At 30.1% G+C, this 67,730-nt stretch overlaps 2 protein-coding genes across 2 annotated transcripts; both read left to right on the forward strand.

The window, feature by feature from the left end:
• Positions 1-12,615: 12,615 nt before the first annotated feature.
• LOC119689994 (probable serine/threonine-protein kinase mps1) lies at positions 12,616-54,132 on the forward strand. Its single transcript, XM_038104961.1, has 3 exons — positions 12,616-13,469; positions 43,465-44,155; positions 53,678-54,132. Exons 1-3 carry the CDS (start codon positions 12,661-12,663, stop codon positions 53,975-53,977), a joined length of 1,800 nt encoding a protein of 599 aa, XP_037960889.1. The 5' UTR covers positions 12,616-12,660; the 3' UTR covers positions 53,978-54,132.
• Positions 54,133-57,630: 3,498 nt separating this feature from the next.
• LOC119662602 lies at positions 57,631-60,615 on the forward strand. The gene is made up of 3 exons (XM_038072257.1): positions 57,631-57,922; positions 58,296-58,406; positions 59,362-60,615. Exons 1-3 carry the CDS (start codon positions 57,706-57,708, stop codon positions 60,537-60,539), a joined length of 1,506 nt encoding a protein of 501 aa, XP_037928185.1. The 5' UTR covers positions 57,631-57,705; the 3' UTR covers positions 60,540-60,615.
• The last annotated feature ends 7,115 nt before the right edge of the window (positions 60,616-67,730 follow it).

Consider the following 67,730-nt stretch of genomic DNA (forward strand, 5'->3'; position numbering starts at 1 on the left):
TACTGGCTAGCATTAAACGAATGGATGTGAGTTGATTGTGCGATAAATGAAAAATACATAAAAATGTAAGTGAGTGTGAGGGTGAGGGTGAGAATGCAAGGAAGGCTATAAGGTGGTGGCGCATCGACTACGGCATCAATATTGGCAAAGGTGTTTAGAGTCTAGAGTAGATGAGTTCTGTTTCGCTTTACTGTTCTGTTGATAGTGGAGAGTAAAAAGTTTTGATATGTAATTACAAAGCCTGGGTTCCATACAAGTCAGCGACTGCTGCTGGATGTACCAATGGAACGCGTATATCTCCATTATGCACGTAACTCGTCCTAGTTGGCTACAGTAGGAGCGGAACGCGTGTTGGGATTATCCTGGGAAGTTCAATTAAAATTCAATCTGCATTTTACAGACAGCAGGAAGCGTTAATGTTGGCCGTTTGGTCTCACTGTCCGCTGCCATGAAATTGCTGCGAGAATGAGAAATGGTAGTTGCATGTGATGGATGTGCTTAGAGTGCCGCTGACGTTGCGCAGGGTGGTGTGTATGCATGATGAATATGCTGGCGTGTTTGCAAAATAACTTTATTCCTCCTTTTTTGTATATACTTTTCAATTTTATTTATATTGAAGAGCTTCCTCTGCTCATATATTTATGCATAGACTTTTACAGTACGTTTGTGAGGGCGGGCGCTGTTGTCTGCCTGCATACATATTGTGCATTTTTATTGCCTGCACTCGCAGCTCTTTGTGTTAATAACTATTTGTGTGCATGTACTTCCATATACCAGGCGTAGTGTTTTTACTAAAAGTCATTTCATTTGAAACTAAACATGCCGGAAACAGGAAACGGATAACACATGATTTGCTGGCAGTTGCAAACTTAATGAAACTAGGAAACTTTTAGATGCGCTTATTTTAATTTTTGCAATATTTCTATATAAATTGATAATATATTTGCATATTTATGACCAACTTAAAGGATTTAATAGTGTTTACATCAGTTCAAATTTATTGTTTTACATTGGTGTTATAAATATATTGACATAATAAATAAATAAATAATTGCATTCGATGCGTAAAGCAATAATTTCTATTACAATATTGACAGTATCGCATGTAGCAACGTTGCACACGAGGAAGATTACTTCAATTATTTCGAATTTTAGATCATCATTTGAAATTATGGTATATTATAGTAATAAGTGATAAAGAAAATAGAGACTTGTGAGTCTGCATATTGGTTATTCTTTTGCAAATCTGAAACCATTTTGACTTCTTCATCTCCAATTTAGTTAAAATTTTTTTTATGAGCTTATTTCTTACAATTAGAACACCGGTATTTCGGACAAAAATTTCTTTCTTTTTCTAGAGGATATGGACACATGGGGTTTCGAGAATTGAGATCGCAACTACATTTTTAAACGGCCATATTTTAGGCAATATATGAAGATAGCTCATGTCTGATGCATCAATACAATGTGTAACCATTCTCTTGAATATAAATGACCGTGCTTTACATTAACCAGCTTATTTAACAATTTGGTTAAAAAATAATAAGGATTTTATAGAACGCCAGAATCAATGTAGCCATGGACCAATAATAAAACAAAATGCAGTCGATATTTAACGGGTAACTCTTTAGAATACAAGTGACGAATTCCAGTTGTTTCAGTACTAAAACAGGAACAACTGTGAGAACTGTGGCTACTACAGCTATAGAAAATTTTTAAAAATCGACGGCTTTAAGGATATATATTTCTACTAATAAATTATTTCCAATTTCGGTTCAATAGTCTGTTGCATTTTAGTTCCAAATTAAATAATAAGGTATAATTTGAGTCAATATTTAAATGAAATAAATAAATAAAAACCCAACAACTGAAGAGAAATTTGTGTGAATGAACAGATACCAAACTATATGGTGCTAAACCGAAATAAACCCATAAATTTTTTTTTTCGGTTCGGTTCCGGTTTAAGTTCCAGCAGACATATCGATTTTTTCCGATTTTTGGTTTAATTCCGATTTGAAGCTCTGCTTCAAAATGACAAATGCAAAGATAACACTCTGCGCTATTAACTGGCGATATTAAGCCATTGATCTGGCTTGCTGCCGGATGATACTTGCTTAGGATGATACTGCGCTAATGATAAATGTGACTGTAAAGACTAGTTATAAAAACTTACAAATATTTTACACACACTGTTCGTATGTAACTCGTTACATGATGATTTGTCATATACTAGTTGATAAAAAGATGGTCTTACTTGCTAATTAATTATCAGCTGATTTAAAGTTCTTGACTATATATAAAGTTATTACAGTATGCTACACTGTTATTTTAATGTGAGTTTTTTGCTTTCTCATAAATGATTTTGCCGACTTGAAGAAGAATAAAAAATTTCTATGAACATTATATGGATTGAATTCAAAAGAGAGGGCTAGGAGGGTTGTAATATAACACGCTTAATGTCTCAAGTGTTATAAATGATATTCTAAAGTGTTTTTATAGAGTCTCTTCATTTGGTTACTACATTTTCGTTTTAGATTTCTGTTTTATTCTGTATGCTTTCCAACGAAGAACTCAATATAATTAAACATATGCATCAATATTTTACAGACAAGATAGCCACAAAAAAGCATAAGAAAAACAATAATAATTACAGTAAAAACTCGTCGGTTTCGTTTGAAATTATACAGTTCTACTTTGGTTCTCATCTCATGATTCCCGCTTTTCTGCTATTGCCGTTAAGTGCCTGCTATCATTATTCTTTAAGTTTACACATCCGCAGATAATCTACTTCCGCAAAATGACGACTGCGGCAATTGTACCGTTGCGGTTAATGCTACCGTAACTGAAACAGAAACAGCAACAGCAACAGAAATGTAGCGACAGCGTTCGTTACGTTTGTTACGTTGACAACGTTTATGATAAAGTTAAAACAAATGGTAACACTAATCGCAACAACAACAACAAACACAATGCTTAGTGTTCTAACCAAAGATCCACTATACCTTCGGATTCGTACACGTTTTGTATACGTATAGTAGGTGTTCGTGTTTGTATATATGTTGGTGCATGTGCTTGTACTTGTACTTCAGCTAAATGTCTATTTGCATACATTTACCTTACAACCACAAGCCGCGTGCCGCATTCAATGTTGTGGAACTCAACTTCAACAGTGCCGACACAACTGACTTCAAGCTGTTTGTGTTGCAGATGGTGTAGTTATTCTTTTTTTTTGTTATTGTTATACTTATTGTTGTTCTTTTTCACCAAACCAATTTACGCACACACATATAAATATATTCTCGGTGAAATTTATTTTCGTATGTTTATTTGTACTTCTACACAACAATAAAAGGTAGGTAAACAAAGCGGGATAGTCGAAAAGGATTAAACACATTCGTTTCTTATAATAGGGAATGTAACACTTTTTAGTGTGGATTTGAGTAAGTGTTGTGTTGTGCGTGTATTTGTTCTTACGGCTGTTGTTCTCATTGCTGTGTTGTTGTTTTTATTGTTGGTATTGCTGTTGATGTTGTCGACATTTTTGGAGGCGTTCTTTTGCTGCGGTTGCGACTTCTGATTTAATAAGTTTTGCTCATACGTTTTTAAACATTTGAAAACATTGAGTCGAGCAAATGGTTTTACACGGTAACACTGTTAGTTTAGTTTCATATGCCCATATTGTGGTGTTGGCACTGTTGTTGTAGAGTTAACATATTTCACTGTTGTTTTAGTTTCTTTACTTTAGCCGTTGTTGGTATTGGCGGTCAAAACAATGGTTTAAGCTAATTGCATTTGTTTTGCTTCATTTTGGTTTTCTCGTTGCTCTACTATTTATAGTGTTCTGCTTTACAACGTTACTCGAATATGTTTACTCCTTTTTTCGTATTGTTACATATACCCTATATGTTGTACGGTATACATTAAGTTGTTATTTTATGATTTTTTTCTATTGTTGCAGCATTTTAAAAAGTTTAATTAAGTATAAATAACTGACGCCGTAGGAAACAAGCCTATGACTACAGGCTTACTATAGGCAATATAAAAGTATAAAAAAGGAAAGTATTATTTAATAAAAGCGCAGTTTTAATTTTTACATATTAAAAACGTATTTTCAAGAAATAATTGTAGCACTTCAAGGAGTTAGTTGTGTGGCAAAAATTGTGCCAAGGTGAGCTGGCCTATACTAGAAAATATATATTTTATTGCAATGCTCTTCCAGTGCATTATCTCTAGATTATTGTTAAGAGAGAGGTCTGTCCGCCATGACTCCGTCACAGTAGTGTAGCAAGAATTGTGCCTAGGGGGCAGGGACATAAAAAAAAATTTTTTTATTGCAGTGTTTTTGCAATAAAATGTAGTTTATATTGTAAAGAGTGAGATCTATCCGTATCTGTTGTTATTTAACGTAACATTCTATGCCAATCAATGTCCCATTAGAAGTTTAAATTTCCGCTGCAAATGAAGAAATGTGTGTAAGACATATCTTTCATCTTGGTATGATGCGAGGCCTATCTAAAACCTCTGTTACAATGTGAGTTGTAGCACCTGGTGGTAAATAAACAACTCCACGCCGAATGCGAATCCAACAGCCATTACGAGTCGAACATCAACTGGTCAGCACAGTCGAAGCTGTAGACCACTGACCCCCGTGATACCAGATACACCTCTGGTCAGGTTTCGTTAGTGGGGCGGATCATTTACCATTTTCACCTCTTTCGACAGGCATGCCTAACCTCGGGAATATTCTAACCTCTTCACCGCAGAGGGAAGAGATCTATCCCACTGATATGTGTGTTACTTACTTATACGTTCATAACAATTCGTTAGCGGAGTTCGGCCTGATGCAGTACACTTCGATAAGCGCCTCTATTATATTATGTTATAATATATTATAGTATAGAAATATATATACTTCAATGAACATTATTACAAACTTTGATCTTTTAATTTATATTACTACTTATAATGATTATCAGTTATAACGACCGAGATAGTTTGGAACCTACAAGGTCGTTATAATCGGTTTCAACTGTTTATACATAACTGTTTCGTATGTATTAATTGCTGCACCCTAAATTGTTTAGGGTGGACCCAGCTAAATGGAATGATTCTATTATAAAATGAATTTATAATGTAAAATTTATGCAAATGTCGGACTCAAAAAATTTTGTTTTATGTACCTAATAAATTGAGAATTTCTTTATTTACTTCTATTGGTGAATTAGTTAGATAAATAAATTTTAAAATATTTTGAAATTTATAATTTATTTTCTAGAATGAATATGAAAAATGGACTGACAGTGTCTCCTTGCTCTATAACGACAAAAAGTGAAATTGATTGTTTATTATTTAGAAGATAGTATTACTAAGTTGCAAAAAAAGAAGAGTTAAGCAATTAGTTAGTGCTTCTATTTTAAAACTAAAGTAATTTGTGATGAAATAGAAAGGGCGATTGCTTACAAACAGGATTGATGCAATTATCGACAATTTAATAATAATGAATTAGACATCTATTTAAAAATTATTTGCTTACATATGTATGTGAGTCGTATTTTGACAAGTCTGTTAGCCTCCGCCAGCCGGTCCGGTCAGTTGCTTGCTATCGCCAGTTGTTAGTATCGAATGCCTCCATACCGTAGAACCTTCACCACGTTTTTCATCTGTGGACTTTTATTCAATCGTACGACATGACTAAACCAGTGAAGCCGCTGAATTTTTAACTGCTCAACTACGTCAATGTAGCAGTATAGCTCGTACTGTTCATTTTATCAATATAATAACATACACGCTTTTGCATGTGGATCGTATATCATCTGAGGATTTTTTTTACCGAATGCTCCCAACGCTTTCTTATCACTGTTGATAATTGTTCAAAAAATGTTTAGTGTTTTTTTTTTGTTTTCTTGGATCACATTTATTCCACCTTAATAAAGCATATGTGAATTTAAGAAATATATTTTTAGGTATATATTACCTTAGAAACATATATATTTTCGTTAAAAATATAAATTCTAGTCAAAATTAATCAGTTGTTGGTTTATTCACAATTAAATTTAAGAAGTGTCAACGGACAACTTTTGGTTTAGGTTATTAATTAAAACAAATATTAGTTACTCTCAAGCCTACAGGTAAAGAAAACTAGCTAAGAGTATGTATTTATGTAGTGAATGTGGCACTTTAAACTAATTATCAAACACAAACAAATGTTTTTTTTAAATTAATCTTTTTATCCGAAAAATGCTTTAATAGATTGTCATAACAACAGCTTATCTAATGGTTTAGGATCGAATGAATGACCTTTCTGAGCGTTGAATTAGTTTGTAAATTATTCAATTAATAGGAGTCATTACGGAGTGAAAACTACACAAAAAAAGTCTGAATTAAAGGTGGAGTTAGAAGAAGCAATTCACGTCACATATTCAGGTTAACTTGTCTCATTTTCATCCAAAGCATACCTACTCAATGTCTGCAAGCATGAAGGACATAAGCAGCACGCCATGTGGAAAAGGTATGCTTATGCGATGACAATTAAAACATAATAACAACAACAATATCTTTTTATTGCAATACTGCGAAAGGGCAATACTGTACAAAGTGTTAAAAGGGTTCTTGCCTTTATATTTGAATCCTTGGAGACCGCAAACTGGCAAGACGGCAGGATGGCAAGAAAAGTAATGGAAAACAAAATAAAACTAATAAAAGTCGGACTATTATGCAAATCTCTTCAACTACGTTTTCGTAAGAACTTTTGTTAGTCTTCATACAAAAACGTAGTTAAATTAAAATTTTACATAAACGTAGCTATTGTGAAAAGGTTTTTGAGTTGTTAGTCCTTGAGAGCCTAAATAAGCACTTTTTGGGATATAAAATATTGAATCCGAAACAGTAACTTAGAAAAAGTTAAACAATAATCTGAATGAGGTAGAAACGTAAACTAGACAGAGACAACAATTTGCATTTTTATCCTTTTGTGAAAAGTGCTGTTCAGCATTAAATGACAGTCAACAATCGTTAGTTAATTTGGTAAGTGTCTGTGACTTTGTGTTTGTGTTTGTGTGCGTCCTGTGTTCATTTCGGTCGTTGTAGGTATAACATAGAGCACACACGAGCTACACTCGTTGTCTTTGTCGTTAAAGAAAATCCAATAAAGCTATTTAATATGTGCGAAATTGGCTAAAATTACGTCCGAAATGTGCTTTTATGTCGAAAAAGGCATATTTGCATACGATTAAGTGCTGGAATGAAACCTTGCACTGAACACACTCTTACATATGCGCACCCACAAAAAGCACACGTATTGCTTGTGGTGTGTTTAGTTTCGCTTTCATTAAAGGATTTTTTTTTAATTAAAGTACGCTTTGTTCACACAAATACACACTTCCCGAGAAGTGGCCTCCAATAATGAAGAGGTTAAAAGCGCTTTATTGCTAAATGACATTTTAAATCCCAAAATTTCCGAAATTTGGCCACACATTCATACATTGGCTTTTGTAAATATTTGGAACAAAACCTTCCATTAATTAAAGTATGTTAATCACAATCACCAACGCCAATTTTAATGGAAAATCATTGTTGCAACAATAAATACACCAAAGCATAAATTTGTTGTTCCTCGCCCTCATTTATCAAATCGACTTTCGTATACGGCAGAATTAAAACTAGTAAAACACCTATATAATATAAATATTGTTTGAATTAATAAAATTAATTAAAATATGCTAAAAATTATATATATATATGTTATATATATATTTATATATATATCTATATATTACATATGTATTATGATATATATGGTATTATGATAGATATATAGTGAGATATAAAATATATCTAAAATATATTTTCAATCAAATATTTCTAAATATTATTAATATTAATAATAAATTAGATTTAATATTAAAAAAATATAAAATATTAAGAATTTCCATTATCTTTTAGGTCAATCTTAGGTATTTTTCAAGTTTCTAAAAAAAAGCATTCATTACTGTTTGTCGAACCATTTCTTTGATTTTTGGAACAGAAATAGTCACCTTGAGATATGTGATGAAATAGTGATGTATGTGCTAAAACCACGCATTTTAACAATAAAATTCATGAAATTTCAATATTAGGACTATTTATATATACTAGATCATTTCGATGCTGGAGACACACATCATAAGTCACCAACAGGGGAACGAAGCAAGGGAAAGTTATTTATTTCCGTACTTAGCTATATGTGAATTAAATTTAATAGGATCACAAAATGATGGCCATGTGTGTATGATATAATGATAATAGTATGAAAACTATGCCTCAATATGATCAGTGAAATCATGAAAAATGATTTATTCTGTCACATATTCTGGCGGATAAAGAATTGATAAAAAATGGAAACCTCTAACGAAAATAAACTTTGGAATGTACAAAATTTACGTCAATTTCCATCATATACACCACAAATAAAATAGACAGCATACAAAAGTCAGCTGAATGTTTCGTAGAGTCTGCATGATCTGAAGATTTCATCATTCAAATGAATGTAACTCCTATAGATATCAAGAAAAGAGCTAAAGTAAAAGGAAATGAGCCATTAAAAAGAAAAACCCCACAGTCATGATTATATGATAATAACACAATCCTAAAATCGTTCCAACAAATTTATAATTACACTTCTTTTCTTTGAAAGGAAATGACTTATAGGTTCTCTATTATTTGTTTTACATTCCGTAATTCTCAAGGTTAGTTTAAAAATGGATTGTTTTGCCAGTTTACAAACATATTTAGAGAGATAAGATATATAAACAAAAAGAACAATACAGGTACGAAGGTGACTATATATAGCTTATTACTCGTAGAGTATACAATATACTCTGTATATTGGAAAATCAGGTTAAAAATTAATTAAACTTCAAGTTTAGTCAGTATAAGTTCTTACACAGTGGAACAAATTATTGAAGAGAAAAGAGAGCTACACTTCTCTGTGCATGTATTGCTCTTTGGGAAAGGACTACAATTCTTCTAAGTAAACACTATTTAGTAATCGTGAGGAGCTAACCGATATAATATACAATATATTGGCTTGCAAAGATTCTTAAACCACATAAATTGCATTTAATCGAGCTGTACTCAAAAATCCAATTAAACAGGTAATTGGACTTATGAACTGATTCGTCATCTGTACTAACTAAATGAAGTAGACACCAGTGTAGTTTTCTTGATAGAAAAGTATTTTTGTTTACTTACACTTACCTATTCTTAAACAGTTCCTAAGAATGCATTACTCTTCGTAATTTGCAAATGTTGTTGTAGTTAGGAAGGTTTAATGCTTTGTGGAAAAATCCGCATAGTTGCCATTCCAGTAAACGATAAAATTTCATCACAAATTGTGTCTAGGAACTATCTTTCTACTATTGGATATTTTCTGGTTAATTTGATTCCATATAGGCATTGTGGCTTATTTCTCAATTAATCTTTCTTTCTAACTTTCTTAGTTGCGCTTTTAAATTTTATATACTTTTACATACAAAAATATTTGGTTTACTGATAATAATATCAATAGTATCATTAATATTATTAACATATTTTTTGTACTCTATACTTAATAATAGAATAGAATAGTTTTAGTATTTCTGATACTTTATTGGTTTAGTTACTTGATTGATCAATTTAAAAAAATGCCTAGTAAAAATTAGGAATGAATTCGATTATTTAAAGAGGGTATTGTATTCAGAGAGGGGTGAAGTAGGGTTGAATAAATGTATAGATCCCCGCTTAGACATTATAATTAAAAGATAATAAAATCAAAATATTCCCGATAATAGTTTTGGCTTTATATATTAGTGTGTGTATTAATTTTGATGGATGTATCTTTATTTATAGAAAAATAAATAATAACTTTCGAGCAAAGAGAAACATTTTTATGTAAAAATATTGAAAATAACGCCAGTCATAATACTACTTTCCACAACAACATATTAGTGTGCATATAGGTGCATATAAATATATATATATATTTATATATATCTATATATATATATAGGTGTATATATATATGGATGTATATGAAAATTACGCAATAAAAATGCAAAAAAACTTGACAAAAAATATTGTCTACCATTTTTCCAGCTTGGGATCATTCTGACTATGTCATTTTTTGTGGATGATAAAAAATACACATGCTTTACTCCAAACTAAATATTTGGAGTATATAACTTTCTTAATTATATTTCCTTAGATCAGTGATGATGTGTACTTGGCAATACTCGAAACGGCGTTGGATGCTCAGTCAAATTTTATTAATTTAATCAAATTTTCGAACCCTTTTAGTTTTGTTTCTGAAAAAAAAATTTACCTTGCATTATCATTTTTCAAATCCAAATCAAATCTAGGAATGCTTTCAACTTCTCAATACCCTAACATCGACATGAGTCATGAGGAACATGAGGGCAACGAAATAGCAAAACTCCTAACAAAAAAGTAAATGTATTCCTTTCATTGTTTTAGAGTCCTTCGGAGGGGTAACAAATAGCTTCACAAATAACTTATTATGTGAACGGGAAAAACAAAATCTACTTGAACACTTGAGAAACCAAACAGGCATGCGGCAGTCAAGAAAATTTATTGATCCTGAACACATCAAAGTTGACGCTATCCTAAACCTTAACAGAAGCGATATTAAAATCCACACGTACAGTGTCCGGTAAGAGACACTGTAGACTCAATTACCACATGAAGAATTTAGGTACGGTAGAAAATGTTTCCTGTCGATTCTGTCATGAGGAGAATGAAACACCAGAGCATATTCTTCGCCCAGTGGCGGCACGACGTAGACTTGACTACATTGAAAGCGGGATCTTAGTCCCAAATCAAATAGGTAAAATTAAGCCCACAGCAATAACGAGATTTATAAATAGTCTAGAATTGTTTTAGTTAGGCTTTTAGGTGCACAACAGGTCTTTTATTCGGGGTGCATTTATAGCCTATAATTTAATAATAGTAATAATAATAATCATTTTCCAAATAGCCAAAATATCATACAAACTAAATGGATACGTTTGAACCCAAGCAAGAGTTATCAAGGAATGATGGAAATATTGAGTACAAGAACGAAAAAGCGAAAGTTTTTTCTATCTTAAAACGATTATATTTTATGAACTTTTTGTTAAGATTTTTGATAGTTACGTTAATTTTCGTTATGCAAATTATATTAAAGTATTAAATGAAGAGCCTTTCAAATTGAAAGTAATTCAAAACATGAACTAAAACTTTTCTAAGTTATTAATATAATATTAGTATAAACCATTAATTTCTGCTATTATTCCATAGGTTCCTTTGATGCTGTAATTGCCAAAAGTGTTTTCTAGAATATATTTTATCTAGGCTTATGACATCTATTTTTTTGTCTTATAATAGGACAATCCTTCTTAGTGAGTATATCAGACAGATTGACATTAAGTGGAAAATGCATTTAATTAAAATATAATAATAATAAATCGCTGTAATGTAATGTACTCGGTACCAATTTTAGCGTAATTTTTAAATATATATTTTTTGTGTTTTTAATGGTTAAAAAAAATTTGAAATAAATAATTTTACACTTATTATTTCAAACTTATTAAAATTTATACAAAATATAAAAAGTTTTTTTTTTCTCTATTCTATGTTTAGTGATTATTATGCATATTAAATATTTAAATCAATCAATGGTGTAGTATATAATATAAATTTATTCATAAATAAATATTTTTTTATATTTTTTTCACAAGAAACAACAACATTTACATTTGCTGTTAAAAAAAATCAAGAGTTAATCTTAAATTACGTTAATCAAGTAAAAGCCAAATATATATTAACATTTATATACTTTGCATATAAATAAATATAGACGAAACTTCAAAGAACCGTTAATCACCTGCACTAAGAATTTAGAGCAGTAGAGCAATGTCCATTGCCCCTCGATGCTTGCCCAGGGCTGAACCGAGGTTTGTCAGTGTATGTCGCACAGAAACGTTAACGCTGCACACGAGTCTTGTCTATTAACACCCATTGACGATCGCACTAATTAGAGTAGCATGCCCATCGTTCTAGATACAATTCTCACCTCCGGTCTGTGTACCTTGTACATAATGTAGCATTGCTTACACTTTTCTTTTTACATATTTCGCTGATTTTTATTAATAACAGCTTTTAGTTAAGCAGATAAACATCGAATGGTACTTGAACAGTCAGAAACGCTGGCAGTGGATTTTGAGAAAGCAGTCAGGAAGAATTTTTGACTTCGAAGTATTTTAAGATATTTCGTCGTAGTGCGCGAAGTGTTTGAGTACAGAAAGCATGTTGATATGCTGGCAAAGTGAAGTGCGAGAAATATTTTTTGAACGAATATAAATATTTTCTGTGCTTGTCAAAGGCAAATTTGTTATAAAATAAATAAAATTCGATAAAATAAATAAAGGAAATTGAAAAGAAAACTAAGTGAAGCTTAAATTTTAAATATTTTCAAGTTGAAATTCAAAAGTATTCCCTTGTGACTCTTTGTTCAATTATTTTCATAATCATTTGTTTCGAGTAAAAACTTTTAAAAAAATATAAAATATGAAATCTCATATAACAACGAAAAAATTGAGTGGCTTCAAGCTATTTGAGTCTTATATTTTAATATTAATTGCATTATTAATGCTAGTGACAATGGCTACGTTCGCATTTAATGAGTTAAGAGAAATTGAAAGCGCAGATTCCCCATCAGTCCTTAGAGTGTTAATAAACTCCATACGAAGTGACAAAAGAAGTGAAGATATCAATAACAGAAATATGACTGCACCAGAAAAGGCTGAGAGTAAAATTTTGTTAATAAATTTGGAACAACAAAATGATACAAACAATTTGTTAAATACAATATTTAATAACGAAAATTTGGTAGGAACACAACGAAAAGTGCGGGACGTTAATAATAATGCAAATCTTAACACAAAACCAGATACTGTAGAAACTGCAACAAGGAAAACTTTAAACACATATGAAGAACAACAGCCTGTCGTGGTTCATGCCGAGAGTTATGCTCCTATACTTGGTTATAGACAGCCAACGTACGGTCCACCGCGTTCACAGGAAACAAGTGACGAAGAATCACGTTATCGTAGTGCTGCAAATGATGAAGAAAACGATGACGATAATACAGACTATAGATCCGAAATAGGAGAGCGAGAATATTTTGAACGTGAACATGAAAATGAACAATCGTACTTTGACTCACATGAAAATTTCAACGAATCAACTGATTCAGAAGAAGATCGTAATAGAGCAACTTATGAAAGAGCAGAAGAAAGTAACAATGATGAAGGTCGTTCTTCACATAATCCTGAGTATGACAGTTATTATCGTAATTGGTATTATGCCACACCTGCAACTCCAAAAGCTGATATTGAAACAGCTAATATTGGTAATAAACGCAAATTGCAGCAATTGCAACCAATGGACATAAATACGTACGTATTAAATTTTAATCACCTAACTCTAAAAATTATTGTGCAGTCGCAGATATATTTATATATTTACATATATAGATATATTTACATACATAGATATATTTATCTACACAAATATAAATCTTTATATATGCGTTAAAGTTGAAAAATATACACTTATTGATGTATATGTGTGATGTAAATCAATATATGTATATAAACAGTTAGGGGACTTAGGTTGAAAAGATGCTAAGTTCAGTTTTTAAATTTTACTGGAGAGTCGGAAAATTTAATAAATATTGCGTTTTTTTAATATTTTAAGTTTGTTATATATATATATATATATGGTGATGTATATATATATACATACATGCAGATATTAATCTTTTTATTTCTATATATATTAATATATATGATTTAACCGCGTTAGGAATTTGAAGTCGTAGAGGGTTTATTTATTATCGATAAATCTATTCTTGAGCATAGCAACATTCCAATATTTTTTGTTGTTGAACTTTGTCTGCAAAATGTCTCTTACCAAAATGTCAAATGGGTTTACGTAAACGTAAAGGTAGCTACACCTTATGAAGTATAAGGTGTGGAACCTTGTCTTTCAGTCATTATTCGTACTGAACCCTTAATATTTGTGAAACGTTCTCTGTTTCTTATTAAACTGTTAAACTATTTGGGCAAACATAATTTTTTCCAAACTTTTTTCAGTAGACATTTGTGCTAATATTGATTCAATAATTTAAGAATACATATATACTAACTGAGAAAGACCATTGAACGTGAGGGAAGTTCACAGGTGACAAACGTGTGAACTACTGTGTACATTTGAATATATCAAAATTTTAAGTATAATTATCTCTCTTAATAATTTTATTTTTTTATAAATTGTTTAATGGGGACAATTTTCTCATTAAAGGAGCAAATATTATGCAACTGATCTCGCTCACTGACTTTTCTCTGATACATCTAGCTTTTGTTTAAACTTTGGTGAAATCTTGTACTTCTTGGAACTTTAAAGATTTCGTTTTGAGGTTACTGTTTTGGATTCATTGTATGATTCTTAGTGATACACTTAGTTGAGCAATAATTTTTAGGTTGCTACATATGGCAGCTCATCTTGTATACCTAGATCGGCTTAGTTAGACACGAGAATTGGACCTGTTTTGTTATCACAGTTTATATAGTTTTATACAGCCACGTTAACTGTTTCAGGTGAACCCTGTATTGAATTTAAAAACGATTTTGTTGTTTTAATGAAGCAGACAGTGTCTTTATATTTGCAATAAGAAAGAGTGCATGTGTGCATTTTGGCGAGTACCGGCCAGTGACAGAGCAAATGGGTAATATCAATGAGGGAGTGTTGTGTGTGTATGGCGATTATGTCGAGTGGTGAGTAATTGCTGATTTAATTGCAGAAGTCGTTTATTGCATCATATATGTTTTGCTATTTTAAAATGTTCTGTACGTATAGCTAGTTTAAGTGAAGCTAAGGAACAGTTTTAATCTGTTATTAGACACAGTTTTTCTGAGAACCATAATAGTGTTTTGATGATTAATTACATTCGTTATTAACCATTTCAAATTTAAAAAAATTATTTAATATAAGTTAACAAAAAGTTCTACTAATAAATATTTTTCTATTTTCATAAAACGTCATTACGAAAGTGGTTTAGCAATTAGCAAAATATGGACATAGTGTTGCCACCAGTGCGATAGTTATAGTAATTTAAAATTTTGACCGAAACTTGATTAAAATTGGGGTAAAAATACACATTTTTGAAATAATATGTATTGAAATTAATTTTTACTGGAGTTTGGTTTCAGACATATTTTTATATTATATTTTTTTGAAATGTACAAAATTCTTTAAACCCACTTTATTAGTTTATTTATTATTAATGTTTTTTAACCATTTTAACTGCTTATACCCAGCATTCCATATACAGCTTTAATAATGGTTCCATAAATTAACGTTGCATAAGTTTTGGTCGAAATAGGATTTGATATTTTGATGAGTTTTATGTTCTACATATGGCTTGGATTATAAGTCCAAAGTCCAATTAGATTATTTGTTTTTTAATACGTATACCACATTAATTTAACATATTTTATTTTGAGATCAAAAAATTAGAAAATAATATTTTATAAAATTTCTCAAAATGCAATAAAATACAATTTATTGTATTCTCCAACCAATTTTAAGTAGATGTGTTTTTGTTACCTTAAAGACATTAAAGTAATTTGCCATAAAACACATAAATCAGTGTTAATTAGCCTGTGGTCTTAGTAAGCAATTCGAATTTCATTCCAGCTTATGTGAAAGTATTTCACTTTAAAGCAATTAAATGAAATACACATTCGCTTACATCTACCATCATTTGTGTAAATTATACATTAATTTTTATGATACAACAATACTAAAGCCAGTTCAAGTACATTAAGACAAACAATAGTTAGCTGCACAATTTGTATATGAGTACATCCCGGATGTAGATACACACATATCTACATTCTTTCTGCAAATCTATGGATTTGAAGCTATCAAATTGTATAAATATTGTATATGGTTTGTGTACTAATGAAAATTTTCAATGTTGACTTTAAAGCACTTAATACTATTTAATAACGTTTAGAGTAATATCATTGCTGCAATAACTGCTGTAGTATAGCAATTAATTTACAAAGTATGCAGTTTTATTGGCTACATTAGAATATTATATCCTCTCACGCTTACACAAAATTGGAATTTATGCTTATTTTTACTGCAATAAATGACTGACACCTTCTGTTCTATTATACAAAGAAAAGATACTGACAATAGGCAGTAGTGCATATAACAAGCAACATTGTGTTACTTGTATCTCGTAGTTGTATGGGAATGCAGTAAAAAGATACTTTGTATATCTCTTTTGTTTGCTGAGTTGGCTACTAATGTTTAAAGTTATGTGCCCGTGTAGACTGGTATATATGCTCTACATAAATTTAAATGGAAACAGTAGATTGGGGTTGCCAAAATGTTTGCAATGCATTTGAAGATAGATTGTATACTTAATCAAGTATGTATGTTCTTGTTGGCTCTGTGAGATAAATGGATCTGACGATGTCTATCTGACTTTTTGTTTTAGCCTTAACTAGTTTTGCAGTTTTAGAAATATTTTAACGAAATATTGTTTTTAGACTTATTCGAAACGAATCTGGAACATATATTGTAACAATCAATAATGACAAATTATATATATACCATATATAGATTATAAATATTACTGAGGTAAAACTATAATCTTTCGTGAATAGATTGTTTACGGTTTCTGCGTCAATTAAAAATCTTATCTAGTAGGTGCGCACTACTAATGAATGGATGCAATTAGAAAAGTTTATTGTGAGTTCCGATCTTTCAATTATAGTACGGTAAAAACTGTTTAATGAAAATGTGTAATTTAATAGATTGTTATTAGTAAAAATAAACTGCTATATATTAAGCAGTTTGGCTATTAGAAATTTTGTTCATAATGCATTATATGAAATAATAATAATAATATTTATAGAAATTCATTTTATTTTAATTGAGATTAAAATTTTTAAACTGATTTGATATCAATGACCTGCAGTGTAATTCACACCCAAATGCCATTTAACTTATTTTCAAAGTCAGAAACTTGACTTCAAATTTAATTTTTAATTTAAAATAGTAACAATTCTAAAATTTATAATTGGCATGTATTTTTGTAAGTTGCCATATGTTTATAATATTGGCAATTATATTGAATGCATAAATAAAGGTTGCATTCATGAGTATTAGTATCATTTCGTTTTAATTTATGTTTAATACGTTTATATATAATACTAATATTTAATGAAAGATGTTAGTTTTTGTTAGCATTTGTTCAACCAATAACAGTTTGCACATGTCGATGTATAAATGTATATATGAAGATATATATGCCATTATATAAATAAACTTATATTGGGATGTCGGAGAAAGTAACTAAATTGGAAAAAAATTGTTTATCAATTTCCATTTCAGAGATTGGTAGTGATAGATCGTATTAACCGATTCCATTTTCTCTATGTTCTTATTTAATTAAGAAAAGAAATGAACGAGAACTTCTTAATTTCACATTTGTGTTCATCATTGAATAAAATACATTCACCAAAAATCTTAAAAATGTTCTGAGTACTAAATGAATCGCAATCAATTTTATAGTGGTAGTAATACCATGTTTATACATCCCTCAAGCAGGATTTATAAATGCATGGAATCATTTATGTTCCCGTCATAATAGTGTCCGTCACAATAGTGTGGTAGCGCTAAATTCGCTATAACAATATTTATTAACCTGTAGATAAATATCTATTGTAAATGGATATACCTTCTGCTCAAAAAGTATCCAGGTTTTGTTGTTTATTAACTACTCCTTAAGTAATAGACCTTTTTTAAAATTTTTTTTTGACTTGACTGTCTCAAGTACATTTAGCGATTTTTACTATGGACAATTCTTGTTGTACGCGATTTTTTGACCAAACACGCCATTACTGTCATTGCTCAGGCACCATATTCGCCAGATCTGGATCCGTAAGACTTTTTCCTGTTTCTGAAACTCAAATTGCCCCTTCGTGGTAAGCGTTTTTGGTCCACTGAATCGATAAAAGAGAATTCGCTGAAGGAACTAAAAGTCATACCTTCACGGGCCTACAAAAAGTGTATGGAAAATTGGGTTAAGCGTTGGCATATGTGTATCGCTTTAGAAAAAACATATTTTAAAAGAGATAAACAAAATTTAGAATAAAATTTAAATTTGTGTTTTATTTACAAAATCCGAGTACTTTTTGAGCATATACAAGGTGAGATGAAAAAACTGCAACCAACTTCAGACTGCTGTCATTTCTAAACCGCTCGTCCCACAGCTGTCAGATTTATTCTAGTGACAGCTCATTATATTGTTTACAAGCGCACAAAAGCATTTTGGTGAGAATTTTTCAGAAAAAAAGTTATTTGTGATGGAATTCAAGCGTGATAGTGTGATTGCTTTGCATTTGGCTGGAAAACCACAAGTGGCTATCGTTAGAGCCCTCCAGCATTTAGAAGTGAATAAATGTTTTGTGTCTCGTACCATCGCTCGTTACCATGATACTGGTAGCGTAGCCCGACGTCAAGGAAGTGGACGAAAAAAAACAGCAACATCGGCAGAAATGGTTCGAAAAGTGAAAAAGCGAATTGAACGAAATCCGCGTCGCAGTGGACGAAAAATGGCTCGTGAGCTGAACATATCGCAATATGCCATTCGGCAAATATTGAAAAATGAGCTTGGACTAAAGCCATTCAAGTTCCAAAAAGTGCAAGATCTTACTGATGCGCAAAAAAAAGTTAGACTCGAAAAAGCTAAAGAGTTGTTTCGCTTGGCCGAAAGTGGTGAACTGCCGAATTTGGTTTTCTCCGATGAGAAACCATTCGTTATCCAGCAGTTTGTAAACAAACAAAATGATCGTGTTTACTTGCCAGAGAGGTCAGCTGAAAATTTGCAACTTCGGTTGGCCATCACAACTCAAAAGCCGGCCATGGTGATGGTGTGGGCCGCCATAACAGCCGATGGTCGCTCGCCGCTCGTATTCATCGACCGTGGTGTCAAATTAAATGCGCAAATCTATCGCGAAAATATTTTGGAGGGAGTTCTGAAGCCCTGGGCACGCAAACATTTCGGCCGCAGACCTTGGACATTCCAACAGGACTCAGCACCATCGCACTCAGCACGCGCCATCCAAGAATGGTTAAGAAATGAGGTTCCTCGCTTCATTTCCACCGCACAATGGCCACCAAAATCTCCGGATGCCAATCCGTTGGACTATTGTGCCTGGGGTATTTTGGAAAGCAAGGTTGGAACTAAAAAATACCAAAGTGTCGATCATCTCAAGCAAGCGCTTCGCCGAGAATGGGACAAAATACCGCAGAGCCACTTTCGGGCCAAAGGTGGCCAATTCGAACAAATCTAAACCGATTCTCAAATTTGATGTTATTTCCGACATTTTTTGCTTTCATTCAATAAAATTTAAAAAAAATGAAAAAATTATGGCGTTTTACTTTGTTGCAGTTTTTTCATCTCACCTTGTATATCTATTTGCTGTTATTTAATTCTGATCAAATTTACCTAACAAAGAGAACTTAGGAAAATACGTATATTCGTATATTTTTATACCCACGTGAAACCAATTACAGTCGTTTCAGATGGAATGAGTTCTTGTTGTTTATGGATCAGCAATGTAGAAAAATTAATGTCAATATAGGGTAAATATAGGGTAAAATGTTAGATAATCTGCAGGAAAAACACACAATCGTTCAGTTTTAAATACTTTATTCGAGAGAGTATACAAGGGAAGTAAAACAAAATAACATTCTCTACTACTTTATCTTTAACAAAAAAAAAATATTATTCCAAGGTGACCTGTAGCCAAAAATAAAATATATAAAAAAACATTACTAACATGGCTAGTTCCAAAAATAAATTCAAAATTTCATAATTCCAAGAACATTCATTATTTTAGCTAATTATTTTTATTGTTATGATTAAAAGCAAAATATAGCAAAAAAATAAAGGAGTTCATTAAAATAAAAAATTTAATCCAGCTAAATATAGCGTACTTAGACTACCTAGACGGTTAAAAAAAAATACAGTGGACTGCAGATCTAATGGACTGTGAGTAGTAAAAGAACTTCGCTTTCGCCCCTTTTTAATTTTTCAATTAAAATTACTTATTCGCATCTCTTATTTGTTAGTTGTACTAGTTGCTATATAGAAAACGCTTCTGTCTATATTTTAAGTATCGTTAATAAAAATAAAACAATTAAAAAAATATATGTATTTAATACAATATTAATATACAATTTAATATTTAATTAAAATATAATTATAATTAAAATAGTTAATGAATTAATTTTAGGAATAAGTATTTGTTGTATTGACTAAAATTTATAATCTCTTAACGAACTTAAATGAGGTTATATTAACACATCAATATATGAAATCCATATCAATATATCTGAAGTGATAGTCCTTCTGGTTATTGCTATTAACATTTTGGACATATAGATGTGTTGACTAAACACTTTTCATTAATCAGGAAATGTATTTTTACGTAAATACCGAAGTCGCACGCCTTCAAATCACATGATTGGGAATATTAGTTGACAGGCATAATTTGATTTATAGTCATAAATTAGTGAGAGAAACTGATCGATGACAGTTTGCATAATATGCCCCTAAACAGTTAATTAGATTTGAAAATAAATTAATTATGAAATGTGAGGATTTCCTTTTGGACAACAAACGAAAACTTTCTTACATCACGATTTTGTACAAAATGAAGTAAATTATTATTTAATATTTTTGCATTAAAGTGTGACTCTCAATCGAATATCATTCAAAACTGTAAATCTGCTATAGAGACATTGGCAGAAATGTTGAAGGGCTCGATAGCCACTTGTGCTTCTCCTTGTGTTTATCACGTTTTATCACGATCACGATTAAAATGTTTGTATGTTTGTAAACAAGACAACGAACTGTCAAATGAATTAATTTTGAGCTTTCTGTCATTATTGGTTTGACAGCGAGATCGGTGCAAAGTTTGTTTCAATTTTCGTCAGCAACCCTGTAAACTCTGCCTTTTATATGGGAAATATAATTCATTTGATTAATTTGTTATTCATCTTATGCTTGAATAAAGACTTTTCGTTATTTGGTCAATATATATGAAAAAAGTTAGCCTTACTACAAGTCCTTAGTTTAATGAAGTCTAGTTTATAACTCAAATCATTATGTTCAGAATCGGCTGAGGTGATTATAGAAAGTTTAAAGGTTTGTGCCTTCACTTCCCAAAATATTTTCGCCAAATTATATTGTTAGGTGGGTTAATCAATCCTAAATATTTTAAATGGATGGTGAATTGGTTTAAGTGGTGACAGATCTGGTTCCTTAGTTCAAGTAGTCCTGCATTACCACACAAATGTATATGAAATACTAAGAACTCAAAGAAATCTATATGGTTGATAAAGAAGATTTATTTTTAAAGTTTTAATTTTGACATGTTCGCTATCGTCTTTACTTTGTAATCTTTCAAACTGTGTGGTTTCTTCTACGGTTGAGGGGAACACCCAATTTTTAGTCATGGGTTCAATATTTTTCGATATTACCTGTTCCCAGTATGATTGTTGTTCTCGATAAATTGTAGTCTTACAACTCTGATATCACTCTTTAAAATTTTGTTCATAATTTTTGAATAACTTAAAGAATTTAAAATTATATATATTGATTTGTGATTTCTATTATTAAGTTTTGTTTGAACTTTATAAGTTTTGATTTATCGTCATTATGGGTGGGAGTACGAGAGCACGTATTATAAACGTTTTTGTTACAATGTATGTCTGTGATTGGCAGTATATAAATACATAATCACGTTATATTATTACTGTAACGTTTATAGATTTTCATCTCAATCAAATTTCCATATGTTAATGTACTTAATTGCAAATAACACTGAATTTAAAGGTAAACATTTTGGTTAATATACTTAATATACGTATATTGCAGGTGAATTGAAGCAGCACAGCAAATATATATAATAAATTTTATGGAAAGCAAACATAACTCATATAAAAATGAAGATAAAATTGCAATAGTTTGTTTTTCCAGAATAAATATACAAAAAACAAAAAAAGAAATTAATAAATTAAATTAATTGTATTGTATTTAACATGAGTTAAGAATATTTCTTATTTTATAGAGGTTTCGGAAAGTAGTGGATTACAACAACAAAAATTCTTGTTATATTATTATTTTTTTGATTCATTGAACTTTTGATTAACCATACTATTTCGAGAATATTGCTATTGTGCCCCTTTTCCCCACCGTCAAACATAAGAACGCACCAACTTACTTGAATGAGATTGTGTGAGATAAATTCACTTCTAGAGAAGTTTAACAATGTATATATCCGTATAAATATAGTTGTAATATAATATTATTATAAAATATTATTTATAAGTTTAAGTCTTGTTTACTCAAAATAGTTTTACTCCAAGCTTAACACAGATTTAAACCAAATTTAAAGTATGTGAACTTTTTTATTTCAAGGCAAAGTGCTAAAACACTAACCAGTAGTAACCTAAAATACTAATGAGTACTAATCACATAGCAAGCAACATGATTATGCTACTCAGATAATTGAATATATCCACGCATTCCACGGCTTATTATTTTATTTTAACAACTGGCGAGAGGTTGAGCTATATCCCCCAGTCATTACTTTTTGTCTTGTTGCGATTAATATCAATGCCGACGATTGCTTTATTTACTCTGTGCTTCAATATTTTCTTGTAAGTCTCTGATGTTATGGCTGAGTAGACAAATGTCATCTGCATATTCCACATCTTTCAGGCACATGAATGGATTCCACTGAGTACCTTTGTTGTCTTAAATACTAACCAGTACCTATTTATTATAATAATTTGTTATTATTTAATTGATTTTTAACGTTAGTTTTAACGAAAGAAACTTAATTCTTAATATAGGTTATTATTTTCAACAGAGAGATTTTTATCGAACAGTAGTGAAATTACAAGAACGAAAATTTTTTTTATTATTTTTAATTAATTGACCATACAGCTGCCACATACCCATTATCAGTAGTCTTTTGGAATTGTTTCTAATATTTAATTATTTATCAATTTCTTTTGACATTTGTAAGTTTATTTGTTTAATTATTTCCTGATCTGAAATAGTGTACTAAAAAAATATAAATAATTATTAATTGTCATTATTAAGTTATTATTTCTTAAATATTTCATTATATTTTGGAGTGCATTTTCCATAAGACTTGTATTTAAATTTACATAATTAACACATTTTGTAGAGTTACAGACTTAAACATAATATTTATTATACCTATAATATAAAATTATAAGTAAATTAAATTCAATTTGAATTTATAAAATTTTTATCAAAAAGGGCTAGGAAAAGACAAAACCTTTTTCGAAAATTTGCAAGTCTTATGTTATTATTAATAAAATATTTAATTAAATATATATTAAAGAAACGATAACTGCCGACTTTGCTGCAATAGTGTCTCGCCAGGTTTAGACTTCTGTACTTATCAACTGCGTCTCCACTTATAATGGAACTAGGGAACATCTTTTCAAAGGACATAATGACTCGTCTATGGAACTAAAATGGGTATGTTACAATAATCCTTAAAGGATGCAGTGACGTGGTGGCAAGTTCCCAATCAGTTTTTAAATCTAATCTCATCTCTAAACTGTTATTAATAATTGGAGTACTTATATATATGAGGCAAATACTTTGACAGGTTATAAGTTTTTACATTTTAAAACACTGCGTGTCTTTATCTATGGACACTTTTAGAAAAGACTTTAATTTTATAAACTTTTCTTTAAACATTTCTATCATTTGAAAAACTTTAAAAAACTTTAAGGCATGTTCTTATTTCATCAATTCGTAAAAGGAAAAGGTTGTAAGGAAAGTGCAATAGAAATTGAAGAAATTGAAACGCTGCACTATTATGTATCTGAACTTCAGCTTTTATTTTGTTAGAATTCCAAATTATATCTTTTTATTATTTGTTAAAACAATTTTCTTAAATTGCCAACAACAACAATTGTAATAATAAAGGAAAAATGAATTTTGTGCATTTTCTGTTCCAAAAAATTTGTTACTTGCCTCCCGCGAGACGTGCCACAATTCCGCTTTAAAAAGTCTGTTGAAGATTTTCAAAGATATTTATTTTATGTTTTTTTTTTTCGTTTCCTAAATTTAATAATAGTGTTGCCAGATACACACCATATATGTTTTTTTTTTGTGCATAATTTTATATATTATAAGTTAAACCTAAGAACCCAAATTATTGATATACCATAAAATACAGGCAGTGAGAAATAATATAATAAATGTTTTTTATTATTTTATTTACTTTAAACTGAACAAGAAGGCAACTGTAAAACTTTCGATATATACAATTATTTATATAGTTTAGTTATATATAGTTGTATAATATAATTTATATAGTTTTATGTGAATTGATTACATATTACTTTGCAACGAAGTGAGTATCTGGCAACCCTGTATCTGTACACATATGCTAACATGTCTTGGGAATTTTCCTTATTTCAATAATTTGAACAATTTTCTTTTTTACGCTTGAATAGAGTTTTTTTTATTTTCAACTTATTTTTAGAAAATTTTCCAGTTATTGGAAATTCCTTTAAATTACTACCTAATTTTTGCTTTAAAATCAATTGCATTCAAGTGGACGCATACGAGGAGTACACACAAACCCAAATATTTGAGTAAAGAAAATAAAACAGTTATTGTTGAAAATTAAATAATAAACAATTAAATAAACAATATTCTTATTCGGTTTTTAAATATTTGTTTTTGTTGAACTATTTTTATTTTATCACTCATACGCACCATTGGGCAAGATTTCTTTCCGCAAACCGACTGCAAAAAATCATATCTGAACATTTAGTATTATTTTAAAAATAATTGAAATAAAGAGAAAAATAAAATATACAAATTCAAGCTTCACAAAGCACTTGTCAAAAGCATTTCTATTAATGTTACAATTAAATTACTGTAAACTACAGAAACCACAAGTGTGCATACATATTTGATTGACATTTTCAATAATGTGCATAAGAACTTTTATTTAGTGCAAAAGAAAAAATAATATACAATTTAATAAAGTCATAAATTAAATAGTTTTAATACATTGAATAAATGTGCATTAAGTTGTTCACAATCAGTATGACTCTTAAGAGATGTCAACTTTGTGACAGCTGAAATCAAAACCATCAGTGGTTACTGCATTCTCCGGAAAGCTCAGTAATTTTAGTTCAATTGTAGTGTTACCTTATGCCTTGATTTCATTCTTTCTTATGGGTTTCACATTTAAAGGATTTTTTTTTTGGAAAATTTTATGTAAAAAAACATTTTCTTCATTATTTTTAAATTTTTTTATATAATTACTTAGTCTGTCTTAGATCCAATAAGACTGGGTTAATAAACATTCTTAGCACAGTAACAGCCATGACCGCATGACCATATGTAATTCTGTTGTAGGTTATAAAATTTATAACTCTGCATTAAGTTCGCTAAGAGAAGAACAGTAAGTTATGAAATGGTAAAAAATGTGAATAGAAACAATATGTAAGCCCGTGGATAGGTTGTTCGTAGGTAATTTCATTGCGGTTCATCTTCAAGATCTTCCGAGCACTGTTGTTAAAAGCCACTAAGAACATTTCAGGAAAGTTGAAGAAAATTCTCTTAAGCTCTATGTTTTTAAAACTCATCCTGTAAGAGGAGACTTTCGACCGATGATTTGGGCTTTCTTCTTTCACATACTTATTTGGACAACTAAAAACTGAAAAGTTAAAAATTGCAGAGAAATATTAAAAGTATCTTGAAAGGATTCGTTAGATAAATAAGTAGTTGTAGCTGATGATGAAATGTAGTGTTTTCCATAAGAAACGAGAACAAAACTTCAGAGAGTGGATCTTAAGCTTAAGAACCTTAAAGAGGATACACTAACTCTTTAAGAGAAGTGAAATCAATACAATGTTGATCTATTTCTTAGACTGATCCTAAGAATTTGATGATGAAATAAAAATACTCTGCCAATTCAACAACGATGATTAGTCGAAATTTGAAATTTGACGAGTTTAACAGGAATTTCGACCATGCAGTTAATAAAATATGAAGTTGATTTATGCTGTATTGTAATGCATTTTCAGACAAAAATGTAATGGTGTGTGAGTACTTGACCAACCGAGACATTATATCTATCAAAGACTTTTCGTATTTATTTAGTTTGAATCCATGCTAATATTATAAAATTGTAATAAAATGAATAAAACGAAATTGTTTCGACACGATTATTATCATTTAAAAGGCTTTAATCGATATATATTAAAAGTATACCAGGCGTTAACTATAGAATATATTTATAATATACATACTATATATATAATATATTTATAAATTTATTGAACGTTTTCAGCATTATGGAGATTATTTTGAATAAGTACTTCGTCTTTGTTTTGAGATTTATCGCATCACATTTGGGACATGGTATGTATATAAATATCGCTGATGTGACTAAATAATTTGTACTTATTTTTGAGACTAGTCTTTTAACTTTTGGGAGAGAGTGTCCATATAAATATCGCAGATGTTTCGAAGTTTATATGACTCCTTCCTTAGGGCATATAAACAAATATTTATTTAAAATCTTTACCTAAATTAAAAAATAAATTTAGTTACCAATTATGAAATGCCACTTGCAATCAGTCTCAAATGATACTCACTATTATATCTAAATAGATAGTTAATTGAGTTAACTATCATAGTTTGGAAGTTTAAGGCTTTTTATTGTGAAACTATGTTTTAAGTTTAAAGCTCAACTATTATTGATGTCGTCGACAATTATATGTAGTATATTAATTGCTGAAGATATCCATTTCATTCCTAATAAATAGAATGTTGAGATTTTTCTATTATGTGTTAATCTCTAATTTTTTCTTAATTAACTTCTCTTTATATTCTTATTCCTCCTAGTCTCGAAATATATCAAAAGAAGATTTAATATACTTGTTTCTAATAAGTAAAATTTATTATTAGTACTTAGTTTTAGTACACAATTTAGTACTTATAGGTGTCAAAATTTTTTTCCTAAAAAGTCTTTGTTAGACCAGTAAAAATTACTACATTAAAACTGCAGAAGAAGATCTTGCTTGCAAAAATAAAAGATGGGGTTAATAAATTGCATATCAGAAATATGATTGATGGACATGCCGTTCTGGTAAGAAAGGATGCTGGGAAGTTAGACAGCACTTTTCATTACTTCTCACTGTATGATTATGTGTGGCTGTGTTATTTGTAGAAGTGTCTCCATATCAATTATTGGTCTTGTTTTAATTCGCATCGTATTAACACCTATATACTATTCCATAGATTAACTAATGTTTATTCGTTGCATTAGTTTTTGATTAGTTAACATGAAGTACGAATTTTGAATTTTGCAGACACTCTGCAATTTAATGGAACATACATTTCTAAATATAAATCTTCGATTTTATTACAAATTGATAAAAAAATACTAAAAAATGTTATATATTTGGTTTCTGTTTATTCACGGATAAACCACGATTTCATCTTTAACCTTTTATTACTTGTTAAATGTGTTTTTTTTTTGTTGCAAATATATTTGCGGTACTTTAAATAGCCGTAAAGATACTATATGATATCAATTTTCAATGACTAAATCAATAAACAGTCACTAAAAAACGAAAGTTTACTGCATGTATTATGACCCTGCGATGTAGGAGTGAATTTGGTAAATAGTCTTGTATCTAATATTTCGCTGTCAACCATTTCAGCTGAGTTTTATTCGAGTACACATAAAAAAGAATCAGTGTCAAAATATGTTAATTATAGTCATTGCTTAAGTAATATCAATCAAAAGAATTTTATTTTTTTTTATATCTTTATTTTATATTTTTAAAATATTTTCCTATTTGGTAAATATCTTTTATTTCCTTTGTACCTTTGGGAGAAATGTCTGGATTAATCGAAATAATTGTTTTGAAGTTGTACATTTACTTGAAGATGTTTTTTTATAATTATTACTATATTAGTTTATTGAATAAATATATATTCTAATTTACAATTTTTATATTATAGGTACTTTTAAATTAATTGTCTGTAAAACATTATATGGCTTTAATAGCAGAGGGTTGAAAAATTTTAACTAAAATAGAATTTGTTATAAAACTTAGGCTTAAGAATTAAAGCCTATAACTTATAGAATCTTATTAATAAAAATTAGTAATATTGTGATATTTTTAGAAAAACATATGTTAATATGTATACATATATTTACAACTATATATATTAAAATACAGCATTGTTGAAAAATTTAGCACCAAATGAATCATGTATATTTCGCTAACATGTGTATATATAGTAAGTATAGTACCGCTATTCAAAAATTTGATAGCAATTAGCACTATTATATCCTCGTTGTTTATTAATGTGTGAGGTTCATTGATCTTATTTATTTAAAATTTATGCAAGTGGAAAAATTCAAATTTCAAATTTTAATCGTCAAAATGAACTGCAATTATTTGTTCACTTTTCTAATTCTCAAATTCATATATCAATCAATTTATCAATTTTAAATTTAGATCTTAAATTTCTATAAGAGAACATAATCTAAATAAATATATTTTATGTAGTGAATATATTTTCTAAGAACTGATATATTAATCAATTTATCAATTTTAAATTTAGATCTTAAGTTTCTATAAGAAAACATAATCTAAATAAACATATTTTATGTAGTGAATATATTTTCTAAGAACTGATATATCAATCAATTTTTCAATTTTAAATTCAGATCTTAAATTTCTATAAGAAAACATTATTTAAATAAATATATTTTATGTAGTGAATATGTTTCAGTATGAACAAATTTTAATTAGTCCATATTGTTGATTCCATTATTTCAATTTCTAACAATTTTCTAAGAACAAATTCAGCTGTACAACTGAGTCTTATTTGAAATTACTTGGTCCATAATTAGGGCGATTGGATAAAAAAATGCATTCCTTTAAACAATTGGTAATATTCCGATTAAGTGTCTTAATGCGTTCTGCTACATTATATCTGTCCACAGATATATTACACTATATCAATAGAAACGGCAAGCATTAGTATGATTAATAATTTCTGTGGTAGTTTCAATTAGACGATGGAACATGCTTCATACCTCATAATATAAGAAATTTATTAATTGAAAAGTTGAAAATGACCATCATTTCTTTATACTTTCCAATATAGAAAAATTTTAACTGAATAGTGGAACATGCCTTATGTATAAAGTGACCCCGTTAAAATGTATATATATTAACGCGATTACTATATCTTTATAACTATAAGTGTATACAAATTAAACTAGATACAATCAATTAATTTTATAAATTGTTAAAATTTATTTTATAAATGTGAATCAAATAATTATTTATTCAATAAGAAGTTGAAAATGCATCATTCTTTTATGGCCACGTCTTCTTTTCATCTTCAGATAAATAAAATTTTGAAGAAATGAAGAAACGAATGTATTCGTTTATTATACTATACTTTAAAATGACTTTGGATGAAAGTTTCTCTCAAGTTGCTATTGACTTTGTCTTTGTGAGGTTTCAAACATACAAATTTTGAAGTTAGATTTTTTTTTGCCGAATGTGATGCGTCTTATGACTAAAAGAAAACTAGAAGGGTTCTCATAGTAATGAAGAAACAACAACTATAAAAATTTGATTAATTTATTGAAATTTCGCTGACCATGTGATCGTCGGAAATACTCCAATTTTTATATATATATATTTTTTATTTTGTATATAATTTGTTTGGATTGTAAGTGTCAGGTTTAGAACTTGTGCCTGTCAAATTAAAAGCGATGACTAATCGTGTTTTTCCACAAGTAGTCAAGGTTGCACAAACTTTTTCAAGTTCCAAGTTTTTCGTCACTCTATTTGTAGGTGACTCTAATCAAAGCAATTACTATTTTCTAAATTAGAACGAGCTTATGAAATACAGCTCTATTTAAAAACACAAGTTCAACGAATTGCAAGTTTTTTTTGTTTTTTTTTTTTTAACAAATATCTATATTGTTTCATAAGATTTTGATAGGGTGAAAGACCAATTCATTATTCTTATTTAACTTTAAAATTAATGTTAATGTTAAGTCACAAATAAATAAATAAATGAATATAATTTTGGAACGTTAATTATTTAATTATATATAATTAACATATAGGATTATACCTTGTTTCGAAATACACACTAATGATTTCCATTTTTCTCTAATTTGCAGATAATTTCAACAGATAAATTTAAGTTCAAAGTTGAATTATGAAATTAAAAGAAACTATGCCTTACTTTTTCAACTTCGAATCCCATGTTGTACTATTTTTTACTAACTGATTTCTTTTTTTGTATTATTTTTAATACGAAATTGTAGGAATATCTATACTTGTTTTTTGCCGTAAAAGTTTTCCCTTAAGGTAAAGCACAAACTGTACCAGGAACTATCGTGAAATAACCCAGAAACATCCACAACAACAATAACAATCACAACAACAAATTCAATTGCATTAAATGTACTCGTAGATACTTATTTATTAGCAAAAGTTAAAAGAAAAAGGATTTCAGTTCAACGACGACAACAACAATGACAACAACCATATGAAAAAAACAGCAGGAGCAGCAGGAATGGTAAGAGCAATAGCAGCGTCAGCAAAAACCCCCTAAAAAACGTCCCTAAAACACAGGTAGGCAGCATCTGAATCTCAAGTGAATTAAAAGAAAAAATGTGCTTATTGGAAGCAAGGATTGCTGGAAGGTTTCCTCTGCATCTTCATCTTATACCGCACTATTTCCATTTGAAACTGTTTGCTGTGATATTGAAAGTAAACGTATTTATTGTTGTATTTTTCACATGCACAGCAGCTTGTGGCAAAGATAATATACCAGTTTAACACAACAGATTGAGAGATACATTTTATGTTGAAAAGTATCTTGTGGATTTTAGCACATTTGTTTTGCCATAAAATAGGGTAAAAGTTTGGTATTTCAATATTTATTTGTGTTGCTTTATGTGTAAATTGAATTTTATACCCAGTTTAGAAGTAAAATTTTTTGTACGTACAAAAAACTCATCCATATATATATATATATGTATATATACGTTGCAGGGTTCTTATGCTGTGTTTCTTTTTTTTTGCATTTAGTTCAGATGAGTTATGTGGGTCCCAGACCAATTTTAAGGCTATTTCCGTTTGTTAACTATTTTGTAAACTCATTTCGTGTACATTTTGCTGTTGTTTTATGCCCATTATGTGTGAATTTAATTTACCAGTTGTGCTTATCGCTTTTTCTGGTCCTAAAAATCTGATTTATGTGAAAAATGTGTGTTGAAATGCTCGAATTCGAATTCATCAGATAAACACAAGGTGCGAAAAAGTAATGTTAGGATTTCAGGCAAATGAAGTGGGAACGTTCTTAACTTCTTGTTCTTCCTGTATTTAAATATTGATATGACGAAGAGTTTTCTTTAATAATTGAATTATATAGATTTTATGCAGTTCTGAAGTGATATATATACTCATGATTGTACTATTGCTTACATTCATCTGTACGATAATAAATTTTAACAACAGTAGTAAGGAGAAAAATGTTTTATCTGCTACATAAATATTTCCAAATGGAAGTACTCACCACTTTGTTACAAAACACTTAACTCTATAAGGTAAAGATGTATCAAAATTTGATGATGTTTCAATAGATGGCTTTTGTATAAAAATTTACACAGTTTTTTAAATGACACGAAAAGTAATGCGACTTAATATCAGGAAAATGCTTTAAAAGTTGCTTTAGAATCGTGGGTACGCACGTTCCGACGGACGTTCCGATAAGACACCAACTCAGCACCAGCTCCTAAAGCTTATGTGAACCAAGTATGGTTAAAAAATCATGTTCCACACTTTATTTTGTCCACACAATGGCTTTCAAATTCGACAGATTAAAATCCGATGCACTATTCCATCTGGATCATTTGAGAGAGCAAGGTGAAGATATGGATGTGCTGAAAAAAACTATGCTTCAAGTATGGACAAAAATACCAGAAGGTCACATTTGTGAAGCATGCAACTCAATTATTTATTTTGTCCACACAATGGCTTTCAAATTCGACAGATTAAAATCCGATGCACTATTCCATCTGGATCATTTTAGAGAGTAAGGTGAAGATATGGATGTGCTGAAAAAAACTGTTCTTCAAGTATGGACAAAAATACCAGAAGGTCACATTTGTGAAGCATGCAACTCAATTATTTATTTTGTCCACACAATGGCTTTCAAATTCGACAGATTAAAATCCGATGGACTATTCCATCTGGATCATTTTGGAGAGCAAGGTGAAGATATGGATGCGCTGAAAAAAGCTATTGAAAAATACCAGAAGGTCACATTTGTGAAGCATGCAACTCAATTATGAACTGTTTAGAGGCAATAGTCAAGGTAAGAGGTGGCCACATTTTGATTATTTCTAGAAGTGCTTATAATTTGAAATAAAAAAAATAAATTCACACAAAAAGGAATCGTCGGCTGAATAGGTAACATTGTAAACGCCTAACCCTGTAATAATGGATAGTTGTGATGTTGGCATTGAAGATGAGTATAAAGTCTTAAAGTATGTATTATTTTCGTCACCATAAAAATAATTACTATATTTAAAGAGTGCTTAATAGTGTAATAAATTCATGCAAATTATAATATTCTACTCTCCAAGCTAATATTTAAACTATTAGAAGTCAATTTTTTATACTGTCTTATTGTTTAAATTTTTATTTGATTGTGTAAGTTTCAAAAAATATAATTAAACAATTTCTGAACTAAAAGACGTCATACTCGTACTTTCGCTTTTCCTGCTTAGGACTCCACTTCGCACACCTTCTCGACCTGCCGAAATCGAGCATCAAAATGGAGTTGCTCCTTCATAAATGTGCGCGTCTTATGTGCTGTGCACGTAAATATAACATTTCTGTTGTTCACATCTGTAACAGGATACGAAAAATTGGAGTATGTAAATCTAATTTGTATGCGAGTTTTATTGTGAGATTCTTCTTTTGATAATGCTCAGTGCGATAGAATTGGAATTAAAGCAAATGAAGTCGTCTTCCCGTACAGCTGTACAGCAACCTCTGTAGGATACCTCTGTAGGAACCGTAACGTTCGACGTTAACCAAATGACGCACGGCATAGCTAGAGCTGCTGCATCGATATATATTGTTGATACTATTGTACACTGAGCTTATTTCGAAATTGATTCGCATAGTTGCAACGTCAGTAACAGCAGTAGCTCTACATATTTTTGTACAGCAGCCGTTGTAATTGATAAAGTGGCTTTATTGTAGCAATTTTCTTTGAAAATCCTTCACTTTTTTCTGCTGTATACTCTCGCATTACTTGTCATCCATTGAAATTTGTTGCATACTGACACGTATTCCTCCTATTCCTCAACGCTGTAAAGAAATCATGCAATATTGTCTGGATTTTTGCATTAATTTCGCTCCTGTGATTGAATTGCATTTTGATTTGCGTATCAATTTACTTGTAGGTTCTTCCATTGCTTAGTATTGCTTTTGTGCAGCAATTTCTTAAGCTCATAATCGGCATTCGAAATTCTACAGCGGATTTGTTGCAATAACAACAGCAAAGGAAATGGTATCAGCTTGTATAACAATTCCTTTTCATATTTTCTCTCTAATAAACGTTATGTTGTCCTTTATTGCATTTGAACTTATAGCTTATGTATTCAACTACATCCTCGATGTCTGGATTAAAAATTGATTAAGTCACATACTGAAATGCATACAAATGAGTTCAATTATTTTTGCAATAAAAGAAGAAATTTTAGTGAAGTCTTGTTTTTGGTAAGTTAGATCACTTAATGGAAATTAAGGCATTTTAGTAATCGATTTGAAGTAAATCACATTTTCGTAAATTGCACTTAATCAATGTGCCACAACTAATTCGAAAGCACAATTTTTTCGAAATTGTGCTATTAGTGTAAGATACTAATTATAATATAGTAAATATTATGATAATAGATAGATACACAGTTAGTCTAAAAACTATCCGGAACTTATTATGTAAAAGCCGCAAATAAAAAATTGTCCCCAAAGAAAAAATGCTTTTAGTAAGCACTGTATTTAACCACTATGTCCCTTAGTGCTTTTATTCTGTTCTCAAAATTTAATTTTCACAAAGATATTTTTAATCAATTGGAGAAATTACCTAGAAATTGGAAGACATCGGTCCATGCGATCTGGCAACACATAAATAAGTCGCTGTGATTTGGCAATAAAAATTTGACTATAAAGGGTACTAATATATGAATGGAAGTAATAATTGAAATATAATAATCAGTATATAGTATATATTTTAGGCTAATGATAAAATCTAATATTAGTAATTAAATTATATATAATACTTAAATCAGCGCCCTCTAAGTCCAGTGCCCTCTAAAGACAGATATTAACCTAGATACCTCTGATTTGCTTCTGTGTGATACACAGACGTTTTACATTTGGAATAGATGTAGCCAATCTGCTAATCCTCTGACTGCTAAGGCCGTATGGGCTCACTCACTCAATCAACCTCCGACTTTAGCTGGCTTATTTCCTGCTATATTAGAATGTCCAGGACCCCGTGCTAGAGTTGCCTTAGTCCTCTCAATTAGTGCGCAAATAAATTCCTTACATTCTTGCACTAATCTGGAAGAAATACAGACAGCTTTAATAACTGCCTAATTGTGAGTTAGAATATAGACTTGATTTCCGCGACAGTCTATACTGAAAACAATTCACTGTAAGTTTTTAACTAAAAGTCAGATCTACATAAGAGTTAATATACTATTTCAATATTATACAGATTTAAAAATAAAATCATCTTTATGTAAGCCTAGAGTGATGTAATATAGTGGAACAGCTTATATACATTTTTGGAATTAGCTTCAGAAAGATATGCGAAATATGTTAAAGTAATATACAGTAATTCCCCCTATAACGCAGTACCCTCATAACGCGGTATCCTTACAACGAGTTTTCATATTACGCGATTTCAATCTTCCTTATAACACGGGCAATCCTCCATATAAAGCGATTTGTACAGTTCATAATTAGCTTCGCGTACCTTTGCACGTGTGCATATGAGGTATACGGGAATACCCCTATACCCCTATATACAGGGGGGATTACTGTATACTGTTTTTTGGAACAAGTTTTTTTATCAGTTAAAATCAAAAAAATTTTTTGTCGTTTATTATTTGTTAAGTATCTTTTTTAAAAATGGGAAAATTTAACTGTACCAGTTAAATTGTCGAACAATGCTTTGACTTTTAATTTTATAATGAATGAAATTTAAATTGTGAAGTTAATCGGTGTATATAAACCTATTTTCGATAGTTATTTTTTAGTGGTGGCTTCAGCGATAGTCAACCAGTCATATTCATTAGTCGACTTAATCTGCTTGCAGTTGCAAACTGTTAATGTGCAAAGAATCTTCGGCACGTAAACTTAATTCAGTAATTAATAAATAGATTAATAGATAGATATTGTTAAATCGATTAGTCTCACCATTCCAGAGTTTATAAATATGTGTTGCTAATTTGGTATCAATACTTCTTCGCTTGAAAAATACCGTCATACATGACGTATGATTGATTTCGTTTTTAAAAGTTAATTGAAATATTTTAAGATGAAAATTTTTACTAGTAGTAGTAGTATTCCTCTTTATTATATATAGGTTATATTTACATTTACAAAATTAATATATTATTCTTTATACATTTTTAATAATTTATAATATACATAACATAAAAATCATAAATAATTATATTAAAAGTAAGTAAAACCTAACTTAATTGGCATAAATAGTTTTTAAATTTTCTTTATAACCAGGCTTTCGTCGTCAATCGGAGGTTTGGATTTGTGTTTATTGCTTTTTTTTCATTGCAGTAACTATCATATAAGTGACACATTGAGAACTTCAGCTTATGAGTGTTTAAAATGCTTCTAATATAATATTTTTCTATAATGAATCGCCATTTTCACATAGATCGATAACATATGGCAGTTCTCATCATTTAGCAGCCTCATTAACTCGTTGATATCTAACTTCTTAACTCGTTGATATGTTTTCTTAGTAACGTATGACATTTACTTAGAAAATGTATTAGAGCTTCCTTTTCTCCAGTATTGCATAGTGTGTATTTCGGGTCTGATGAGCTAATTTAGGAAGCCCTGTTGAGCTTTAACAGTTCTCCTCGACTTTTGAAAGTATATCCAATTGCTTCTGCACCGAAACGTTCGGCGAAGTAATTGTTGTTGCCCAAGTCAAAATTAAGTTCTCTGTGTAAAACACGAGTTAAGCTTTGTCGACTTTCTTCAACAAACTTTTCTCTAAATGCAATACCGATTTTTACTAATATATTTTGCTGCCACTTCTTCCACGAATGTATGTTGTCGATTATCAGCGTTTCATCGTGGACTGTTACTAGATCAGCCCACGTTTTAAAAAAGTGATTCTTCTCCTGCATTAGAGATATAGCTAAGATTTTAGGTAACCGCGAGCTTTCCGTGTTGAAAACTTTTAACATGTACTTGAAGTGGATTTCTAAAGTATACAAGTACAGAGGTGACAAGCCACTTTCCAAATAAATCATTCGGTTGGGTGTGTCGTCATATTTTTTTTACAAAAAATCGTAAAAGTTTTTCTACTTCCTCATATTGTAGCACTCCCCATACCTGAGCCGCATAGCACATTATTGATCTTGTAGTAGCTTCCTTCGTAGAGTTGAAACTTTGTTTTGAACGGTACATCTTTATTTTCCAATATATTTTTCCATGAGCAGTTAATAGCTTTTTTAGCTTCCCTCAATTTTTCAGTTAAATGTCTATTAAGTGTAGCATTATAATACATCCATGTTCCAAGATACTTATATATTGCTTAACTATTTCTACATTTCCTCCCCTTAATCTCCATATTTCTACATTTGTATAACGCCTGCATTGCTTTCTAGAAACTAGCGCTTTTGACTTCTCAATATTAACTGTTAGCCCCCATAGCCTACAGTAACTGTGTAGCTCGTTTATTATAATTTGTAAACAATCGGGACTTTTTGCTAGGAGAACGATGTCATCTGCATACAAAAGAGCTTTAATATTTACAACATTTATAAAGGCGCCTCCAGATAGATGTGTAACCACGTCGTCTATATAATGTGAGAACAGAATCGGACTGAGTACACAACCTTGTTTATCTGCTGCATTTTTACTACATTTACTAAACAGTAAGCAAATGTTTAATATAACTCAACAAAAATTCAAGTTAAGCATATATGCAGTTTGAGATTTTCAAATTAATATAGTACATACATAGGTTTAACCTTTCCACGGTATAATTTAATAACTTCACGAGAGGTCATAACTTATGTGTATTGCAGATATATTTCATGCTTTAAACATTTAAATGTGTAAATTTAAATTTAAAATTTTAAAGTACAGTGTTTTGTAATATGGAAATCATCAACGGTTCCTTAATAGACTTTATTGCACAAAGCTCTTTGATGAACTTTTGAAAAGATAAAAAAGTACGTGTCGTTAAATGAAATTAATTTTTTGGAGTTTTGAAAGTATGTTTGTTTATTGGGTAACCAATAGAGTATTTCGTTTTCATAAACATATATGGAGTTATACTTTTTAGACGAAATGGATGGAATAATATGGTATACGGAATCCTGCCAAGAAAAAGTGCTGCACACAAGCACAGCTAATTACTTTTTGAATTAAAATGCTAAAAATGTGCGATCATTTGCAGTAAGTAGCTTGATAGAAAAAAAATATAATTTTTTTTAACAAGAATAACAAAAAATTGTTCAAAAATAAAGCAAAGGAACAGAGCCGCAAGCGGAAAATCACTTAAGCGAAAAAGTTCGCAGAGAAAACTTTATGCAAACTTTTCCATTACAAAATTTTTTCCAAAACAGAACAAAAACATTGAAAAATTCAAAAGTAAAACAAACAAATGAATTTCTTGCTTAAATGTTTAAGGATTAAGAAAGAAAAGCTGCAAATGAAAATGAGGGGGATTTGCATTTTCATGTTATATATTTGCATTACATATTATTAAGTAGAGCAGCAGTGGAAGGAAAAACTTTTGTTTGCGTACCAATTTTCAAACTCAATTTGAGTTTTCGAGTTTGCTCAATCTAATTAAAAGCGTGTCAGTGAAAAGTGTTAAGCGCGATAACATGACGCGACAGTGCGGCTCAGATTGATAGGTGTCGGGCAAGAGTATGCCGGATGATGCGAGACAGCACAACCATAATAAGTGATGACACTTATCCACGCCTACAGTATGGCGAAAAACAAGAAGAAAAAATTCAAAATCAAAATCAACGAATTGAAACCGAGTTTCTTTAACCATAAAGAAGTCATGGTCTTTAACTTTTATAGAGAATCTATATCATGAATATTGTGTCCAATAAAAGCGGACGTTCCACATCCTCATCCTTGTCTCGTTATTATTTCTTTTGTATATACACGATATGCCGAGTTTATATAACACAACAATTACAACTTTTGCAGACGATACGGCTCTACGGTCCGTGAAAGATTCCCTCTGTGATGAAGGGGCCAGAATATTCCCGCGCTATGCATGCCTGTCGTAAGAGGCGACTAAAATCCCGATGCCACTTCTTCACTTGTGCGAGAAGTGTGCATGATAGTAAGTGTTCCGCCCCACTTGCGACACATGACCAGAGCTGTAAATCTACCTTGGGGGTCATCGGCTCGCAGCTTCGGCTATGCGTACCATTTGTGGTTTCACTCGAGGGCTTTGTGGTTAATACCCAAACGTACGCGGGTAAAAGTATTCAGTTACAGTTTTAACATTTATTCGGCGTGGAGTAGGTATTCATCACCGGTCGCTGTGCCCCAAAGATCAGCAAACGCTTAAGGTTAGACTCATATCAAATTAAGGTGGAAGTTATAATTTGCACACATTTTTTCATTTTGCACCAGCGGAAATTACTGAATTTCTAATGAAGCGTTCATTTTTTTCTTCCTTAAATTAAGGGTTTTTGAGTATTAACTTTTTATTTGTGTCGAATTTATTTAAGGTTGAATATTTTGCTAAATATTGACAATCAATTCCTCGTTTGTAAGATCATTTCACTTCATGGAAATTAGTTTTAAAATTTGTCCTGTACTCTGTATATACTGTTTACACGATCACTTTATATACTTATTTGGTTCGACTAGTTCAACTGTTAAGTGTATATTTTATTATAAAAATTTATTCCAAAAAAAAAACAATCCTTTTCCTGCTGCATTGTTTCTTTGAAGGTTGTTGATTCATTTTGAAATTTGATGATGGCTCACTCAAAAAAAAAAATTATGGGGTGTGATTTTCTGGACTTGTCTTTAAAAGCACTCTTCACGAGAAGAAGAGTGCTTGTCTTTAAAAGATATAACAAAAACGAAAAAAATCTATTTCATAGGATTATGTTCGCGAATAAACTCGGTTCTCGTGAATATTGCGAGGTTTACTGTAGTTCTCTGTAGACATTGGTGTATTCCTTTTAATGCTCATTTTAGAAGTTGTGGAAACTAACAGAAAAAAAAAACAATTAAATATTTTCTCTGTGAATGCTCGGCTCTGGTATCCAGAACAAATAAGTTTTTAGTGAAGAACTTTTTTAACACTTTGTCAGACTAATCATGGGTAAGGATAAGAGATATATTATATTGTCTAAATTTGACGGGATGGATTTAGTTTTAATTTTTTTATATCTTAAAGTTTCTAACGAGGAAAATGGCAGCCAAACGTCTAGAAATGGCTAATTTAGGTCATTAGAAAGTTACATGTTGAACTACCATTACAATTGGATAAAACAACTAAACTCGGATTTCTAGAAAAAACAAAAAATTGTTTTTCTTAGCTAGAGCAGAGGCTTATTAAGTGCTTCTGTCTAATTACTTCTTTGGATATCAACTGTTTCTATAATTATTTTATATCAGAAAAATTTAAATTTTAAAATTAAAATGAAATTAAAATAAAATAAAAATTCTACATAACGAAGATGTCTTTATATTGAACATCTATTATCAGTTTTGAAGTTTTGAAGTTTTGAACTTTTGAAGTGATGTTCCCAAGATTTAAGCGTTTTTGTTGTATACATAAAGGGGCACGAGGGCAATGAAATAGCACACTCCCTAGCAAAGAAGGGAACATGTACTCCTTTGATTGTTCCAGAGTCCTAACAAATAGAGCCCTAACAAATAGCTTCACAAATAACTTATTATGTGAACGGGAGAAACAGTATCTACCTGAACACTGGAGAGCCCAAACAGGTAGTTGACAGTCAAGAAGATTTATTGATCCTAAACACGTCAATCCTTAGCCTTAACCGAAGCGATATTAAAATCTACACTGAACTTCTTACAGGACACTGTAGCCTTAATTACCACATGAAGATTATAGGTGCGGTAGAAAGTGATTCCTGTCCACTCTGTCATGAGCAGAAGGAAGCATCAGAACAGAATATGTTCTGAAACTACCCAAAGGCGGCAAGACGTAGACTCGACTGCCTTGGAAATGGAATCTTAGTCTCCAATCAAATAGGTAAAATTAAGCGCCTTTAGGCGCACAATGTAATACAATGAGCCTAAGTGGATCCACTAGGGATCGCCGGTATAACCTTAGGTGCACAATAGATCTTTTAGGTCGGGGTGCGTTCATAGCCTATTATTTAATAATAATCATGTACGAATGTATGAATATAGTGCACATTTGTCACATTTTTTGATATAAAAAATATTATTGTATATAAAAGAAGATAATTAGTTAACTAAATTTCAAATTTTGTCACTAATTATCTGAAAAACCTACTTAAACTAATAAAAAACGTGAATTAAGCTCTTAGTCATTATAAAGAAAATATAATATAATAATGCTTAATAAATAAATATGAATAAATGAAGGGAATAATTTAAGATTTTAACCTCTTGACAATCACATTCCTGAATTTGAAATCTAGTCCCGAAAATGTGTCACTAATCATCTGCTAAACATACCACGATGCCATGAGATGCCCTCATAGTCACTATAAAGAGATGAATAGAGATGAATAGGTTCACAGCTGTTTGAGTTTCCTTTGTGTGAGTCACTGATCGTATCACTTGGTACTTATTTACTCGTCACGCTTGAAATTAAAAGGATCATTCCACTAGGGCGACGAAAGTAATTGTTCTCTTATCTGTCACAATTTATTCAAATTAAAAAGTTCCTCAAAGAAGATAAAAAGACAAATAAACACATTAAATGTTTGAATAAATCCGGAGGAAAACTTTGTCATGTGCAAGAACGAAAGAAGCTTAATTGTTCCTGTGTGTGCATGAGCGTGGCTTCATGTGTACTTGTGTGCACTTGTGTGTGTATTGGTGTGCATTGGTGTGAATTATGTATTCAACCCTGCATTATAATAACGCGCAATCAACTCGTAAATTAAGCGAAAATAATGCGTCATGACACTTTATAAACTTGTGTGCAGATTTTCGTGTCGTTGTGTGTCAAGCTCTGCCGCTCCCGTCTCGGATATGTGCCGTTCTATACACTCCATGAGCTTGATGAGGCTCATTAAGAAGATTTTGTTTCTGTACTGTTTTTCGGTGCTGTAATATTTATGATTATTGCCATGCAGTGAACTGTTGTTGTAATTTGTGAGAAGTACAAATGTTTTATGTACTAAGTCAGACTGACATCGCCGCTTCGCTTTGTTAATAATTTCGTACAATCAAAGGCCAAAGACCCACGGAAAAATAAGAATAAATTAGAGCTCTTTAAGACTGGAGTTTCAGCGAAAATTCAATTTATTTGTGGAAAAAATGTTAAGAAAATATTATATAAATATTGCAATATAGTATGGAAGTAATTAATTAAGGCGAGAAATGAAAAATTGTGAAAACTTACCATTATTTTAAATAACAGATTGGGTAAAAAGTATTTATCGTTTCCTTTTTATGTATGAAATTTCATACTCTGAGTTTTTTACTCTGCACACAAAAAGTGTGACATTTGTCAATATTTCTGTAACGCACTAAGGAGAATGTTTTTGAATTCATAAAGTATAAATGGGTCATTCTCTTACAAGCGAAAGAAATCTTGACAAAAAATTACTTTATCAGATTAATTTGTAAAATAAAACTTTTTTCCCGTGAGACTTTAGGGTTCTAAGAAAGGCAAAATCTGAGTACCATTTTTAAAATAAATATATATGCGACTAGTGGAGTAACATTAGTATGACTTTCTCAGTATTACGTTCCTAGATTAGGTTCTATACATAAAAAAGAACAAATCATACAACAAATAATGCCGCTACAAACAGAATAGTATTGAAATTTAACAATTGAAAATAAAATTATAACTAATTAATTAATTCAATTATTCTACAGCTGGTTTATGATTTCGTTCTAATATAAACATAGCAAGTAAAATTGTTAATAAAAACTTTCATAGTAATAGTAACAAAACTCCAGAAAAATATGCGAACGAAAAAGTCAAGTACGGCTTTGGATTAGTTGGTTAAGGTGCGCTGTTTCTGAGTTTCACATTTGGCAGGACCCGAGTTCGATTCCTCGTACTTGCAGTCTCACGAAATAATTATTTACGAATAACTAAATATAAGAATTATTTCCAAGACCACTGATGATGGGTATTTGGCAATACTCCAAACAGCTGTATGGTCAGCCAAAAATTCAATTAATTAAAAATAATATAAAAAATAAATTTTTGTTGTTGTATTTCACTACTGTTCGAAAAAACCTTTTTAGAAATATATATTGCAATATTTTGTCCTATGAGGTACTGCCACTGGGAGTTCTGAAAATGGCAGTAACTCCGATATTTTTTATGGGTACTATTTCGAAAATAAAAACTATTGACAAAAAGTAACTTCATCACCCCTGATTTAGTTGAAATTATTTTATAAGCTTAATTTGTAAAATTGAGAGTTGTCACCTTACATTGATATGAATTTTGCATTAGTGTCGCGTTATTCTTCGGACTTATCAGCCTAGAAATTTACTACATTCGAAAATTTCTTTGGATTTCAAAGAAATCCTTTTCTATTCGAAATAGATTTCTTGTCATAGGATAGACAACTCTTAATTAAAAAAAAGAAATAATGATTATTTTTTATTCTATTTATTTTTATTTAAACAAATTTTTTAAGTTCATTTAAATATTTTGCATTTTTTTTCTAATTTAAGTTTTTCTTGTAAAATAATTCTGTCAATATTTTCTTTTTCTCATTAAAGGCAACCAGATCCGGTATATGACTATGATTACCCACAATCATCAGCTGCACATGCAAATATGCCTCAGTATCATACAAAGGACACTCGATTGCAACAACAACAATTACAAGAAAAGAAAACAGGATTACAACAACAACGTAGACCCATACAAAATGAAAACAGTGAACCAACAATTGTAACTGTAGTTAAAAGTTTAAAAACAATGTGGGATATTTATCAGGCATTCTCATCTGCTTGGAATACATTAGCTGAACATCGACAGAAGCAACAGGAGATTTTGGAACAAAAGCAGATTGAACATCGGAAACAAATACGCATCAATTCAAAGAAGCCACCAAAGTTCGACTCCAACAAGAACGAACAATCCTCACAGAAAAATGGTACCACAGAAAATCCTAAAACGACTAAAGCAACAAAAACTACAAAAACAACAAAACTTCCAACAACTCCGTCGACAACAGTTTCTAAAGCAGACGAGGATACTGCAAAAGTTGAGCCACGCAAAGGCTCGAAAGGTGATAAGGCGAATAAAAAGGAAACTGAGGGTTTGCGTGAAAAACGTCAATCAATGAGCGATTCAACTGCAGTGGCAGATGTTGGGGAAGGTCGTTATATAAAAGGTGATCCGTTAAAAGGTTATTATGACTATGTCATTACAGAAGGCAGTTACAAGTTTTGGGCCGTTTTCCAAGTAAGTTCCTTTCATTTTTATTACTTTTGAAATAATGCGAAAATAAGTCGCCACTATAACCTTCTCTCATTGACCAATTATCGCACTAGATAGCTTCACAAGCCGAATTAGCATACTACCATCTTCATTCGGACCCACTAATGTTCTCTTAATTAGGATACTATTGGCTCCGATATTCCCTATGGTCACAATCTGTTTGTCTCTTTACCTGCATCTAGTTTTTCCCATATAATTGTTTCCGAATTTTCTGGTAGCCTTATCCTTTTACTACATTCCAAGCCTGTATATTCTTTATTCACAACAGTATATAAATATTTTAAAATTGCTGAGATACTCATAACTAAGAGTCTTTATGAGGACATCTACAAGTACACATACTGCTATTTTCATAGAAATTAATCTCTATTGTAAAGGTAAACACAATTAATATATAATAAGTCATTAAATATTTATTTCACTTGTATGTGCTTGTAGTTCACAAGTGTACGCAGTCATAATAATATCTTCTCTAACATCATCATTTCGTTCTTAATCATTCATTGTAGCTTTTAAACTGAAATATTTCATGCTGACAGTTTCGGTAGCCAGCATTTTCTTCAATGTTACCAGTAAAATCAGCGATGCATGAAATTTCATCATTGCCATCATCGTGCTCTTCAGTAGCATCAGCAGTAACTTCATCAATGCCATCATAGGTTACATCGTTGTCATATATCACTCCAGCCGAGTTTGACAGTTGACGAGAAAAATTTTAAGCAAGACAAATTATTGTGGAGCTGCATTCTTTTTTTTTTTTTTTTGGTTCTCGTTATTTTACAGTAAAATAAATATTTTACTGAAAATAATCCCAAAAAACAAAATTTTTCTAAATTTTAGTGAATATTGCAAAATATTTGCGGGAAGCAGACGAAATTGAAATACTTTGCATTGATTCCATGTTTAATCAATACAAACCGATGCATTAAAAACGTCACTGAATATTTCGACAGTTTTCATAGCATTAATGAAATAATATTTCAGTAGGGATTAGTGAGAGAGATCTTGTTTCAAGAGATGTTATAATTGATTGAGGTAATTTACGACTATATATTATATGTGGGAATGTGGCACTAATTGCTTATTTGAAATATATTCATTTTGAATAGGAATTGCACTTTGAACCCAACTTTGCCTTGGTTTAGAGTTAGCAAAAAGTATTGAACTCATATAATAACAAATTAATGCTGTTTTTTAGCACTTTTTGTTGTTGAATTCAAAATCTGATATACTCAAAATATTTGCTGAAATGGGCTTACAGAGATGTTCTGTAAATAAATCGCAAATGATTTTTTTAATATATTAAATGCTCTAAATGGTTCACATGAGTTAGATATATGCAAAATTAGGGATATTGCTACTAAGTTGAGAGAAATGCTAAATAGTGTTGATAATGTAGTGAAAAGCCTAATCTAGCTGATTTCTTATTGAGTTAAAGTAGTTGTAATCACTGTAATTCTGACATTCTTGTATTTTTATAAGTTGTTGCCTTTCTGATTTTAATTCAACAAGAAATTTTATTGTTTCTTTATTTTAGCTATTAAAGTAAAATATTTATATTTTATACTTGGCTTCAAATATAGCAGAGCACAAGTTCAATTCTCGATATTTGCAGTCTCAAAGAGTTATTTACGATTAATTAAATACGAGTATAAGTAACACTTCCATACAATTACTGATGATGGGTATTTGGCAACACTGTCAAATACCCACTGTCAAATATGATGGGTATTTGACAATACTGTCAAGTACCCTTCAGCTATATGATCAACCAAAAATTCACTTAATTAAAACTAATAAAATTTTGTTGTTGCAATTCACTGTTGTTAGAAGAAACTTTTCTACTTTATATAATTATTTCATGATGTTATGATGTTTCAATTCAAAATCATGTGTATTAACTATTAAATGAGTTTGAATAACTATTTAAATTAATCGATAATCATTATCTAAGAATACTAAACGGAATAAATGGATTAGATAAGTTGGATATGTGCAAATTTGGCCATATTGTTACTAATTTCAGTTTATAATATAGAGAATTGTCAATTTTTGACTAAGCTATAGAACGTTAAATTACAACAACGATGGAACTTTAATTTAAGAGGAAGATGGACGACGAAGCTAATTCCGACTTTACAAGTCGTAGACGGAAGGGAATTTTGACAAGCATGACTATTATGTCACACACTTCCTATCTGGTCATAGATATTTTCGAAAATGTCTATACAGAATGCAAAAAGTAGAGCAGCGCAGTTGTATATTACGGATCAGTCAAAGAAAATGCTGAGCATACTTTCTTCAACTGTGAACGATGGCATGGAGAAAGAATACTACTTGTAGAATATGTAAGTCATTTCACAGTCGAGAATATCGTTGAAAAAATGACAACACGAGTAGAAAAGTGAAATAAAATCATATAATGTGCTAAGAGAAAAGAAAAAAGACCTAGACGCAAACTAATCTAAAACGAAAAGTAATCTGATGACTTTCGAATTCGGATCAAGAGTGGTAACCTGGACGCAGGTTTTACGAGAAGCATATGGCATGCATGGTCAACTTATAAGAGATCCTCCTTGAAGTAATGTGAGCGGTTCCGGGTGGCGATATCTTGCAGAAGAAGGAGGGGTGTTTGAGTTTGTGTACTACAAAGTAAGAGTCAGACACACAGGAGAAACACAATGTTAAATTACATAAGATGATCAAAAAATCAGCGTATTTATATGTACCAGAATTAAATATCATGTTTGTTGTAATCAAGGTTTTCAATTATTCAACTCAATTATAATCACATTTGTAATCTGGAAAATTAATTATTAATTATAATTATTCTGTAATTTATAATTGAGTGTAATCTAATTACAAATGTATTCATTACTGCACAGCTCTGTCCATATGTATTCACATGCCGTTCATCAAATCACACAAGACTACCAATTTAGTGGATCTGAAAACAAACATCATTTTTTGGAACTTGTGATTGGAAGTTAAGTATATCATTGAAATAACTATACGGAATCTTTTATCGTATTGGATCCTTTAGAGATAATTTCCGATGATTTTACGGCATATAGCTTGTAATAGCTGGGCTATAACTAGATGGGCTAGCTGGGCTAGATGTTTGTTTTTTAAAAGTTTCGAATCTTATCTTAACGTTTCGTGCAATCTATATTTGTTTTAATAAAGATGGAGTCTCATTATTATTCTATGGCACATTTTGATTTTACTTGGTGAAATGTGAGTTACTCGATAGCTGCTTAACTGTTAGTCTAAATTGTTTTTACAATTTGTTTTCAAGATAGGATATTACACTACCAATAGTTTTATATCCACTAAAAGAATAGTGATGATTTTAATTAGATTCATAGTGTCTTGTACTCTGTACAAATATTGCTGCTTCAGATTTTACACTCGAGAGAAAGCGTTCTTAAAACATTACGATCTTGTGCTGAATATTATGTTTCCGATATAATGATTTCTGGTCGGCTTTTTCGTCAGAGGCAGACAGAGGGTCTGTCTGTCATGTTATTAAATAGAGGAAACATACAAAACGAACCTTTATTTATTCCTGTTACTAAGTTCTCTTTTAATGGTTCTATTAAACTGAGCCTATAACGCATATAATACCTATAGTAAGTTTAGATTTAAATTGTTTTATTATGCTGAAGTTTGCATGCACTTTACCCCTTGGTATCGATATTTATAAGAACCAGTATTCATACAATTTGATCAATTAGCTTTATAGACTTTATACATTAGGTTAGGTTAGGTTAGGTTACTAGGGCCGTCCGAAGACTCACTTAGACCATGAGGTTCATTGTGATACCCTAAAGAATTTGACACCTGTCCCTATAACCACTTGGTATTGGCTACAAAGCCATTGACACGAGCTATGGAAATAGAATCTAGCTCTCTTAGTGAATAGAAAAAGTGCAACCCTAAGTAGGATAGTCTATGTCTTGCGGACACTGTAGCAGAAGGTGTGTTGGTGATTCCTCTTCATCATCCTCCATGCAATGCCTACAATGTAAGGAGGTCCTGATGTGAGCCTCACGGCATGTCCTCCCAACGGGCAGTGTCCCGTAATAATTCCCACTATCCTGGATAAATTTGCTCGGGATAGATTGATTAATTCCTCCGATCTTTTCTTACTTATTTTTGGCCAAAATTCCTTGGTTTTTATGCAGTTTGTTACTGTTGACCATCTTCTTTCAAACATTTGGTATGTCCATAATTTTATTCGGTGCCGACAAGAAGCAACTGGTATACCCACACTTTCTTTTTCCAGAAGAATTTGTGCTGTCGTAACATGTCTTGCTAATTCATCTGCTATACAATTGCCCTGGATGTCCCTATGTCCAGGGACCCAAATAATTCGTATCCGAAAATATTTTTATACATTAAGTTACTTTTAAGTTATTTTACTCATATTTAAACGATGTTGAATTTTTTCCAACGTTACTTAATTCAATGATTAATAGGTTAATGTAAGGCTACTGATTACTGTAGGAGGTCATGACTTTATCTAAAGTAAATAGCAGTGGCTTATTGTCTTACCGTCGAATTAAAGCTTAAAAAATAATTACTTAACTTAAGTGAGTTTCACTACTTCATGAATATGCCTTATGACTATAACTTAATTTCTTCATTTTTGCTGTGAGCGCATGCAACAGTTCTCAATTATGAAGGCCTTCACATAAAAATTGCTTAAAATCCAATTTGTGCGGTAAATTTGATTTAACGGCAACTTAATTCAACACTCTTAAAAAGAGTTTTTAAGTGAAATGCGTGTTTGCCAAATGTGAAATGTGTGTGCGTATGGTACAGACTGGAAAAGTCGGAAAATTGGCAGAGTCAAAGCTTTTGCAGTACTCCTTTTTGAGGTAGGGAAAATGCATGAATTCGGAAAAAATATCCTTTCAAAATTAAACACGTTCAAAAGTAAAGTGATTGCGCTTAACGTTTGTGCCTTTTAGCTTTCTGGTTTTTCAATATTGTTGCATATTTTGTGGCGCAATGAACTGAAAGCTCATCACCTCTTGTTTTTAACATTTAATTGTACTACACGTACGTACATATTCACTTGCTTTAGAGCAATTCAGTTTAAAAGTAAATGCATAAGTCTTTTAATCTGAATATTTAATCGCCTAGTAGCAAATTTATGGACCTTTCGCTTTAACATCTAGTCAAGTAGACTTGACTAGATAACTACAACAGGTTCAAGTCTTTTCACAATATCAGATCTTGTACAGATCTTGTTTGTTTATGACGAAGATCTTTAGTTTTTAAATTCTAAAGTGGATTCACATACATAGTCAGTGGTAGGACTTGATAGGCTGAGGCCTTATTGGTCCTAAATCGAAGGATTTTATGCACAGAAACACTTCGATAATAAGATACTCTCTGTAGTCTGAACCGTCAATATATTACGGTCCACATCATCTTATTACATTCTGTGGCTATACAGATCTGTTTTGTTTATTTGAGAATAGCTTTACTTTTTATATTCTAAAGTGAATTCATGTACATAGTTAATAATAGGACTTGATAGATTGAGGCCTCATGGGTTTAAATCGATAAAAATTATGCACAGAAATAAATCGATGATAATATATTGTCTGCAGTGTACACCACAGATATTTGATGATCAAAAAGAATATTAAAGAGACGAAATAAATTGTTGAAATATATTATATTTAAATTAATTGAAATTACTAATTATTAAAAAATTTATTATAATTTACTTTTTAATATTAAATGCTTATTATATTTTTATCATTTATTGAAATATTTTTTTTAATTTATTAAATTTATCTGCTGAGATTTTTTAATTGTTTGTATCTCGTAAAGAAATGTATTTTACGTCTACTCAATTAATCAGGAAAGTTAGCATAGACAGAACAGTTCCTTTCGTGAAAAGGAATAAATTTTAGAAAATGGGATTTGATATGGCTCTCTGAATGCAATTGCCTTTAATCCTCTGATAAAGGATCCACTTTTACTTTATATCAAAAAATAATCCAGAAGATTATTTTTAAAATTATTCAATTTTTAATTTATAATTAGTATTTTATCTTGCATTATTGCTTACCCAGAGTTAATTTTTGCGTACTATTTGTTAGTCTATTAGGACTAGATATAGCATTAGCGTTTATGGATTTATGAATAGCATCTTCCATATAAATTTTTATGCCTTTTTATTTCAGTTGGGATATCATATTTTACAGTTGGGATATGTGTGAATGCCTGAAAGCTCAAATGAATAAATTAAGGTTAAAAAATAAAAGCGTGAAAACTCTTTTTAATATGCAGCCACTATGAGGGAATATTTGTACCTATGTTTGTTCTTTGTATTTTTATAGATTTAAAATTTACAATAGGCACGATAGGTACAGGGGATACAGGGATGTTATAAGTTTCCAAAACTCTGTTAGTTTAGTAGATATTTGTTTTAATAAAAAACCAAACATATGTAAGTAATAAATGTTTTTCAGAGTCAATCAATAAATTACTTAAAGAAAACATATTGTTTTCTAAAATAAAAAAAATTTTCCACATAGCAGTATTCATATAGGTCAACTTTCTTCTAACAAAAAAAAAAGAATATATATAAATAAGAGACGGAAAAATTTTACAATTTATGTTAAAGTAATAATCAGTGTTCGTTAATGTAGTTCACATTATTCGATATAGTCTCTCTGATTTTCCGTTTATCAACCTATCCTATTAATCAATTTTATTTATGTGTTAATTTAATTTATTTATAATTCATAAAATGTTTTTCATATACTCTTACTTTTGTACGAGTCGGGCAGGTCGGGCAGGTCGAGTTCAGCTGCAATGAAAATTTATTTTAATTTTATTTTTATTGAAAAGTACGCAGGCTGAACTGAATTCACATTTATTGAACTGTGAAATAAATCTCTGAATATCAGATGTGAAGCTGCGGAAAAGCGTATAGAAGCAAAAGGGGTTGTCTACTTTGGGGGTATGACGCAATTAAAATTTAATTGAAATGTCATTTGCAATATAGTCAAAGGCATTTCTCGCTTTGATCATTACGTAAGACGAATATAACCAAAGTGAAAGACCACAAAACGCATAAGTTAATCAGTTAATTAAACAATGGAAAGGTTGTTAATTGCGTTATATTCGACAATTGGTATTGTATTTTCCAAATCTGAACTGAATAAGAAAAAAGTGTTTTAAATGTATACAAAGATATATATATAGTGGTTTGGAATCGATCAGTAAATGTACCATATACACAGTTTATCGGAAGTTCCATGACAGTAGTTCAAACAAATTGTTCGCATAGCGACATCTATGAGAAAGTGGTAGTAGATGAATGGGATATATACTGGGTATACTTGCTATCAACATTTGAGCAATTTCACTCGACATTCATTCTGACTTTACATTTAAGATAATGTCACTTAACATAAGTTTTTAGCGAGTATTAAATTATGCTTTAAATTGGTTAGTAGTGAAGCAGAAACATACGAAATTTTGAAAAAGCGCTATAATGCATAAAGGGTTGGCTGTATTCGTACCGATCGGAAGGATTTAGCTGCAGATTACCAAGCGCCTACGCCAAAAATCACTAGGAATAAACGTATAAAATGATATTAAAAAAATTAAATAGTTGTAAGATACTGCTGTAATTAGTCTATTTATCTGGTTTATACCTTCTGCTCAAAAAGTATCCGGATTTTATTGTTTGTTAACTACTCCTTAAGTAATAGACTTTTTTCAAAATTTTTTTTTTATTATGTTGGCACATCCTTTCTTGACATACGGCACCGGCACCACTGTCATCGCTCAGGCATCATATTCGGCAGATCTGGATCCGTGCGACTTTTTCCTGTTCCCGAAACTCAAATTGCTCTTTCGTGGTAAGCGTTTTGAGTCGATTGAATCGGTAAAAGGGAAGTCGCCGAAGGAACTAAAAGCCATATTTGCACGGGCCTACGAAAAGTGTGTGGAAGATTGGGTTTAGCGTTGGCATATGTGCATCGCTTCAGAAGGAGCATATTTTGAAGGAGATAAAATAAATTTGGAATAAAATTTAAATTTGTGTTTTAATTACAAAATCCGGGTACTTTTTGAGCTGGAGGTATATATATTTTGGCATGGTATTTTATTGAGACATATGCTCCTTAATAAACACTAATTTACAATGAGATAATAACTTTAATGAAACATTTGTTCCGGCATATGAGCCTTAATAAATAGCATAAGATAAGAAATAAGTATGTTCCTAACTGAACATCTTAATAACTCTGAAATTAGATGGTAGGTACATGTTTAGACTTCAATCTGAAGAAAACATAAAAAAAACTGAAAAATTCTTGCAAGCGATCAAAAAAACTAGGATACTAAAAGTATAGTTTATAAAAACGAGTACAAATATGATATGTACCATGGTTAATAAGTGATTAGTCCCATAGTAATAGCAGGCATTATATTTTATTTTCCTGTTCTCCTTTAATATTTAAAATATTACGATACTTCTATAGTATTTCATGTTTGTAGGGAAATGCAAATTGAAAATCGAACTGACTTTACTAACCTTCATAAATGACAACATCCTTCGTAAGAGTATTCTCAGAATACAATTGAGAATATAAGCAATAATTTGATTCGACGATTAGATGTAATCGAATTTTCTGGAAAGGCACGTTTTTATACCACAATAATTATGACAGATTATTATGGAATTGGAAGTTAATATACTCAGAAAATAGTTTTAAATAGTGAAGACTAGTAGGTGAGACATTTTTTTGACAAAAATTTTATTATTTTGCATTTAATTGATTGCATTCAGATGAGTTCTTTATTAAGAGAATCAGTTTCCAAGTACCTACATCGAAAATGTGTCTCAAGAGAGTATTCATCCGACATGGATCATCTAAGAATCGAAGTTTGTTTTTGTCTCAAGAGTGTCTCAAGAGAGTATTCATCTGACATGGATCATCTAAGAATCGAAATTTGTTTTTGTTCTTTGTTAATTTGAAAAGCTGTTAGGATGAAAAACAAGTATTAATTTTTTAGCAAATGCTTCCTCATTGATTTTGCCAAATTTGCCTATACTCGTAGTGTATTAATATCCTTAAAAAATATTGTTGCTTAACATGCTTACGTATTAGAATGCTAGGCGATCACATGTTAGTATTGGTTTTTATTTGTTTGCTCCATAATATTTCCATTGATTTTAATCCATCAATCCAATACAACACAATGAGGTTAGTTGACATTTCCTAAAAAGTGTTTCTATTTGATTCCTTATTAATATTCTATTCTCAGGAGGTAAAAATGCCTTTTTTAATTTATTAGTTTCGAGTTTATCGAAGTACAGAGATCTGAAAATTGTATTATGTCTACATATGTAATTTATAACTGTATACATTTAAATTAATCTAATTAATATTAAATTATCTTTAAAAAACAAATAATGAAAAAATTGTTTTTTATGTCTAATTTCAGGTCGGTACGGCACTTCTTATCATTTATTCGACTTTCGCAGCAATTTATTATTCCAAAGTGAATCCACTAGTATCGGATTATGATTATACTGATTACCTGGGTGGTGGACGTTCACTTAGTGGTGGAGATCTTGACTTTGTTGATGATGAAGATAATACTAAATCAAAGGCTTCATCGAGCTGGCTACAGTGGTTACCCCGTACGGGACATTCACTGAAATTTATACTTGATGCCATTGATAAGATACCTGTGGACCATGACCATGCTACGGAGAAAAGTTTTGCCGGGAAAACTGAATAAAATTTAACTGAACTCAAATGTTTGCATGTGAACAATTTTCATTTATAATTGTTTAAATAACTGTAAATATGAAAATTGGTTTCCAAAGACATATCAATTAACTTTAGCCTTTTTATTATTTAATTCGAATATGGGTTCGTTTGAAAACTGAATGGATTTTAAACCATCTCCTATTCGTTCCAAAATTTTTTTAAATGACATTTGACTTTTTTCAAAATATTTTAATAATTATTTAAACCTAAAGTCTATGCCAGACATAGAAATAAATCTACTAATCTTAAATAGTATCAAACTCGAAGGTCATTTAAAGAAATATTATTTTCACAGCTATTAAATGTAGATAATGCCGTAAGAATCTTGTTTAATATAACTATCTATATATGAAAAAAATTTTCTGATTACTAACAATAAGTATTTCATATGCATTCCTGTAAGATACAACGAAATATATTTTCTCGATAAAAAAAGACGAAAAATAAAAATAATGTTAAAAATAAATAATTTTTTAATTAAATTCAAACCTAAATAAATAAATTTTGTATTTAGTGTATGAGGAAAATACATATTAAAACCAAAATTCAGCAAAATTCGGTAGATACAACCATCATCTCCACCAACATCTCCACTATCATCTCCAACATCAACTTATATTTCTTTCATTTGTAGGGTCTACAATTTATCTATTTAAAAATCATTCTGAAATTACATTTTCAAGAATCCATTTCTTCTAGAAAAAAATTTTAAAATTTTTTTGCCGAGATACTCTTTATTTCATAAGGGATTCTCGTATTATAAGACCTCATTTAGCGATTTTTACTATGGAAAATTCTTGTTGTACGCGATTTTTTGACCAAACACGGCACCGGCACCACTGTCATCGCTCAGGCACCATATTCGCCAGATCTGGATCCGTGCAACTTTTTCCTGTTCCCGAAACTCAAATTGCCCTTTCGGAGTAAGCGTTTTGAGTCGATTGAATCGGTAAAAGAGAATTCGCCGAAGGAACTAAAAGCCATACCTTCACGGGCCTATCAAAGGTGTATGGAAGATTGGGTTAAGCGTTGGCATATGTGTATCGCTTCAAAAGGAGCAATTTTTTAAAAAAGATAAAATAAATTTGGAATAAAATTTAAATTTGTGTGTTTTATTTACAAAATCCAGGTACTTTTTGAGCAGAAGGTATGTTTGTTTATTTCTATTCTGTCTCATTTTCAGTCGTTTTGGATTGTTTTGGTTTTCAAGTAAATACATAATACAATAAGGAAGTTACTTTGTTATTGATTAAATATAATATTTTTATCTGATATTTCACTGGTGATTTTTAAAATCTATGGAGTTGGTTTTATTATTGATGTTTTAGTAATAATTGTATTACTTTACGTCACAAATAAATCACAAATATATTTATATTTGAATTCAAATCCAATCAAAATAGTCGGAACTTGGTTTCTAGATGCCCATTTTCAGACCCATATTCTGCATACAAGATTTATAATAAAATCTAAAATTTAAGAGTGATCAAAAATTATTATTTTTTTTGGTACTTGCATAATTTATTCAAGTATCTGACCTTGTGGAACCAGTTGGATGGTAACAGCAATTGGATGACGAGGATATGATTCAACTCACAAAAAAGTATATTCGTTCTTCTCTGATCTGCTTGGTGTGAATAAAATAAGATAGAAAGAAAGTGGTGAAAGTGTCGGAATTTTTTGAAGCAAGCATATTACACATATTTTTTTATTAAAAGAAACACGTATTTCCTGTCTTCAGAAAATTTGCTACTAATGAATATATATACATTAGGCATCAGTCCCCAAATTCCCTTTTCAACTTTCAAATGGCGATTTTTTGCTAAAATAAGCTTGTAGAAAAAAATTGTTTCAAAATATGTTTGGTAAATCTCTGTTGCTGACAAAAAAAGATGGGAACTTAACGGATGATGTCTAAGGTAAAAGTATATATTTATTTATAATATACATATCAAGTCTTTACAATGAATTGAATTCGTATCTTTAATAATTAAAAATTTTTATTAACACTGTAGTGAATTTTTTTGATCTTGAACTTGTTATTGCTAGACATATAGATGTGTAGGGGAAAAACGGGTTATTGATCTGAACTCAGTAACCTTAACACCACTGAAAAATCTAAAAAAGAAATTTAGATTGCTTATCCCTCGATCTACCCTCTTATTTGATCTATTTATCGCAGTGCATAATTTTCATAGAAAGATTGGCAAAAATATAGCAATCGTTGGGAAATAAATATGCATCTATCTTAATATAACAAGAGACTGAAAGTAGATATATTGCAAAGTATACAATTAGCTGATATTATGTAATATACAAATATTATTTATGTTTGCCAAAAAATATGCTTTAAAAAGCACGAAATATTTCAGTAGTGAATCTGCTTCCGAGTTATGAATGAAGTGGAAAAAATTATATATGTTTCAAGATTTAGCCTTTAAAAAATATATCTTGAAACCTTCTGTGAGTGAAGGTTTCGCATTCGCATAATAGCTTTTTGCATACTTTTGAGATGATTTCTGTTGGTTGATTAAAAAATAATGACTCAAAGAAATGTTATTTAAAGAATGGTATCCATTCCCAACCCGAAAACTCGGTATTTGATCAATATATTTTTTCGAAGTTTTAGTGGTATTGAGCTACAGAGCTAAGAAGGCTTCTGGTCTAATAATATTCTTCGTTAAAAGAATATAAAGCATACATTTCTGCGGCGATATATTAGTGAAAATTGCACTAAGGAATTGAAATATATAATTTATATATATAGGTAAAAAAAACCTAAAATATAAAATAAATAGTAAATATTAATTTTGAATAATTTTTGTAGATTTTGTGAATTGTTCACTGCCAAGTTTTTAAAAAACATATGTAGGTAAAAAATTTAAACATTTATAAATATTAACTTGTAGTTTATAGTTTTAGTTATTAAACTATTAAATTATTAAATAAAAAATATTAAAAAATACACACCTCCTGTTTTAATTTTTCTTTTACGTGTTCACTAAAGCCTATTTCAAATTTATTGAATAATTTTTGTTTTAGTTGCAAATTTTAGTAGAATATTTTGATATATTCTGGATTGTAGGAATCAGTATTAATAGTGACTAGCACGGTTATTAATTTTGTGGTTTCAGAAGTAAATGTAAATAAAATACAATTTGTATTGTGATCTTAATCCAATTTTAATTTCTATATATTATATAGGCTTTGTCTAAACTCAACAATGTGACCTCAATAAATTATCTTCCAAGGAATATCTTAAGTACTGGATTTTTTGTGTTTATTTTCGATGCAGTGTCGTCATATAGTTGAATTGTGACTAGCAAGATATGTCTTTTAAAATGTAATTCGAGGCAAGTAGAACAGATCGATACAAAGCATCAATCAATAACTTAGTACTTAACCATATGTAAACCAACTCATCTTGAAGATCTCATAAATAAGATACATACATGTGTACAATATAGCATTAGATATAATTTTCACTTTCAGTTTACTTTTCAAATACAATTTTGTTTATACTTAATATAAATGGTAAAGAAAAGATATCTATGAAATTTCTGCTAAAATGAAAAAGTTTAGACTTGTCAATATTTAATTTGTTAAAACTCCTTCAACAAAATTAAACTAAATTGATGTGTGGTTCTATTTAGCATTTGAGATTATAAGAATTTATAACAACACTATTAAATTTTAATGTTATCAAGTTTTGAAATCGCCAAATGTGTTTTAAACATGTCTGGAATTTATGAAGATTTACAACCAAAATTTTCTTTGTATAATGGTTCTGAAATTAAGCGCAGCAGTAAAGCACATAAACATAGAGCAACCAAGAAGATACGCAGAGGTGTTGTAGGTGAACAAGCGGAGTTAGTTCAAAACTTACAGCAACAAAATGTATCTCAATCAAAAGGTAGGCAATTACTTATAATAGATATATATAAAAAAAAAGAAAAATAATAAAAAAAAATAGTACAATATAATTGATACAAATTTGTACCGCTATTTAGTTCAGCTCTCTGATGATATTAACAAAGGAACTGTTTGTTTAGAAAAGTAAGATAATACCTAACTCATAGTTTAAGACCGTCTAACTAATTTTTTTATTTAAATTATATCAATTTCACAAACGCGTCTACGGAAATTATATATATGACATATTAAACTTAAATAGATAACCTATGTAATAAGGTTTATGTCCAATATTGAAGTAGAAGCTTCAAGGGAAAAATTAACTTTATTAATTATATAAAAACTAAATTGATTTTGTGTTGTATTATTTTAAGATGGATCTCAAGTTCCTCCCATCAGATGCCACAGCTCAGTAAGGAAGAGCCATTTTAAAATGAAGAGAGAACCTTTTGATAAAAATGCGAATCGATTTTTATCAGAAACTGGTAAGTGTTGTACATGCATTGCACTATTTTTGCTGGTTCTATAATACAACATGTTAGGTTTGAAATCTGTTTGCTTGTTATTTTAAATAGCAGGCTCTGTCCCTTATGTATTTTTTGATCGGGTCTATTCTAAGTTCTGTTAGCATGTCGTTAGTGCGGATGTACCAAGGCACTTTGAGAAGTCTTCGGAGATCCTGACGTTGAGCAACTTGTAGCTTTTGTATAGTAGAGTCGAAAGCTGGTCTAATTATCTGGCTATAGATAAGTTTTCTGTTCTTCGCGCTAAGGTTGTGTTTGAAAAGTGGTTGTAAGCATTACAGTGTTTTAGCGCAACTGCTTCTTTTGACTTGTATATGCTTATGCCAAGTGAACCATTTATCAAACGTGATACCTAAGTATTTAATACTATCCTCCCAATCAATCACGATGTCATCAACTCTTACTCTCGGTGGATGTTGTTTACGTATAATAAACAGGGCTTTAGTTTTCTCATTGTTAATTTTTATTTTCCATTTCTGGAACAACCCCAGGATGAGATTAATATACTCCTGCAGCATATTGGTTTCATTTCTGGCAAGTTTATCAGAATATAACAAGCACATGTCATCTGCGTATAATGATAATACCGAAGGATTTAGCATTGGAATGTCAGACGTGTAGATATTGTACAACAAGGGCGAGAGCGGGGAATGATGTGCAAAGCTATTTAAAAAAAAGAAAAATATACCACTAAAAAGTTATAGTTTTCGTGATCTGTAATATATTATTAAAAATTAAGGAAACTTGAATTCGCTAAGAAGTAAACAGATTCAACTCTTACGATTTATTAAAAATATTTCCTCTAATGATTTTTAAATAAGGGATTATTAACCAATATGTTAGTAACAAATTCATTTGATATTTAAAATACCTTCTATATTATATATAAACTTAATATGAAAATAATTTATTTCAGATCTATCTCTCTTACCTCTATCGAAGAGACTACGATATTTTAATAACCTATGTGAAACTCAAAATTTTCATAGTTCGAATGTACCGACATACTGTCCTACTGTAGACCATTTAGTGGATACAAATATTAGTTTCAATAGAAAAACCACGGAATTAAAAACACTGGTAAGTGCATCAAAATCTATGCCCCCCAGTGGTGTGAAAGTAGATGCAGTAGATTGTCCACATCTTATAAAAGAATCATCAAGGAAAGACCACAAACGTATAAAATTGAAACCATTTAGTTCACCATTGATACCCGAAGCAACAAAACAAACCATGGACAACTGTGCTTCAACTATTTTAAAAGATTTTATAAATCTAGAAGCTCAATACGCACCTTTAATGAGTAGAATACAATGGGAACCATGTCACACCTCTAAAAAGCAATTAATTCCGTCAATTAAAAGTAATCCCTCTAAAAGAAATAGAATAAATTTTGATAAAAGTTATGTGAATGAAGTGAAAACATCACTCAATGACAGCACTCATCAATTTAGAGCTCAACAAGGAAGAGAAACAGTTAATCCGTATTGTCCACATAAAAATTTGAGAGATTATAACAAAGTGCCTGGAATACGGAATATGAGATCGGCAAAATCAAGTAATGATGGTAATAGGAAGAAAACCGAAGACGTATCTCAGGAGAAGAATTGTGTTGTACCTTCTCTGTGTAAAAGTAAGAGTTGTTTAAATATGGGTACAGTTTCCAGAATAAATGACAAAAAAGGTACGTATTACGGATTTTATGTAATGCGGGAGGATAAGGGAACTCAAACAGAAACGTCACAATTTAAAAAAATTCAGTACAAACGTTCAAAGGCATTTAATAAGAAACGTCATAAAGAATCTAGTAGTGTTACTAGTACTAATGTATATTCTGTTTTTGGTAATGAAAGTGAAGTTATAAATCAGAAGAAGAAAATGAATAAAATTAAGCAAGTACAACAGTATGAGAAGAAACAATGTAGTAGTGTCGATAAAGAGAGCTCCAAATTGAATGTAGCCTCCCCTATAACAGTATTGAAATGTACTCCGCACTATGAAAAAGTAAAAAAATTTGAAGATATTTTCATTTCGGAGAACGAATATCTTACAGCTTTAACCGATTTTGATAAGCTTTTCTCGTTCAAAACATAGTCAGTAGACCAAAGCATTTTCAATTCTTTGAGGAAATAATTTGTATATGTTTTTTTTTAAATTTTAGTTAATTTAACTGGCGATTTAAAGAAAATAAAATAAAAATACATTAAACACATGAAAAGAAAATGTTTATGATAATTACAACTATAAAGCTATCATTATTTATATTAAATTTATCTTCTGTATTCATTAATATAGATAGTTGCCTCCTGAAGAATCAGAAAAATGTAACTTCAAATCTGAAAAGCTTTAAATCTGAACAATGAAGGTTTCATTGGAGTATTGGCTCGTTTTGTGAAGATAGGCGAAGGCAATGCTTTTAATTGACAGATTCAAAGTTTTGAAGTTGGCACTTACAGTCCATTAAATATATACATATATAATATATAATTTATTATATATTATAATTATATGGGTATAATTATATAGGTATATGCATACTTATAGGTAAGTTATTGGTATTGTATATAAAAATTAAGTAATTATATATAAATGCACTTAAAATGGACATCTAGGTCTTGGTTTAAATATTGGATGCGCTATTTGCTAATACTTCTATCTATTTCAGTTGTACGAGGACCACTATTTCTAGTTTGAGCCTAATAATGAAAAAGTAATAACTTGTTGAAAATTTCTTTATTGTTTCTCGTAATTCCCCTTAATGATCAATACAATTGTATATGCGTTTAAACTATTTGTCAAAGGATTTCTTCCAATTTACTTCAGACACCTTCAAAACATGGCTTTTAAATGCAACAACGGTTTCTTCCGCCATTGTTTACTAAAATCGTTGTCCACGCAATTTATTTTTGACGTTCGAAAACAAGAAGAAGTTATTGGGTGCCAAATCAATGCATTCATCCGTACGGCGGATCAATTCGATTTTTTAAATCTTCAAATAGTCGGTTGTTAGAAGAGATGTATGAGTACTCGCATTGTCTTGATGAAGAATGATCCGACGACGCTTGTTTGTTGTTCATACTTCAACGGTAAACCGAACAACAACAAATATTTGCATATCATTCAAAATTGACTGTTTTACGTTCCCCTAAAGGTATCCATATAGTTACCACATGACCAGTTTGCCGAAAAAACAAGCGATCAATTGTTTCGAAGTGCTTAGAGTGCGAACAACTTTTATTGAATTTGGGTCATCTTGAAACCAAACAGACTCATACAGTCGACTACTGTTTACGTTCCGGCTCATATGCATATATCCATGATTCCTTATCTGTTATAATCTTATACTCGTATACGTCTTTTGAAGTAATGCCATTGTACTCGTACTTTTTGAGCATTTGTTCATTTGTGTGCACCATTTGACACGAATATCTTTTCGAGATTTTGCCAAATGATGCGAGATGGCATCAAATGAGAACAAACATTTCTAAATGATCGTGCAGTATTTTATATATTCTGGCGGAACTAACGGCTAGGGTTCCCTCAATCTCACAGTACGAGTATGTCGCATGACGATCTCGTATTATCAGTTCTTGCACAGCATCGATGTTTTCTGGCACAACAACTAAACAACTGATTTTGGACAATCTATACGAATTTTATCAGGGAGCGGACTGGAGCCATGATTAAAATCAGTGTACCAGCGTTTCACAGTGGCAAAGGATGGAGTTCATCGCCAAATGTGGAAGTAAGTTAATCGATGCATTTATATCTTGATAAGCCACGTCGAACGTTCCCAAATTTTCTTGCATTAATTTAATTATTCGTGAACACTAAATTTACAAATCACTGTAAATGTTTTGAGAAAAGGGTAAGTTAGGTTATGTTTAATAATGTCAAAAATTCTTATGGAAACATCGGATGACACCTGAAAACAATCAGTGTTGCCAAGGCTCAAAATATAGATAGTGACTTCCGCATGCCTATTAAAAGTAGAAAAGATGAAGACGTCAATTAAAGGTCATCCAAACTATACTTTATAAAACCGTTATAGCAGTTTTTCTATAATTAAGAACGTATCCTTTTGAAGGGGTAAGAATATACATTCTGGGTTGTATGTGTACTTCCTGAAATATTAGAAATTCTTGTTACTATGGTATTTGATGATACCTTGTATAAATAATTTATAGGTTGTTCAATGTTTTTCATTAATATGCAAATGTTTTAGCCCACCTAAGTACATTTTGTGTTCTAAGTACATCGAACACAAATTACGAATATTATTTAAAATTTTATTGCCAAATATGCACTGCCATTACTTTGGAAAATATTAACAAGAATAAAAATCTGTTTTCAACATAAATTTTTTTTAAATAACTTTTCCATAATATAGCATCAGACATTGGTTGTGATGCTTGCGGTCATTTAATATAAATTATGTAAATAAAAAAGTGCTAAATTCATGTTGTAAACCTTTTTAGTATCTTTTTTCTGTCAAATGCCTGCCAACACCAAGTCTAGCAGTTACCTTAATTATGAATGCGAGGCGAAAGATCTCGACTTACTAAGAAAAAACTTGTTTACATCACACCGTTTTGTGATTCTATAATTTTCTCTGTGCTCTGCGAGGTGGTGAAGTTCGGCGGCAATAGCCAGCCATTCAATGCCAATTCACACAGAACCACCAAACAGTGCCACGAAAGATTAGAAGATTAGAACAGATAAAAAATTAATTAAGAAATATAATTATTGTTAACGAAGAGACTTTTTTATTGTCTGAAACGTTATGACATAGCAAAGCAGAAGAATAACTGAGATAATCGCGGTGAGCAGTGAGAAAAAGATACATATGAGTTGGCAAGAAATACGTTTAAGAGCAATCGTTTCTGTGAAAAAAATCCAACACACATCTCACATGAACCGTGAAAAGTGAGGCATGAAACGTGATCGACGACGTCGGCGGCTTGGTGCATACGCCGCATAGCAGCCCAGTTGCATATTGCCATCTCGCCACGTTGTGCAGCGGTGTTCTATGAATTTGTACGGCTTTTAACCGACATTCCCGGCTTCGAATGATTAACTGTATTATTTTGAATCTGTGTTACTAGTAATATTCGCATTTGTAGTTAATCGTTGGCATTATGACGGTTTGTCGATCATAATGAGCTTCCTATTTATGGTCAGAAAAAATTATAAAATTAAACGGCACTCATGCTTCTAAGAGCTCTTCAAAATAGATCAATAAAGTGTTAGGCGGCTCAATGTATTTATTGTGTGATTAAATACAAATTATTACATATAATTAAAAGCATATATATAATATTATCAAGTTTAAGAATAGCTGTAATTTTTTCTTTCAGAGTTGTAAAAAAACAGCATGAACTCTGGTTGAAACAATTTGGCGTCACTTTTATATTATGTTAAATGTTTTTTTATAAACAATATATATGTATATATATATATACGGATATAAATTCAAATAAATAAATAAATAAATAAATAATTTAAATAAGTTATATAAAAATAATTGCCATTACCCTTCTAAAATTCATTTTTTTTCTTTTATGTATATATTTTCTTTTTTATATATTTATTTTTTTATATATTATATATATATTAGTAAACGAAATCCTCTTATGATTTTAACGTATGAATGGAATTTTGGAACATATTTCCAGTGAACATTCACAGTAGACTGATTTTTAATTTGGCTGCACTGAAACTTAAGACGTGTAAAACCTAACTTTGAAGATTTTAAGAGCATTGCTGTTGCTCTACATGTTTTCTCTTATAAGTTGTGGGCATTTTTTTGGTACTCTGAAAGAAAAAATTACGGCTAATATATGTCATTTAAATTAATGCTTTTTTCTTTTTTAAAGAAAACCGGAAGACAAAGGTTTTTGTTTCCTTTTTTTTCCATCCAGAATATTGTAAATAAAAACTTCGACATATATAGAATATCTGTCTTAAAATTTAAACTATAGCTACAGTTCAGGACATTAAATCATTTCCACACTTTAAAGTTCGATTAGCATTAAATTATATTATTATATTATATTAGTAATATTTTTTAATATTAGCTAATATAATTAACGATTAACTAAAATTATTAAATTGATTAATTTAAAAAAAATTACATCGGTCTCAGCTGTTTTGAATACTGCCAGATATATATTCATTATAAGTGTATTCTGAAAGTATTTTAGATTAATTAAAACTCAAATGCTAATATTTAAATTAATTTAAAAATTATTTAAGTCACAATTATCCACTAAGTCATTATGGGTCAGTAGAAGAGACTTTATTATTACAATAATTATTACTTTTGGGTATAAAATATAAAAAAAATAAAAATATAAATAATTAAAAAGTAATATATATAATCGACGGGGTTAAGACCTTAACTATGTGGAGGTGTGATAGTTTTGTATTATAAACAAAAGCAATATTATATTAAGTAGTCGTTACATTATTTTGTAATGCAATTAATATTCATATTAAGAGCGTTATGGAAATAAAGATGAAATTAGTTCCTTTGTTAATTTCCATGTTCTTCAATATTACGTGTTATGAAAATTAATCCATTGTTTTCCTAACAGATGGTATTAGTTATCTGTACACCGCATTGTATAAATCCGATCGGGTTACGTTAGATGGCTGTAGAAAGATGGGATTTCGTACTAAAACAACTTTTGATAGCCAGGATTGACGGCCAGAAAGGTTTTGCTGTGTGTTTGATGGGATTGCCAAGGATTCATCTAATATGAGCTGCTCCCCTACGGCAAAACTCTTAACTCGGAATTGTACTGTACTCGGTCAATAATTGGACCATCTGAAGGATGAATTTGCCTAGAAGCTGTCAGCTTTGGAAATTGAGGAATTGTGTTGCATCAGTAACCAAAAGTTTCAGGAGCTTGGTGATTTGATTTATGATATTGGTAATTTAATTGTAATGTGATGGCATTTTATTGTTTACTTTCAGCGATATAATAATAGATGATATAAAGACTATCCACAGTGTTTTTGTACATTTTAATATAAGTTCGGTTAAGTTTAATACAAATTAGTATGGCTTTTATTATTCATAACCACTTGTCGTTTTTCGGGTAACTTCATGATTCCATCGATATCAAACAATTGTGATTTAACGACGAAAAACTTGACCAAGCGATTTTCATTGGTCAATTTCTTGACATTAACAGAGTTTTGCATTGATCAAAACAAATTGTAGTCAAACGGATTAAGGTCCGGGATATACGGTGGATGTATCAAAACTTTTCAACCGAATTTCGTCAATTTGTTCCGAGTCATCAGAGTGGTCTGGTATTATCGTGATAAAACAGAATTCATTTTTTTGTTGATCAATTTTTATTGTTTTTCCTTATGCGTTTCATTTAAGTGGTTTAGGCCTGAGCAACAGAGTTCCAAATTAACCGCTGTAGTAAGTCACAATAATCTATTAAGTTGAAATTTGAGTTATGCATTATTATATTTAGATACTTAGGTGCATATATAAGTTATACAAAATGCTATGGTCACAAATATACACAATGCATAAAAGACAATTGTGGTTGTCTTTAAAGGTTCAAGTGTTATTTAATGACAATGATATATGGAGAACTGATAAAGCATTATAAATGAGCCTAAATTCTAGTTCGTAAAAGCTTAATATCTTGTTTTTATAACATTCACATATAGAACGTAAAGAACACAGTCAAGTTTCAAGATTGTACGGCTTGGAATATTTTAAATTAATGAATGGTTTAATCTATACGGCTTACTTCGTATGCAAAGTCTAAACTTGTTAACTGTTTATTTATTACCTATCTCTTTTATTTATTATCTACTACCAACTATTATCTATTATCTATTATCTATTATCTATTATCTATTATCTATTATCTATTATCTATTATCTATTATCTATTATCTATTATCTATTATCTATTATCTATTTATCTATCTAGTATCTATTTATCTATCTATTATCTATTTATCTATCTATTATCTATTTATCTATCTATTATCTATTTATCTATCTATTATCTATTTATCTATCTATTATCTATTTATCTATCTATCTATTTATCTATTATTTTATCTAATCTATTTATTATCTATTTATCTATCTATTATCTATCTATTATCTATTTATCTATCTATTAACTATTTATCTATTTATCTATCTATTATCTATTTATCTGTCTATTATCTATTTATCTATCTATTTATCTATCTATTATCTATTTATCTATTATCTATTATCTATTTATCTATCTATTATCTATTTATCTATCTATTATCTATTTATCTATTTATTATCTATTTATCTATCTATTATCTATTTATCTATCTATCTATTTATCTATTTATCTATTATCATTTATCTATTACTATTTTATCTATTTTATCTATTTTATCTATTTATCTATTTATCTATTTTATCTATTTATCCTATTTATCTATTATCTTTATTAATTATCTATTTTTTATTTATCTATTTATCTATTTATCTATTATCTATTACTATTTACTATTACTATTTATCTATTTATCTATTTATCATTTATCTATATCTATTTATCTAATTTCTACTTTACTATTAATCTATTTTATCCTAATTACAGTTATCTATCTATTATCTATCTATTATCTATTTATCTATCTATTAACTATTTATCTATTTATCTATCTATTATCTATTTATCTGTCTATTATCTATTTATCTATCTATTTATCTATCTATTATCTATTTATCTATTATCTATTATCTATTTATCTATCTATTATCTATTTATCTATCTATTATCTATTTATCTATTTATTATCTATTTATCTATCTAATATCTATTTATCTATCTATTAACTATTTATCTATTTATCTATCTATTATCTATTTATCTATCTATTATCTATTTATCTATCTATTTATCTATCTATTATCTATTTATCTATTATCTATTTATCTATTATCTATTTATCTATCTAGTATCTATTTATCTATCTATTATCTATTTATCTATCTATTATCTATTTATCTATCTATTATCTATTTATCTATCATTATCTATTATCTATTATCTATTATCTATTATCTATTATCTATTATCTATTATCTATTATCTATTATCTATTATTTATTATCTATTATCTATTATCTATTATCTATTATCTATTATCTATTATCTATTATCTATTATCTATTATCTATTATCTATTATCTATTATCCATTATCTATTATCTATTATCTATTATCTATTATCTATTATCTATTATCTATTATCTAT

This window comes from Teleopsis dalmanni, chromosome X (assembly GCF_002237135.1).
Source record: "Teleopsis dalmanni isolate 2A chromosome X, ASM223713v2, whole genome shotgun sequence".
Lineage (NCBI taxonomy): Eukaryota > Metazoa > Arthropoda > Insecta > Diptera > Diopsidae > Teleopsis > Teleopsis dalmanni.

Coding starts and splice junctions, on each gene's coding strand:
- LOC119689994 (XM_038104961.1), top strand. CDS start 12,661: ATGCTAGTGACAATGGCTACGTTCGCATTTAATGAGTTAAGAGAAATT. Junction 13,470..43,464: donor CAACCAATGGACATAAATAC/GTACGTATTAAA, acceptor TTCTCATTAAAG/GCAACCAGATCCGGTATATG. Junction 44,156..53,677: donor AGTTTTGGGCCGTTTTCCAA/GTAAGTTCCTTT, acceptor GTCTAATTTCAG/GTCGGTACGGCACTTCTTAT.
- LOC119662602 (XM_038072257.1), top strand. CDS start 57,706: ATGTTATCAAGTTTTGAAATCGCCAAATGTGTTTTAAACATGTCTGGA. Junction 57,923..58,295: donor AAATGTATCTCAATCAAAAG/GTAGGCAATTAC, acceptor TATTATTTTAAG/ATGGATCTCAAGTTCCTCCC. Junction 58,407..59,361: donor TCGATTTTTATCAGAAACTG/GTAAGTGTTGTA, acceptor AATTTATTTCAG/ATCTATCTCTCTTACCTCTA.